Source organism: Rosa rugosa, chromosome 3 (assembly GCF_958449725.1).
Source record: "Rosa rugosa chromosome 3, drRosRugo1.1, whole genome shotgun sequence".
NCBI classification, from domain to species: domain Eukaryota; kingdom Viridiplantae; phylum Streptophyta; class Magnoliopsida; order Rosales; family Rosaceae; genus Rosa; species Rosa rugosa.
In genome coordinates, this window is record NC_084822.1 from 11772485 (window position 1) to 11842999 (window position 70515).

At 40.0% G+C, this 70515-nt stretch overlaps 7 protein-coding genes and 1 long non-coding RNA gene across 9 annotated transcripts; 1 reads left to right on the forward strand and 7 right to left on the reverse strand.

The window, feature by feature from the left end:
• Positions 1-8100: 8100 nt before the first annotated feature.
• LOC133737226 (uncharacterized) lies at positions 8101-8722 on the reverse strand. Its single transcript, XM_062164831.1, has 2 exons — positions 8473-8722; positions 8101-8222 (listed from the first exon to the last, which is right to left on the reverse strand). Exons 1-2 carry the CDS (start codon positions 8720-8722, stop codon positions 8101-8103), a joined length of 372 nt encoding a protein of 123 aa, XP_062020815.1.
• A 9552-nt stretch (positions 8723-18274) lies between these two features.
• Positions 18275-19165, reverse strand: LOC133735776 (uncharacterized). The gene is made up of 2 exons (XM_062163212.1): positions 18842-19165; positions 18275-18706 (listed from the first exon to the last, which is right to left on the reverse strand). Exons 1-2 carry the CDS (start codon positions 19092-19094, stop codon positions 18444-18446), a joined length of 516 nt encoding a protein of 171 aa, XP_062019196.1. The 5' UTR covers positions 19095-19165; the 3' UTR covers positions 18275-18443.
• A 6260-nt stretch (positions 19166-25425) lies between these two features.
• Positions 25426-26340, reverse strand: LOC133736335 (uncharacterized). The gene is made up of 2 exons (XM_062163792.1): positions 26056-26340; positions 25426-25843 (listed from the first exon to the last, which is right to left on the reverse strand). The coding sequence occupies exons 1-2, from the start codon at positions 26306-26308 to the stop codon at positions 25581-25583; spliced, it is 516 nt and encodes a 171-aa protein (XP_062019776.1). The 5' UTR covers positions 26309-26340; the 3' UTR covers positions 25426-25580.
• A 5289-nt stretch (positions 26341-31629) lies between these two features.
• Positions 31630-32578, reverse strand: LOC133736079 (uncharacterized). The gene is made up of 2 exons (XM_062163514.1): positions 32259-32578; positions 31630-32047 (listed from the first exon to the last, which is right to left on the reverse strand). Exons 1-2 carry the CDS (start codon positions 32509-32511, stop codon positions 31785-31787), a joined length of 516 nt encoding a protein of 171 aa, XP_062019498.1. The 5' UTR covers positions 32512-32578; the 3' UTR covers positions 31630-31784.
• Positions 32579-35683: 3105 nt separating this feature from the next.
• Positions 35684-38184, reverse strand: LOC133735806 (uncharacterized). Its single transcript, XR_009859267.1, has 5 exons — positions 38055-38184; positions 37161-37236; positions 36984-37034; positions 36372-36475; positions 35684-35976 (listed from the first exon to the last, which is right to left on the reverse strand). It is a non-coding gene; the product is annotated as an uncharacterized LOC133735806 (long non-coding RNA).
• A 314-nt stretch (positions 38185-38498) lies between these two features.
• LOC133736616 (uncharacterized) lies at positions 38499-42168 on the forward strand. 2 transcript variants are annotated; one of them, XR_009859625.1, is made up of 9 exons: positions 38499-38785; positions 39028-39321; positions 39405-39688; positions 39863-39991; positions 40595-40717; positions 41024-41128; positions 41394-41572; positions 41891-42071; positions 42111-42168. XR_009859625.1 is itself a non-coding variant. In XM_062164165.1 (8 exons), exons 1-8 carry the CDS (start codon positions 38632-38634, stop codon positions 42012-42014), a joined length of 1392 nt encoding a protein of 463 aa, XP_062020149.1. In that variant the 5' UTR covers positions 38499-38631; the 3' UTR covers positions 42015-42168. The 2 variants fall into 2 exon arrangements, 1 of the variants encoding a protein (XP_062020149.1); XM_062164165.1 differs by having other exon boundaries at positions 41891-42168.
• Positions 42169-42329: 161 nt separating this feature from the next.
• LOC133736617 (cysteine protease ATG4-like) lies at positions 42330-44083 on the reverse strand. The gene has a single exon (XM_062164166.1). The coding sequence runs from the start codon at positions 43718-43720 to the stop codon at positions 42491-42493; it is 1230 nt and encodes a 409-aa protein (XP_062020150.1). The 5' UTR covers positions 43721-44083; the 3' UTR covers positions 42330-42490.
• Positions 44084-55609: 11526 nt separating this feature from the next.
• Positions 55610-59269, reverse strand: LOC133740283 (peptidyl-prolyl cis-trans isomerase CYP40). Its single transcript, XM_062168219.1, has 9 exons — positions 58988-59269; positions 57952-58455; positions 57710-57797; positions 57489-57541; positions 57043-57147; positions 56737-56812; positions 56561-56598; positions 56378-56452; positions 55610-55823 (listed from the first exon to the last, which is right to left on the reverse strand). The coding sequence occupies exons 1-8, from the start codon at positions 59159-59161 to the stop codon at positions 56396-56398; spliced, it is 1095 nt and encodes a 364-aa protein (XP_062024203.1). The 5' UTR covers positions 59162-59269; the 3' UTR covers positions 55610-55823; positions 56378-56395.
• Between the last annotated feature and the right edge of the window lie 11246 nt (positions 59270-70515).

Sequence of the window (70515 nt, forward strand, 5' to 3'; positions counted from 1 at the left end):
TCGGTGTGGATCGGTGTTAGGCCAAAACCGCAACCGAACCACTTTATTCGGTTGTGCTATATTTAAAACCGCAACCGCATTTTAAAAACCTACACCACTTATGTCGGTTACACCGTTTTGCGGTGCGGTGCGGATCAGTTTCGGCGTTGTTTTTTTCGCATATTTTAGACCAAAGTCGACAAATTTAGCTATCCTAAAATGAGTAAAATCAACTATCAAAATATCAACAAAATAAACAACTCATAATCTATTCACTAAATCAAGTAATGAACATTTTAAATAACCTGTTCATGAAATCAACATCTCAACTAGACAAATAACATTAACAATCTGTCAAACCTGCAGATCAACTATCAAATATCAACAATTTGTTCCAACAGTTCAACATTTCAAACCAAAATGCAATTTCCAAAACTAAATCAAAGCATAAGTGGTGGAGCAGCTTCACTTGGTGTTGTTTCGGTGCTTGATCCAGCTGGTGTCGCATCGGGAGTTTGTGATGCTCCACTTCCCTGACAATTCAAGAACAATCAAATACCAACTGAAATCAACAGATCAACAACAACCATACTTGAAATCAACAGATCAACAACATCAAGACTTGAAATCGAACTCAAAATCATCACTATCCACACAACAGCTCAATCATGATTTCAAACTTCTCAAACAAACTTAAGAAGCAGTGATAACAAAACCAAATCGATTTGAAGAACTGAAGAAGCAAGCAAGTAAGAATTGAAATAACATAAACAAGCTGAACCCAAAATCGATTCGAAGTCGAACTCAAAATCAAGGTGAACCCATACTGATTCCATCCGGAGATGAGATGAGAGGACGTCCTCGGTCGGAGTTAGTTGGCCTTGGTCGGCGTTCGATTGCTGTGAGTCGAGAGAGAAGAGTGGCTGTCGCTGTGAGTTTAGAGAGATGAGGGTCTTGACGAAATGAGGCAGAATCGAAATGAGTCAGCTAGGTTTTCTTCTCTGAAAGCAATCAGGTGCAATGAGGAGTATGTGTAACCGGATTTGCACCAATTAGAATTCGACAACTATTAAAAATAATATTAATATAAATATAAATAATATTAATTTAAATAAATATTAATTATCCAGACCGGTTCGGCTTTTTTTCGACCGGTTCACAAGCTGAACCCGGTCCAGGACCGTAGAAATCCGGTCCGGTTCGGTCAAGTCATTTTTTTCCCCTGTTTCATCCGGTTCGGTCCCTGAGTCGGCTTTCCGGGCCGGTTCGACCGCTTTTGGACCTATGGTTTGGTTTATGCCTACCCCTATTATACTCCACCTCCATGCTTCTTACAAGGCTTGAGTTGCTCCCTTTTGCTTCTCAACACCATTTCACACCTCTCTCTCCATCTATTTAAGCACTCATTCTCTCAAGGAAGGAGGCATCACCCATACTTAGCCATTACATCTTTTTCTTTCTCTATTATCTACACAATCCACCACCATCTCCTCCACAAAACCTCCATCTCCATCACTTCATTTTCCAACTACATCCCTACTCATAACATCTTACATATACCAAGCTTCATCATCATCTCAAGTCTTGAAGAATGAGTTCAAGGAAGAAGCTAGAGCACAAGAGGAGTCACCACATCATCTCCATGACAACGTTTTCATGATCAACCACTTCATCATCCTTCACTTGTGATCATCCCTAGTCATTTCTGAACTCCATTCTTTGATAGCTTAATGTTTTCCATTATGTTGATGCTAGTTTATGTAGATATGTGTGAGTAGTCTATTGTTGGAGCTAGGGTTGAAAGCCCTAGCCAAACTTGTAATGAATTGATGTTTGAATCTTATTTGATGCAATTTTCATAATCATCTTCACATGCTAAATCAAGATGTGAATGTTTGTATTTAAATCTAGCTAATGTGAATACTTTGCATATGTCATTACATGAACATGTTTAGAGAGTAGCTAGCTTTAAACATTGAAAGCATGATAGCACACTAGGTGTGTATGTAAGGGTAGTGAGTTAAAATCACCTAGATCTAGGATTTGTTTGCTTGCTTGATTATCTAAACTCAAATCTTTATGCATCTAGGAGCAAGGAATTGATATTTATCTGGTAATATGACTTGTTCTTGGATAGTTAGTTTCGCACTTAACCGGTGGAAATTGATAAAATCAAAGGAGTTTAGGCCTTTGTAGTCTTATCCGGATGCTAAGAGGGTAATTGGATACTTGGGATTGCATTACTTATAGTTTGAACATCAATGCATGCAAGGGAGGCTATGGTGAACAACCTAAAGCTCTAACTTCCATCCATTCTATCACATCGATCTAGTTTAGCATAGCCTAGTTTACATTTCAAGTTTTTATTGTATGCTCATTTGAGTTGAAACCATCTCCAAAATCAAAATCAAACCACTACACCATCTTGCTTATATTCACCATGAATTTTGATCCACTTGTGAGCCCTTATTTGTAATTTGTACATTTGCATATTCATCTAGCACCCTTCAGGTTTTCCCTAGCTAGAGTAGGTTTTCTAATCCCTTGGGTACGATACCCCCTACTCATAATCCCTACACTATAACTTGGCCCTTATACTTGAGGGTGACTATTTGGCTAACATAGGGACTTACTAACCCTAACCAAAAACCCTAACAAATATTTAAATCCTAATAAAAAATAAGAACCAGCTGCCGCCGCCCTCCCCTTCCTTTACCAAAAGCTCCGACGCTAGCCTAAGAGCATTCACCAAAGAACCAAGAACTACCCAACTGACCTCCTCCTCTCCAAACACAAAAAATAGTAGCCACCACCCCTCCACTCACCCAACCATCAAACATTTTCCATATGGCCTTACCATCACCAATAAGCCATTGTTCCCATCCATCATGAATCAACCATCGACCCGGATATTCAACACCAACCCACCAACCATAGCCACCTTGCATCAAGATAAGAGAAGCCCAGTCGCTGCATCCTGCCTCCTCCTCCACCATCTAGCCAGACAACTCAATATATACCGCCACCAGAAAAGACTGATTGATGTAGGATCGTGCTCCTCAAACCGCAACCGTCACCAATCGGAAGCAAAGGAGATCACATACGACTTCACACCGAAGGCACCTACATCCCCGCCGAGCTGCAGCCACCATACTCCGACCAGGCAAAAAGCCGTCGTCAGTATTGGGGTGCCGCCGCAAGGAGGAGCCCCAAAGTTTTACTCCGAGTTTTAGCTCCGCCAAACCCTTATGTTCTGTGGAGAGGTTGCTAGTTTAAAATACGTCATCATTTTATATAACATACATTACAAAACAAAAGCTTCTAATCTACAAAACAGGATGCAACTTAAATAAATAAATAAAAAATATGTGAAACGTACAACTACTTTTTGAAAGAGTATAAATAAATAAACATGTATAACAAGAAACTAAATTAGACCTAATATGTCTGGTTAAGTTCTCTCCAATTTTGAATACCAAACCAAACTCATAGGTCGGTTTGGTACTGCATATATATCTGATTTCATCCATAAAATCTAAGTTTTTGGTAAAACAAATATATATATATATATATATACTTGAGAGTTTAGTTTCATATCTATACACATTTGCAAAAAGGGTCTTCATTTACTGGAGTTGTGGGATTTCTCCATATATATATATATATATATATATATATATATATATATATATATATATATATATATATATATATATGAAATATATATGCAGATTTTATCCAGCTCTACTTTGAAATTAACGTGTGAAGTTCGAGTTTTGGGTTACTTTTCGGTCGCATATCCACATCTCGACCGTTCAGTTTCTAGGTGCTAGTGTATAGATCATCTCTGCAAATTTTCAGCCAAATTGATGATTGTTAAGGTATCTAACTCGCTTAAACCAATGGACGGACTGAATCTGTCAACCTGAACCGTACTAGCTTTAAGGGAGTTATCAATGCCTTAACCATCATCATTTTGGCTGAAAATTTGCATAGATGATCTATACACTAGTGCCTAAAAATTTAACGGTCGAGATGTGGATATGAGACCGAAAAGTGACCCAAAACTCGAACTTCACACGTTAATTTTGAAAGCGGAGCTCCGCTCTGGATAGGATCTGTATATATATATATATATATATATATATATATATATATATATTTTTATTGAGGTTTTGCGGTTTGGTTTGATTCAATGTGGTTAGGTTTTTTCCCACCCCTATTTGTCAAAAAGAAGAAAACCCACCAGCCAACGTCAACAATAAACACGATCCCAATAAGTGCCGTCAGCACCAGTTCGACGAGAACAACCATTATTCGTCTCCAAATCCATTCTCATCCACACCGTCTTCCCCTTATAGCTTCTTCTATCAATCTCTCGGTCTTAAACAATTTTCTTATTTTTACTTCCAAATATTAGACCAATATTATTCAAAAGTGACAACAAGAGTTCATATGTAGAAATAAAAAAAATTAGGGTGCAATTCATCAAAACTTACAAGTTAATGTATAAAATGACAATCATTAGAAACGTGAGCGAGTAGATAGGAAAAAGACAATGGTTTTTTTTTTTTATTGGAAAAAGACAATGCAATTGAGTGGATAGGATTTTTATTTTTTTATTGTATTTGTATTTGTATTTGTATTTTCCATTGGGTGTTGTCACGGAATAATTGCCTTGATTAATTTGACCACTTATTTGAAGCACAATCTAGTCTCGTGACTTGACTTATAAGTGAAATCTTTGTACCAAGGTTGCTGGTGGTTCTTGATTCTCTTTTGTGGTTATTTTCATGACTTGACCTTTGTTTATTTAGAAAACAACGAGGCTAGGTATCTCGGAGAAAGTAAAAAAATCACAAATAATAAGAGATACAAAAGACACATGTGGATTTTGGAGGGATTAATAATTTAATAGCTCATTCTCACTAGACGCCGTATATTAACCCTTTGAAGAATCAACTCTCTGACCCTTGGAGTGAATTGTGGATAGGAAGGGACGAGAAGCCAGACTTTATCTATTCGATTACTTACCTTAATTGTTAAAACCCTTTGAAGATTACTTTGGAAGAAGAATGAAATATACTTCGTATATAAGACACAAGGCTTTCCTTCAATTAGGGAGTAAAAAGCTCTACACTCAACCCAAGAATCCTCTACAAAGTTAAAGCAAACCAAAACCTGAAGCTCTACCTTGCTCGATCATGGAAATCCCAGATGATCACTTTCCCTACGTTAATATTAGTGCACCCACCAGTCCTGGTATATGCAGCCCTCACAATAACCTCTACTTCTACAGTGTTCCGAGTAGTCCTACCAGAGAAACCTCAACTGGTACTAGTCCATTTGGTTACCAAACTGATCTAAATGAGTGCCCTACACCAATGTCATACCACGACGCCAATGCCTATCTCGATGACTTTGAGTTTGAAACCGGTCTAAGTTTTAGTCTTGATGTTGGTGATCAAAGACTGGTCCAATCGAGCCCGTTTGGTCATGATAGAAAGCCAAGGCAGCGCGGGGATTCACTTCCGACCAGCATGGCATTTGCGGATGAGCTTTTCTGTGATGGGAAAGTCATGCCACTTGCCCCTCCACTCAAGCTTCCACCGCGGCTTCAGAGGAACAGAAATGAAAAGCTGGCAAGCCAAGCAGAAACTGGTGCGTCTGTCCCGGGGTCTCCGAGTAATTTCGTGCTTAAATTGCCATTTGGATATAAGAGGTTGTGGAATGATGATTTTGATCCATTCATGGCGGCATTGAAAAATGTCAAGAAGGAAAAGAAGGAGAAAGCTTCAGCTGCTTCGCCCTCATATGCTACGAACAATCAGACTACGAATGAGCCTGGGGACGAAGACGCAACAACTTCTGCGCCTGAACCGATATCGAGAGAAATGGGTGGACAAATTGTTCCAAAGAGGCAGCTGACTCAGCCGAAAGGAGTCGAGTTTGCAAGGCAAGTCAGACTTATTCAAATGGGCCAGATGAGTAAGTTGGACAAGTTAGGGAAGCAAAGTGAAAGAGATGAGAAAGCAGAATCAATGAGGAAGAAGCCAACATTTCTAAGGAGACTAAGCTTGAAGTCTGGCAGAGCAGCTCATTGTGAGGAGAAAAGGGTATCTCATTCTCATCCTCCTTCTCAACTAAGCAAGATGGCATTGATGAACTACAAGCCCAGAGGGTTACTTTGCTTGGGTTATAAGACAAGCTAGCCCACGCCATGTACCATAATGAACCATGGCAGCTACAAACAAGGGTGTCCTAAGTAATTTTTCATCAGGGTGTCAAACCGAGCTGAGGTGGTTTGACACGAGCAATGAAAACTCTCTTAGTGCACAAGGGTTTAAGAAACAAAAATTGTTAAATTTTTCATTTTTTTAGTGTGCATATTGTTGATACGCTTTTACCGTAGGTGCTGTAATTTATCAATTATGAACTCAGTTGTAATTTATTTTAGACATTGAATTCAGTTGTTGTAGCTGAGTGCACCAAAAACAGTAACAAATTGCTGTCACTTTTTGAAGTTGTTTGTTAGGACATTTCGGTTTATTATTTCTGAGCATTGGCAGCAAATATTAAGATCAAAGAGGAATTAACGAATACTTTACTAGGGAATTAGGAGAATGAAATTGGGTGTGGAGACTAGGGAATGAGACTTTTGAATGCGATGGTGGACTCTCAGATGTTGGTATTTATAGGATGATGGGTTTTTATCTTTTATGCAGGCAGTAAATACCCAAACTGAGGCATCTTCTAAATTGGTCGGTTGAGCAATCGTAATGCTCCAAATAAAGTTTGATTTCTCCCCAGATCAAGATGTGGTTTGGCAAAATTTCAACATAACTAATGTCATAGAATAAATCAAACATAATCGAGTGGGAGGTCTTAAGTTCACTTCTGGTAGTCATCAACCCTTTTGGCATTTGATCTTGTTCTATTTATTTGGCTCCTAAACCAGTCTGGGTAGCAAACTGTCTCTTTTGAGTGCGCGAGCGTGCCAACACCATGCGGTGTAGTCCTCGGGGCGTCCCTAAACCTGACTTCTTCTCAAGTGCTGTGGACGAAGAGAGCACCAACCTCGTCACAAGACTCTCTTCTATGTCTTTCAGAAAAAGGACTTTCGCCTTACGAATAAGGACTTGTGGTGTGTTCTCTTGCATCACTGATTTGACACTCAACGTTGTAGGTTGAGCAGAGCAATCACTGCGAAGTAGGAGAAAGTACGGGTTTGCTAAAGCGTGACTTTAGTTTCGCTGGGTTGAGAGGGCGTTACCCTTGCTTCACTGTTTTCAACTAGGTTGAAGGTAGGTTTGCTCCGGAGATGCTTTGATAATCTGTGCGATTAGTTGATTGAAGAGTTGTGTCTTTGTTGTCCCTTGAAACCTGGTATTTATACCTAGGGTTTCGGCTGTTCCTTGCCATCGAAGGATTATTGATTGAAGATTCATAATCGGTCTCTGCTACTTGAATCCTATAAGGGATCGTTTTCCTTATGGACTTCGGAATGAGCGAAGCTGTAACCCAAAACTAGATAGACTTATTTTTGGACCGCAGGTATTGGCCCGCTATGCTCAATCCTCTTAAATGATATTGCCAAAATTACTTTTGGACTCAAATTTACTATATATTAAATTTAGATGCGATTATGCATCTCGATTTGGTTCTTCAGTTTTATTTTTCATGCATTTTAACATCACCCTCTGTACTCCTTAATATTATTTTAATACAAATTGTCATCATTAAAAAAAAAAAACTAATTTTGGAAATGAGTGTATATACCAAGTGTCGAGTGTGATCACTGGTGAAGTACTTGTATGATCAACTAAGTACAATATGTCAAGTCTTTATGCGCCAAGTCTTGTTATTTGCTCAAAGGTATAATTTATTAGTCAATTATGAAAAAGAAATCAAGCACCATTGCGCCCCAGATCAACAAGAGAATCCCGTACTTTCTGAGAGTGCTTCGATCTCAAACTCTCAGTAGTGCCAGCCGCGGAGCTTGGGGAAGACAAAGAACCTCATCATTCCGTCCTTACAATGAGCACCATCGTGCTCACCACAAGCGAAGTAGTAAGGCTGCCAGCTCTTGAGCACGAACTGAAACCCGTCTCCGCCTCCTTGTCATGTTGGACTTCCCACCATCCTGGCCTGGCTAAAGTCGCAGTTTATGAAGCTCCAAAGGTTTGGTAGCAAGTACACGCTATGAGGACGTATGGTGTCGTTTGGTGGATCATACTTGAAAACTGCAAGCACCATCATCAAGTATATATAAATATTAAATAAGCCAGGTATATATTTCTATTAATAAGGAAGAAGATGATGCTGTGATTTGTTTGGTAGAAGGAAATGTGCGCTGATAAGGAAAAGCATATGCAAAAATTATGGTGTTAAACCACTATATAAAAAAAAAGAAAAAAAATACGTACTGGCAAAGAAGTCGAAAATTGTCAGATCATCAATATAGTTTATTGAACAAAGAAATGTAAAACTCACCTAGAGTGTCCTGGACGTAAAATGAGTTATTTTTCAAAGACCAATCTGCGTAGTTAAAACCATAATGCCAGTCCGAACCACCCACAACGATCTTGTTGGGTCCGTTTGTCGTGTTAAGGTGATATGGACCATGGTTAGAACCCCAACCGGTGTAGTTCCCGTGCTTCCAATCCTTGTTGGCAGTGCAAACTGCCACCATTGAAGCAATTAGCAGCATTGCAGAAAGTGCTTGTGCAAAACTGGAACCCATATTATTCGTCTATCAAATGCAACACTTGAAAGAAGAGTGATCGAGATTAATACGTTAGAGGATAAAAGGCTGACACTTAGAATGAGATGGTGAATTCAGATGTTGGCATGCAGGGTTCTTATAGATGTAGGCAGCTGATACAGTTAATTTAGTGCAAAACTGCCAAATTGACAACCCTTTTCTAAATTGGTGGCTGGCAAGAAAAGAGAAAACATATTGCAAGTATTGTAATGCTCATAAGTTCGAGTTTTTCCAATTATATCGGTGTAGTCCACCAACTAAGTCTCTTTCTTCTTCCCTCTCTACTTCCGTTACATATAATTTACATGCGTAACATGACTAGCATTAGGTCAAATATGTTTTTGTTAATGGTTTGTGTGTGTGTGTGTGTGTATATATATATATATTTACATGAGAATCAAAAATTAGATCTAATTACATAGTCAAGGAAGCTTCTCCATCAACCGAAAAGATCGAGGGTCAACTAGTAGTCTCTTTTAGTATGGAATTAAGTCAAGCAAGCATTGCGATTTTAACCTAACGAAAAGTTGGGGAAAAAGAGTACGAATTATCGCACCACTAAGGAAAATGTGTGTTCCATACGATTGTATGACATGATGATGATGACATTGGACCGGGTCATAATATAATTTGGTTCCATATATATATTGATCAATTTATTAATGTCAATAATCAAGATTAGTTTAATGCAAACACACCACAAGATATCTGACTGGTTCTAAATTCTAGTAGTGTAAACAAGTCAGCACATATCTACAGAAAACTCTCTGCTAGGGTTTGAGGGAGCGCCGGCCATGGCTAGGGTTTGAGGGAGCGCCGGCCATGGCTAGGCGTCTCTGTACCTGCCTCCATCTCCGATGGAGAAAAATTCCGGCCCATCCCTTGGTGTCGCAGTTTTCGGGTACTGTCCAGGCCGTCCTTCCCATTTTTTCTTTTTTCTCCTTGAAGGTGAGATCGGGGGCTTTCCCTTCGTCTCAATTTGTTTCACAACAGGGCTTGAGGCTGAGTTCCATTCGGCGGCCAACTGAACTGGTGGTTGCTGGTGGTTGGAGGATCTGGGACCCAGGACTTTTCACGGTTTCAATTGAGCCGGATTTGGATCGGGTTTGGTTGGAGTCCTTTCTCCAGGGATGGCGACGAAGGCACTTTCACTTGGTCCGACATGTGGAGAAGATGCAAGGCTACCGGAGTTGTGGGGAAGATGAAGGGCAGCCAGAGGCTTACTCTTCCGGGGGCTATGTGTCTCCCCAAGCTGTTGATGCAGGCGACATCTCTCTGTCTGGGTTGGCTATTGCTATGGAAGTCAGGGTCGTTGGTTTGGCTAGATCGACTGGTTCACACTTGTCATCTGGTGGCGTTGGAGTAGGGAGTTATCTGGTTCCTTGGGGCAGGTTGACCGGAGGCATGGTGGCAGGTGGGTGCGGCGATGGCGGCACGACCAGAGTCACTAATGCGTTGGCTACAATGGTAAACCCTAATTGGGTTTGGGCTTGGCTCTACTTTTCTGACTTGGGCTTGGGCCCTAATGAGTTGTCTAAGGCTGCAGAATGTGGGCTTCTTCTATTCTGGATTCGCATTTGGGATCCCGGTGGATTTATTATAAAGATTTGGGATCCAGGACGACAACCTCGAATTATTATTTCATTTTGTTAGGTCGCAAATTTCATAATCTCTGAGGGTTTTTTATCTTGCTTCGGAGATTACTGATTTTTGTTTGGAATTAAAGTGCGTGAACTGTCTAAAAGGTGGGTGTACTGGGGGTATAGTGGGTTCCTGTTCTTGTTTTAGAATAGGAGTCTCAGGGTACTCTGAGAAACGATTCTTTCTGTCGACCCCTTAGGGGTGTTTCGTTTTTGTACTGCTTGCTGAATCTATATAATGGGCTGACCTCCTTTCGTCAAAAAAAGATTAGTTTAATGCAAATTAATTTATGACTAGCTAGCATTGGATTTTCTAGCTGCTAACCTTATCACTAGCTATGAGTTCATTCATGAAGGATTCGATCAGCTTCACAGACATGAGGGTAATTTTCTGGCATTCAATCAAAAATCAATTAGCAATCAGGACAGAAACTTGATCAAGTTGCTCAAGGCTAGGCTTCACATTCCCTTTTGTTTTGCGTATGTGAGATCGATGTTTATATATAGGGTTTTACTTTTCATAGAGGTACTATCAATACTAATGATTTTCTTATATATGGAAGATCATTGCATGGCAACTATGATCGTATGTAACAAAATATATAAGTCACTCAGTTTTTTTTTTTTTTTGAAATAAATCAGTCAGTTTCTTAGCATGGAATTGTTTTACATGCATGTAGATTGAAAAAGGTAGGGATGACAAAAATCTTCATCTGGTTGGGTCACATAAGATATTCGACCCTATAACAACGATTGAGATCCCTAAAGCAAAGAAAATTATCCCTTTCCAAGTTCCGGTATGGGGGGGGGTTGGTGATATTGTAATTTAAATTAATCCCAATAACTGCTGGATAAGAAAATTCCTCAAACAACGTATAAATAAACCAATGCAGTTATCTGTAGAGATTCTTGATATTATTAGAATACATGTCTTCTGTAGAGATTCTTGATATTATTTCAGGAAATACTCTAGATGCTTATTGTAATCAGGGGTTTAGGCTCAATGTCCCCCCCTTGTATTCGACAGTTTCATTAATCAAGGCTTGAGGGCAACCGCACCAGCCCTTTATTCAAAAACAAAAAAAACCAATGTATGGAAATTAAGTAAAGAGACAATAAGGTCGAGGCAGGGCTAGAAATTTACCCCAAGAGATGAAATTTTGCTTTGATCCCCATTAAAGCATATAGCAACTGACTGAAGTGGGCTAATTTCTATTTTGTTTGTTTTTTCTTTTGTCAAAATCAAGCTTAATATTTGTACTAGTTTCATTGTTTATAGCCAAATATACAACGAATTCTCTTTTGGGGATTGGGCTACAACCCATGGCTACTCCATTGGTCCCAAGTGCACCGGTCGTTTTCTTTTGGTTTCTTTTAATTTCATTTTAGGTTATCTTGACATACCTCTTGTCACCGCACATGGTTGGGGGAATAAGTTGACTGAATCGAAGAGGTTTCCATTGAGTTGGTTAACATATAGGCATAAGAACGAGCCTTGATTCCTCCTTGTGGCAGCGGCGAGCTCCACATATTATCGATGAGTGGAATTTGTGTAGGATAGGTGATCGACTGATCGGTCAAATTAATTGTGAACACGAAAATCCTGCAACGTATGAAAGAAGGACACAAGTGTACAAAAGAATATATTTTTGGGAAAATGTTCATTTACCCAAATTTGAGCAACACTAACCCTACTTACCCAAACATCTTATGAGATTGCCCACTTACCCAATAATTTACATATCTTTTGCCCTAATACCCAATTAAGTTTTTTTTTTTTTATTGTTTTCCATTTATTTTTAGGACAATTTTGCCCTCTCCCTCTTTGTCACGTAGAGAGAGAGTTATCAGAGACTTCACTGGACTCCCGTGATCGGTGGCCGGACTCTGGCTGCGGGACTCTGGTGGCCAGATTTCAACAACCAATCACCGGAATCCGGCCACCGGACCGGTGACAGGAATCCGGCGTCCTATTTTATTTCCCCCCAATAAAATGTCAACAACACGATTACAACAGTTAAACATTAGTACAGTCAGTCACCAATCTACAAAATCTACCAAACAGATGCTATTCTAGTACATAACTGGAATTAAAACATCATTTCTACATATTTTCTCATACTTTTCAATAAAATCAACCAAAAAAGAAGTGAAAGGCTTAGCTCTAGCAACATAACAAAATGGGCGCTTGGACATTTGTGTTGTAGTACTATCACCCAGAAAAACTATTCAACTGATAGAAATTAAAACAAAAGAAGATGGAATAAATATTTAAGGTAATACTATCAAGTCCCCGCCTTATCCATCGCCGTCTAGTTCTGGTTCGGCAGAGTTAAAATCAGTCCCAACCCACAGTCGGTGCACGTCATGCACCCCACACCATGCCTTATCTCCTCTCTTCTCTTCTCTCTTCACTATCTTAATAACCATGACACCACCATTCTCTTCTTCTTCTTCTTCCTCCTCCTCCTCTTCTCTTCTCTTTTCACCATTCAATCCGTCACAAAATTAAAAGCTAACGAAAGCTAAATGCTATCTCGATGAAACCAGAAGTCAATCATATACAAATAAGCAAAATCTGCAAAACGATGTCGTAACCAACAGAGAAGAACGATCGAATAAAAAGGAGGAGAAATCTAAAGGCAAAAGCGGTAGAAAAGGTTCAGATTTGAAGAAAATGGGGGAGAAAAGGGAGAGATTGAACCTTGCAGAGCCTGTTTTTGATGACAATATAACCGTTCTCTCAGATAGTGCCGACCTATTGAATATAGGTCTTGGAGGCTCGGTCTTAGACTCGACGTGGTGATCAAAGGAGGAGAGACGAGAAGCGTCAGAGAAGAGGAATGATGGGATAAATGGATTGCATCGGTCTGATTCCCTGATGGCCTGAGTTGCCAATCTGATTAATATCATTCTGCAATTGACTGCGTTGAGAGACTGGCAATCTGATTCGCCGGAGGCTTGGGTCGAGCACCGCGGAGTTCAGTGAGAGAGAGGCCGAGAGAGAGAGAGAGAGAGAGAGAGAGAGAGAGAGAGAGAGAAGCCGACTGGGTCTAAGAAGAGAGATTGATTGTGTTTTGTCTAAAATAGTCTTTTTACTTTTAAATTGGGTAAATGGGCACACTAATCTCTTACTGGAGTAAGTGAGGAATTGTTATGCCCAAATTGGGTAAATGGTCAAGATCCCTATATTTTTTATTAATGAATTTGAGGGTTACAATCTTTGTATAACTCTTTCACAAGAATTTCCTCTGATTCGATCTCTGATGTTGGTTTGATCCAAGGGTGGCAAGCATTTAATCTTGAATTGAACGGTTGTAGTGTGAACTTCTTGTTATGTTGACTATTGACCAAAGGATGTAGAGGCTTGATCTTGATCAGATTTAGGCCACGAGTGGTGTCACGTGGTGAGCGTTCTTCGGCTTTGGTAGAGGATGAACTGGCACTTGTGTTTGGTGCTTGTTGATTCTCCAAGAGCTTGATGAAGAACTTGGCAGAAGATTTGCTTTGTTGAAGACTTGAAGACGACGGTTGATCAAGGGCTGCAGAGGCTTGATTTTGACTAGAGTTGAACCACGAGAGGTGTCACGTGGCGAGTACGGCTTTGATGGAGGATGAATCGACACGTGTGCTTGGTGCTTGTTGATTCTCCGCGAGTTTGATGACTTCTGAGCTTGTAGGTGACTTCCGTTGTTTGTCTGAAGTCGGTGAGGTGAAAGGACCAGCTATTTGGCAACTTGATGGTTCATCACGATCTTGGGAGGCTTCTGAGGTTTGGAGAGTTTTCTTTCGTTTGTCTGTCGTTGAGGTGAATGGATCGGCTATTTTGCAGCTTGATGGTTCTTCACGAGCTTGGGAGACTTCTGAGCTTTGGAGAGATTTCTTCCATCTGTTTGAAGTCATTGAGATGAGTGGACTGACTATTTTTGCAGCTTGATGGTTCTTCATGAGTTTGGGAGACTTCTGAGCTTTTGGAGAGATTTCTTCTATTTTTCTGTTGTCCCTCCTCTTGATTTGAGAAGGGATATTTATAATGTCGACGTCTCCCTCAACTTGGAATGCATTGATGACATAGCATTAATCACATTCCGTAAATATGTAATTAAATCAATCAGTTTTAATTGATTGGTTTAATTACTTTTTATTGAAGAAATATGACAATCAATTGTGATTTGATTTAGGGCTAAATACTGTTTAGTACCCTGTAGTTTAGGTCCGAAATCAATTCAGTCCCTCGACTTTCAATTTCATCAAAAACACTCCTGCGTTATCAAATCTCGTCCAATAAGTCCATCCGTCGGGATTCCGTCAATTGGAGCCGTTAACTCGCTGACGAGGCGTTCTAACTTAGCAAAAGTGGGGCCCACATATAAGTCAAATTCTCAAAATTCCCTTGCTACTATTCTAACTCAGATCACAACCCCAAATCCCATTGGCTGCGTTCTACCTCCACGATCTCGCTAGTGGTGGCGGAAGAAGCAGTCCCTATCCCCAAACCCAATCGAGAAGCAGCGGAGGACGATGGCGGCGGACCCTCGGGTCAAGGACCCCATCGGCAATTAAGGCTAGTTGATCTGCAATTGAAAAACAAAGAACCCAACAAGTCGGAATCTTTGAGCTGTTTACCAATTGGGTCCTGGAAATTTCGAATCTTTACATGGAAATTTGGAAGAAAAGACAGAAAGATTAGTTCTTTCCTTCATTTCATTTTCTTTCTGTGTTCATTTTGATTTGGATTGATGATATGTGTTATGCAGCTGTAGAAACCCACAACGGAAGCGATTTGGACACCAACATCGACGACGACGATGCCGCCGAGTACTATCGTCTCCAAAACGATGCCACAGAGGAGAATCTCCATCTCCAAAACGACGCCGTTGTGAACCAGGCGTGATTGTGAACCAGGCGCAGAGGGGAGTGTCATCGCTCAGATTAAACGACGACGTCGAGGGTGATAATGGCAGCAGCAGTGAAGAAGAAGAAGAGATCGGAGGGGGTTCTGATTCAGCGATCGCGAGGGTGATCAGAGAAGACGAGAGTCGTCGGCACGCGCTGTTGACGCCGGAGAATGCGACGATGGTTATGTAGGTGATGAGAGGGATTTCGTTTGATGGAGTGGCACCGGATTGGGCGAATCAGATCCCTGAAGAGAACTGGATCGATCGGCTTCGCCGGCTCCGACAGGCACCCCAGATTTAAGACATTGTTTGTTGTTGTTTTCTCAATTTAAATTGGATTAGAAATTTTCAAGTTGCTGTATTTGCATGTAATGTGAGATTCTCGATGTTGATCAATGAAAGTAATATCATTTTAGATTTTCGACAATTCAAAGTGTTAAATGACAAACAAAAGCTCACAAATTTGAGAAGCACTCTGGTCTTATTACATTGTGATAATAGCATCTTCTGGAGCACAAGGCGGGAAGAGATGTTGGGAATGCAAGGGAGAGTGAGGATGCAGGGGATCTGGATACGGAGGAGGATATGAGCTCCACTATTTAGGAGAGAGGCAGGGGCAATTTTGGGAATTTGACTTTCATGTGGGCCCCACTTTTGCTGAGTTGGAACGCCTCGTCAGCGAGTTAACGGCTCCAATTGACGGAATCCCGACGGAGGGACTTATTGGACGAGATTTGATAACACAGGGGTGTTTTTGATGAAATTGAAAGTCGAGGGACTGAATTGATTTCAGACCTAAACTACAGGGTACTAAACAATATTTACCCCTTTGATTTAATACTTGATTTCAATCAGAATTAAACAATTTAATCTGATTGATATGTGTATGTAATACTTGATTTCAATCAGAATTAATCAATTTAATCTGATCGATATTTGTATTTAATGCTTGATTTTCATCGAGATCAATCAGTTTAATATGATTGATCCATTTTAAATGCTTACCTTGAGCAACAACCAATCATCGATAAATTAATGCTTCCACGTCATTTAATCGATGGACCACTCGTGTTTTGACATGTGTCATCCTCGAAGCTCACATAATTTTGGTGACCCACGAGCCACGTGTACCGTTTGCAGCACCCATGTGCCAATTAAGCTTGTTCGGTCAAAATTTAAAAGATCGATTTACCGATTTATTTAATGAATTTTGTTTTCATTAAATTTCTTGTGTCTACATTAATAGCCAACTATTTTCCTATTATTAATTATGAATGCTACTTATAGTTTAGGGAACTAGGGTCTCCCTTTATTGGATCTATGTTTCATAAAAGATTTGATTTTGATTTTGGTTTGAAACAAATAACTAAGAACAAGAATTAAAGCAATATCAAAATACGTTGTGAGAAATCAATCAGAGAAAAGAGCAAGGGAATGTCACCTCTAAACAATCAATCAATAGCAATCTCCTCGACTCAATTCCATGTAGATGGATGACTATGTCCATGATGAAGTCTAGGGTTTTAAGGTCAAAATCATATTAGATACTCTCTAGTTGGCATATTATGTGAAGGGTGTTATCCCATAACTTTTTTTTTTTTTTTTTTTTAAAGATGATCAAAGAGTTTCACTCCTACCCCTATGGTGACTCGAACCCATGACTTCGTACATAGTTATCACCATAACTTGATATGCAACAAAATGGTAAAGAAGGGTGTTATCAAATACCTTAATTAGATGTAGCACTAATTAAGCCAGAAGAGTATATGAACATAATGAGATACCTAGTGAAGGGTGTTATCACTGGATTACCTAAAAATTTGTTTTCACAAAGAGGGCTAAGTTACTTGGTTGTTTCTTATTAAACATGCATTGATTAGGTGGTCATCTACATGCTTAAAACAATAGATCCTAGAACATGCTTCTACGTAGCCCTCCACAAAAACAAATACAAGAATCATCAATGAGAAACTAGAAAACCAAAATTCATCCAATAAACATAAAATAGAATCAAGTATCACAAAGCTACTAAAATTATGTCTAGGGCTTCAACAGCCCCCAACCTAGATGTTTAGTTACACATAGTTTGGATGAAGAACAAACTAATCATCATAGAAAAGAAAGAAAGAATAAAATTTGAAAATAGGAATTGATTCGGGGTTGAGTTCGACTAGTCGAATGATGGCAAAGAAGTCTTCTCACGTTCTTGCTCAAATCTCCTTGATTGATTTTCGTGCGTAAGAGATTTTTCAAATGTTTTTCTCTCTTTTTGTAGTGCTCCTTGAGTCCTCTTTCATTCATTTTTGGATTAAGATTCCTTGAATTGTTGAGAAAGCGAACTTCTTGATTCTCTATTTGATTTAGGATTCTTTACATCATATTTCCACTAAAAGCTTACCACATCATCAATGCGATAAATGTGAATATCCTCCATATTTGCTGCACAATCTCCATCAATAGGCTTCCTCAATCCATCAAGGTTTCATTCTAGGGTTGAGACTTCAAGTTTTTCCCTGTAATTAGCGCATCTTTTTCTCCTTTTTAGTTCTTTTCACATCTTTGCTCCATAAAACCTAGCTATTAAACATAAAAGATAAATAAATTGCTAGGAAATAGAATAAACTAACAAACAAAGTATAGGAAATAATGTCTAGTACCATTTGGACTAGTGGCATAGTTGTTATATATGAGTTGTTAATTTGATAATAAAAAAAAGTATAGGAAATAATAATAATAATGTCGCATATAATGCTCCTATCAGTAGGTTGTGGCCTTGTGGCTTGAGATATGAAATTTCAAGATTTATATATTAAAAGGTTGTGGACTTGTGGCTTGAGATATTAAATTTCAAGATTTATATATATTAATCAAGGCTTAAGGGCAGCCGCACCAGCCCTTTAAAAAATATATATATATATATATACGGTGACTAATTCTTTATATTATAAGAAATATTCACATACAATATGTCTTGGCATAAAGTCTTGTTTGCTCTTAAAGGTACTTAACTAATCAAATAGGAAAAATATATGTAAAATACAATATGTCAAAACTTTATGCCAACGACTTGTTATTAAGCTCCATCGCACCCCAGATCAGTCTGCACTACTATCCGGCCAGTACTTATTTCTCTATTCTTGAGAGTGCGTACATCTCAAACTCTCAGTAATGCCAGCCGCGAAGCTTTGGGAACACGAAGAACCTCATCATTCCGTCTTTACAATGTGTACCATTGTGCTCGCCACAAGCGAAGTAGTAAGGCTGCCAGCTCTTGAGCACAAACTGAACGCCGTCTCCGCCTCCTTGTGTTGGACTTCCCACCATCCTGGCCTGGCTTAAGTCGCAGTTTATGAAGCTCCAAAGGTTTGGTAGCATGTACACGCTGTGAGGAGGTGTGGTGTTGTTTGGTGGATTATACTTGAAAACTGCAAGCACCCAATCAAACACCATTATTAATTATATGTTAATAGCTAGGTATTTCTATATATTAATAAGGAAGAAAATGTTGCTGATAAGGGGAATCAATTTTTAAACAGTTAAATGACTAGTGTAAAACACACCTAGAGTATCCTGGACGTAAAATGGGCCATTTTTCAGAGACCAATCTGCATAGTTAAAACCATAATGCCAGTTTTCGGAGCCACCCACAACAATCTTGCTGGGTCCGTTTGTCTTGTTGAGGTGGTATGGACCATGGTTAAAACCCCAGCCAGTGTAGTTCCCATGCTGCCAATCCTTGTTGGCTGTGCTAATTGCCACCATTGAAGCAATTAGCAACACTGCAGAAAGTGCTTGTGCAAAATTGGATCCCATATTAATCCCCTCTATCAAATGCAACACTTGGAAGAAGAGAATGAAATTTAATTAGATGGTAAAAAGTTGATATGAACACCAAGCATGAGATGGTGAAGTCAGATGTTGGAATGCATGGTTCTTATAGATGTAGGCAACTGATGCAGTTTAGTGCAAAACTACCAAATTGACAGCCCGTTTCTAAATTGGTGGCTGGTAAGAACTAAGAATAATGAAAAACATGATATGATTATTGTAGGAGCTATCCCTCAGTTTTTCCTTATTAAGTCGGTAAGTGCTCCACTTAAGTCTCTTTCTTCTTTCCTCTCCCTCCATTAGATTTGCATACGTAACATGACTGTCATTAGGTCAAATATGTATTTATTAATGGTTTGTATTCATGGTATACGTAGCACCTAGCTATAGCAAAATCAAAGAACCACAATGGGTTGGTAACAGACTGAAGCTTCTCCATCAGCTGAAAGAGATCAACCAAATGAGATTGAAAGTCTAAGCTTTAAGATTTTAACAGAACTAAAATTTGGGGAAAACGAGTAAGAATTAACGCACCAAGCTTGAAGGAAAATTGTATTTGTTCAATACGATTGTATGACATGCATGGTGATGACATTGGCTGATCAAGACCAGGTCATAATATAATTTGGTTGGTTGCATTAATAGAAAATTAGAAACCAAAAGGAGCTATGACGAAGACCATGAAGGCTTGAAGGATATCAGCTTCATGTACATATACGTAGGATACTACTCTGGTCAATTTGTACAGAAACTCAATTTGCTAAAGGTTTAACAAATTGTTTTGTGTATGAAATGTTTATGGGGTTTTACTCTTCGTACGTATAACATCTCCAACATGATCTAAACATTATTTTTACTTAATATAAGTTTTTTCTTTTCTTTTCTTTTTTTAAGTTTTCAACTCCAACAGTTTTATTTTTTTAATAGTTTATTTTTCATAAACCAATCATAAATAGTAAAAATTAAATTTAGCTAAACTTTAAGTAATCTCATTGCCGAAGTGAGTTATGAAATAATTAACCAATCAACGTTGCTCTAAGAGCATCGGTTAGACTCTAGCTACTAGCTACTAGTGTTACGCCTAGACCGACATAGGTATGGATGGCACAAATCTATCGGGTCAAATCACCATCGCATATTCGACTCTAATAGGAGCAAAATTCGGAGAAAATTAGGTGACAACGATGGAGATAGATCCTCAATCAATCAATGGATGCATTACACTGTATATGTGTAATTCTTTCCGGCCTCCTAAATTAATTTGCCGATGGAAACCAACTTAAAGTAAACTCCGGATGTAATCACCCGCGAACTAATATATCTACTACATGAAAATTTATAGTCTATATGTCTACTGCTCATGAGGAGGCGAAGAAGCCCCATCAATATGGTAGCTAGCACCTGGCAAAGAATGGAGGGGAACACTAAAACTACCCAAAAATGAATGTCGTCAAAAGGAAGCACAATTGGGTTGGTAAAAGACTTTAGAGTCAACCAAATGCATATATTGGTAGTCTCCTTTTGTAGTTAGGAAGTCAATGCCAAATGAATAGCATTGCCATTTAAACCGAACTAGTAAACAGAAATTGGGGAAAAGGAGAAGAAAGAGCGAATTAATTAATTAATAAGTAATATGTATGTGTGGCATACGATTATATGACATGGTGATGACATTAGCTAATTAAACGAAAGTCATAGTATTGTTGGGTTCCATTCGAGCAGTACTGCCAAAGACTTTTTGGGAAGAAAAATTTTTATTGCAACTTTGTTGGGTTTTCTAGCTACTAGCTTTGTTCCATCATCCTTTCCTTCATCCATCGGTTTTCAATGTCTTTTTTATTTATTTATTTTTGGTTTTATGTATCTTCAGTATTTTGTAGCTAAACTTTTTATTAGGGTCATGATGAATCCTAAGCATGATTGTTCTATGTTTTTTGTTGAATGTGTATTAATTTATGTATTTGATTTGAACTTTTAATCACCATATACTGTTGTTTCTTCCCAAATTATATTGATTGATCGCCATTAGGTCTTCATTATAAGTTATTTGGTGCAACAGTAGTAGACGGCCAGATGCCATGCTGAGTCTTGAAGTCATAAGGTCGACACCATGTTTCTATGACTTATGTGGTTCTTATGTTCTCATTGTGCTTAACGGGTTCTCTAAGCAGACGTTATGTTTTAGGAGTACATTAAATCTTATCTTCTATCATAAGATAGTTTATTTCATACCTACAAGAATGTACTAGCCCACTTTTAAGACAAAACTTTTAACATTAATTTTGTAATTTATAATCAGAAAACTAAAATCTTAAGTAAAATTGCGATGGTGAACACTAGGTTTCTGATTTCACCATCACAATCCTATAAGTCAAAATTTTAGTGGGATCAACACTAAAATCTGGATTCGTCAGCTTGCAATCAAGAAAGAGGAGCACACTACGCAAAACACACAAAGTTAGGCCATCTCCAATCGTGAAGGTCTAAAATTTTAGACCTTTGAAATGTACTATTCATCCAAATAGTAAGGTCTATAATTTTTCCAACTCCAATAGTTCGAGGTCTAAATTATAGACTTTAATATATTTTATTATTTTTAATTTGTATACTTCAAAATTATAAGTGGCTAAATCTCAATGGAGGAATACATGCTTCGTTATAGGATGATACGCTCACGTTACGCAAACAATGATTTGCAACAAGACCTTATCAAACATGTTTGGTCAAGACGAGGACAAAGAAGACCCCGGTGATATGGATGTGGCTTGTTTTCAGTTTACATAACTGTGGTTGTAATAATTGACAATTTATTGTCATGTTTGAGTCTGTCTTTGCATTGTCTTCGTTTTTATCATTATTTGTTTTATTTGTTTTTTTTTTCAATTATTGTAATGAATAAATGCAGTAAAGTATTATTGTAACGGCTCATTTTGTATTATACTTCATAATTATATTTAGTTGATGTATCATACCACTAATAAATAATAATAATAATTATAATAAACTATGTCAAATTTATTTCATAAAATTAAAGATTTCATAAAATCAAATTTATTCAAAAAAAAAAATTTAGATTAATTATGCAATTATGCAACTTGAAGCTTGAAGTGGGCCAACTTTGGTTGACAGGACCCGCCCCAGATTTCACCCCAAAATCCGAACTGGCCCTGCAGGGCCCACCTTAGAAGAAATTATACCAAAAATTTGGCGGAACTTCCCCTAAAAGTAGGCTACCTAAAACCTGTAGGAAAACATTTACACTTCTAAATCATCCATCCTTATTCTCCTGGAGCCACCCTGCTCCCCAAATCACAACATTCCCCAATTCACAAAATACAAAACGCAACTTGAATAACATTAATCCCACAGGTAATCAGAGCAATTCTAATAAAAAGTGTAAACAAGGAAACCTAATTCAAAGGAAAACGCGGAAGCCATGCTGTTGACTATGCCTCAACTCCATGTACGCCCGACCTCAACTAATTTCGCCTGCAAACTGGGCATTTGAAACAGAATGGCCCAGGGGAAAGTAATTAAAAAACACGTCAGCGTGAGTGGACAAAAATATACAACTAAATAAATAATTTAAAAGAAAAGAAGTTGTATTACTTTCCCACGGATTTAAATTCATAAAACTTCGATGCATGCAACGTTTATAAAACGTAAGTCGTTAAAACTCGGCGTCTAGTGAAAACATACCAGTCCCCGCTGGTTAAGAAAATGGGACTAGCCCCGCTAGTCAAGTAACAAATAAAAGGATATGGGGAAGATATGTCACCATACGGGTAAAGGAACCCCTAACCTCGACTGCCACCCACACATAGATTGTGTGAGGAGGAGAACTAATAACCTCGACTGCCACTCACGTGAGGAGGAGAATAATCTACCTCAACTGCCACCCACAAACACAAAGTAAGTGAGGAAGAGACACTAATTATTGGACCCCGGTATGGTGAAGAAAACATTCAAAAATCCAGAAAAATTCAAAAGACTTCCCCAATCTCTCACAAGAAAAAAATAACCATTCCAATGACGTGGCCCCGCACGCCAAAATATTCTCAAATCCGTAACCAAACCCGGAAATTAATACGAGCACAAATTCCTTCGGAAAATCCGATTTCCAAAAATATTCCAGAATATCTCAAAATTGGCTACTAAATATAATATGTAATCCGGAATCATCTTGGTAAAATAAATCGTCGAAAAATCAGGTAAATCATATTTCCAAAATAATAATCATATATTCCAAAACCAATTCCGAATCTCTCTTGAAATCTCAAGAATTGATAATTAATTATAATAAAAATTTCCGGAAATTCCACGGAATAAAAATATGGTAACTATTACATAATTCAAAATCCTCAAATCGAGCATAATGAATCTTAATTCAAAAGTTCAAACCAATAAATCAATCAATAATCCAAACCAAAATAAAATGCTCGATAATTAAGTTGATAAATCAAAATTTGCGGAAATTAATTTGCATGCATCAATTTAAAATCAAAAGTCCACTCACAGTACTATTGGGCGACCACGCAAACGAGTTCCTTCATCTAGCCGTAGCTCGCGACATCGTCCTATACACAATTATATTTCCGTAAACGACAATCCGATAAAATACTTACGAGCCTAAAACGAAATCTCATCTTCATAACTTCTCGGATTCAACCCAAATCTCCCCCATAACACTAATCCCTCAATTTACATACTACATAGCGGAAACGAGGGAAATCCGACGACCGAATTTCCCACAATTCAATCACAAAACTCCGAACTTCGGAAAATCACAAACAATTCCAAACTCCTCCAAAATTCACCAAACCTCACATACAAGCTCTACAACAATTATACAATTTAATGGGCTAAAAACTGGAATTAAAACACTGCCCTACACGCCTCCACGCGCCACCCACAGTGCCGCGGGGTCCACGCGCCGGTACCAACCTCCACAACCGGCTGCCAAATTCCATGTACAACAACAACTCGACACACTGATCCTTTTTCTCAACTACAACACATCCAAATTTTACCTTGAAATAGTCGAAACCGGCCGGTGAAGAAAAACCCAGAAATTTCAAACCCTAGGTTTGAAATTTCCTTCAATTCATCCTCCACACTGCAAATTGAAATGATGACCTTAGGGGAAATGATCACCGGCTTGAGGCGCTCCTACGGTCCCAATTTGGTGGTCGGAAACGGCCGGAAACGGAAGATTTGCCGGAAAAAGTCAAACTGCACCTATGAGGAACTTTTCTTCGATTCAAGGTTTCTCGGCCAAATCGCCACAACCTAAGGCTACTAGGGTGCAGAGGGGAGGGAGGCGCTCCTGTGGTGGCCGACTCCACGCCGGTTGGTGGCCGGAATGCGCGGAATCGAAGGGAGGAAGAAGGACCCGAAAGGGAAAGAAGAGAGTTCGGGGGAGAGGAGAGAGAAGGTAGATTTCCGGAAATGGAAATGGAAATCTACCACAGTAACTTTCTATATATATAGAAAGTTACCATAAACCGTAACATTCACATTTTCGCTTATAACTTTTTCATACGAACTCCGATTTTTATGATCCACACGCGCATGCGCTCGGTTTAACGTCCTCTACAACTTTCGTGAAGAAAACTTTCTCAAATTCTGATCCGAAGAAAAAGTCGACTTTTAGGGCTACTAAAGTTACCGAAAAAGAGTAAAAGTAAAACAAATTGTCGTTTACTGCCCAAATGACTAGTAAATCGGTGAATTTGGATTCGGAACGTAACATTGGTGGTCTAAATGGTGGTCTATATTTAGACCAAGAAATGGACTTTAGACCTCCATGAAGCATTTTTGTAATAGACCTAATCCATGATTGGAGATGGTTTTTGCTCAACCATGGTCTAAAATATGGACTTTGAACCTTCTATTGGAGATAGCCTTAGAGCAATTCCAACAGCTTCCCTATAATTTATGTATAATAGGGAAGCAAAAGTCAAAGATTTAACATCTTTTTCTTCTCAAACTCCAATAGATTCCCTATTTTACAGCAATCTCTAAAATCTCTATATTCTTCCTTAAAATTTTAGAGATTGCTGTAAATATAGGGAATTTGGTTTTCTATTTCCTCACTTTTCCTAAAATAGGGATAGTTATGGGGAATCTGTTGGAGCAAAAGAGGTTTATTTTTCCCTAAAGTAGAGAAAAATCAAAATATGGGGAAGCTGTTGGAGTTGCTCTTATGGATACACGTACGCAAAGTAAATATTGAATAACTAAATATGTCACTAAAGAAGAACTAATACATGAAATGTAGTATATACCAAGTTTCAAGAGATGAAAACCGGTGAACTTATGATCAGCTACATAACTACAATATTTATGTCAAAACTTTATGCCAAGTCTTGTTATTTGCTGAAAAAATTAACTAATCGATTACGAAAAATAATTGAACTACGCTTCAGCTCCAGAAACAAGTATCGAGTTTTCGTATTCATGTCCAAACTCTCAATAATGCCAGCCGCGAAGCTTTGGGAAGACGAAGAACCTCATCATTCCATCTTTACAATGAGCACCACCATGCTCGCCACAAGCGAAGTAGTAAGGCTGCCAGCTCTTAAGCACAAACTCAAAGCCGTTTCCGCCTCCTTGTGTCGGACTTCCCACCATCTTGGCGTGGCTTAAGTCGCAGTTTATGAAGCTCCAGAGGTTTGGTAGCAAGTACACGCTGTGAGGACGTGTGCTGTTGGTTGGTGGATCATACTTGAAAACTACAAGCACCCAAAGCACCGTCATGAATTATATATGCCCCAAATAATTAAGTAGCTAGCTAGCTATGTATTTCTTTTAATATATAAGAATAAAATGTTTCTGATAAGGATGCAATTTAGTTTTGCAGTGAAACCCTATATACTATAAAAATGCTTTGCAGAGAAGTCGGAAATCTTCAAAGCATAGTAATAAAGTCCTTAATTAAACTCACCTAGAGTGTCGTGGACGTAAAATGAGGCATTTTTAAGAGACCAATCTGCATAGTTAAAACCATAATGCCAATTTTCGGAGCCACCAACAATGATCTTGTTGGGTCCTTCTGTCTTGTTGAGGTGATATGGACCACGGTTGAAACCCCAGCCAGTGTAGTTCCCCTGCTGCCAATCCTTGTTGGCTGTGCTAACTGCTACCATTGAAGCAATTAGAAGTATTGCAAAAAGTGCTTCTGCAAACTTGGAACCCATATTTTCTCTATCAAATAATGCAACACTAGGAAGAAGAGAGAATGAGTTAGAAGGTAAAAGGCTGATATGGCACTAAGAATGAAATGGTGAATTCAGATGTTGGCATGCATGCTTCTTATAGATTTAGGCAGCTGCTAGAGTGTAGTGCAAGACTACCAGATTGACAACCCTTTTCTAAATTGGTGGCTGGCAAGAAAAAAGAAAATCATATTGGAATTATTGTAATGCTCCCAAGTAAGCCCGAGTTTTTCCTTATTATGTCGGTGTATTGCTCCACGCGAGTCTTTTCTTCTTCCCTCTCTACCTTAAACTATTACCGTACGTCATTAGAGAAGGAAGCACACAATGGGTTTGTAACAGAATCGAAACTTCTCCATCAGCCGGAAAGAGGTTCAACCAAATGCATATATATATATATATGGGTTAGTCTTTCTAGTTTGGAAGTCAAAGAATTGCAAACTAGAAATTGGGGAAAACGAGTATAACGAGTAAGACCTCACTCGAAGGAAAATGTATGACATGGTGATGAAATTAGACCAGGTCATAATATCGTTTGTTTCCATTGAAATTAATCCAATATCAAGAATCAATATTTACCATTAAAAACCAAAAGGTGCTATGAGAGTATGAGACCATGAATGCAGGGTACGTATCAGCTTCACAAATATGTGTTTATTTCTCTGGTATTTAATCAAGAATTTATTAGCGATGAGTACAGAAACTCAAATTGCTAGATCGAGGCTTCACATTTACTTTTGTTTTGTGACCCTATAAACATCTATCATTTATTCAAAAAAAAAAAAAACATCTATCATATTTTGTAGGATTTTATAATATTTTTTTTTGAATAAGAGCCGATGCGGCTGTCTTTTAAGTCTTGATTAATGAAACCGCAGAATACAAGAGAGGGGGAGAGAGAGACCCCAGATTACAATATGCAGCAAGAGAACTTCCTGAAATAATAACAAAATTCTCAACTAAAACAATGTTTCTATTAAGCACCAATTAGCGAAGAGTATTCTACTGGCTACTTCATTTGCTTTACAATTGTGGTGACATTCTTGAAAGTAAATACTTACTCGAAACCATAATAATATAATAAGATCAGCTTTACCATTATGTTGCCACTGGAATATAAATCTGGTGTTGCCACTGGAATATAAATCCATTATGTTGCCACTGGAATATAAATCCGGTTTCACCCTGCCATTAGGAGGATGCGACCATTTGACCAAACAAGGAACTCACCGCCTACCTAGAGCAGACACATTTACTGCCACTAAGAGCTTGCAACCATTTTTCAATGCAAGGAACTCGCCATCTATCTAAAGCAGACAAGGCACACAATGTGCATAAACTAGGACCATGCCTACCTCGTCCTACCTAAAAATGGTAGCAACTTATTAACCCAACCACTAACAAGTAAACATAACTAAAATTAGAAAAAACAAACCATCTTAGACCTAGAGTGATACCCCAAGCTGAAGACACAACATGCCCAGAATAGGCCACAACTGGACTAAGGCCAAGAGGGCCAAAATAGTGATCCTAGCCCAAGACGAAGTTGCACAGACAACCCAACCACCACAATCGCACTTCCAAGACTGTCGCACCGCCACTACTTTTGGACCCCGACAACTGTAAAACACCTTTGCGGGTAGAGAACCAACAGATAACAACACCGTGACACCCTTCATTGCCTTCTGCTGCATGATCCGAAACCAGGCCATAACCAATCTTCAATGAATTTGTGGCAAGATCTGAACGAATCCAACCACAAACCCACGAACTAGATCGTATGCAAACTCCAACTACACAATCGGTCACACCCCCGTCTGCCGTAAACCCATTTTCTATTCTGACACTGTCTTCAACTAGAAGCAAGGCAAAAAGAATCATCTCAGCCCCAATCTCCAATCACTAGGAAGTTCACCTACACCAACATCTCGTTCGGCTACACTTGACGCACACCGGCGAGGCCAGAAGTCTGGGCCTATGCCGCGGCACAGCTGGACGAGAACAGAAGTGAATATCGACAAAGGTTTGGTTTAGGGATAGTGCGTTCCTATCCTCTCAAAATCTTGTATCTAATTTTTAGGGTTTTCCTTTTTGTAGAGGGGTGCCTTCAACACACATGTTCTTATGAAATATCCTTTCAGCCCAACTATGATGGTACCTAACAAAATCTATCATGTGATGTCCTAGCTAAGGGCACAGGTTAGACTGTATTTGTGTTACGGCTAGATTAATAGAGGTAGGGATGAGAAAATTCTTCTATCGGGTCGGGTCATCATTGGGTATTCAACCTTAATGGAATAGGAGTTTGGAGAAAAGCATCCCCTTAAATCAACAACCTTACTTCAACCTGATGATGCATTCCATGCCTTCAATGTTTAATGAGGATGAAGCCACAAATATAGATGATCTCTACGAAGAGCAACTTAAAGTCGAGACTTGTGATTACACACACACACATTACGATATACAATCGAGCTTGAAGCGTATAGAGATAGTGATATGAATGAGTCCTTTGTAGATGAGGAATTCCATTAAAACGGAAGTAACATTGAGCTTAACAAAATGAGTTCCAAGTGCCTAATCATGATACATTTTTTAAGAATCCAGAATGTTATAAGCGTGATATATGGAATTGCTTAGAAGGGGAATCCTTAAAAGATCATATAGCCATATGCCTTTATTATTATCACTTAGAAGACCACCTAATTCTTCCATACTATTGTCCAGCTATACATGTTCCTCCATCCAAGAATCACTTGAGCTTGCTAGTAGACCATGGGAATCTCCATGGTACCAAGATCATGCGGAGATGGTGATAAGTAAACATCTCAAATCCGATATGGATATTTTAATATTGGACCAAGAGAAAAGGAGGCAATGAAGGACGAAAAGGAAGTGAAACTTCGTGTATTATCTTTCCATTACTACCAAGAAACCCAAATTGCTACCAAGCAACCCAAAATGCTAATAAGGACCATGATCGAAGCGTCTTTAAAGACAGTCAAGAATCTCATGAAACTAAGACTAAACCTCCTGATGATTACTCTTAAAGAGTTTATATGTCAAGCTGAAAGGGTAAACCAAGTGCTACTCGGGAGGCAACCCAATGAATATAGGAGTCGGATGCAGTGTTGAGCGCTTGCAAAATGCAAATTTGATCTCTCTGTCCCTTCCTTCTATATGATGTGCTAATATTTTTCTATATTTCTATGCATCTTAATCTTGATATTTATGTTTAATTCTCTATATTTATGATTCATTTATGCTAATTTAGTGCTTTTTTGTAGTTTGTTCAATAGAAAGAAGAAAAGAAGCTGAAATGAGCTAACTAGGATTTAAAGAAAATATGCAATCCCAAGTCCCAGATGTTGCCTGTGTAGAACATCCAATTTCGCCGAATTATTGGGAAATTACCAGATCGAATCAGATAATGAGCCTATAGTCATGGAAAGCTACAGATGTCTACTTTTTGTAGAATTTCATGGATCTTGATTTCGTTACTTCTAGAGAAAGTTATGATTGTTTGATTAAAGATAGGTCAGAACAAAAAAATCTGCTCCGGATTTTACAAACATTTGTAGACAACTCAAGTTCTGCGGCACAAGATCGTCAATGTAATGTTTCAATGAAGTTAATTCAGATGAGGATTCAAGGATGAACTTATTCCTACTTTGTAATTTCAAGGTTTTCTCATTCCCAATGAAGAAAAGAATTTGAACCCAAGTCTTACAAGGAAACTTGAAGCCAAAGATGAGTATGAATCTTTCCTATAAAGGGAGCAAGAATTTCTCATGAGGAAGATGTCTCGGGAGCATATTGAAGACGCCTAAGGAGCAGAGACAACTCATTCTTTTTATGTTTTTCCAATGTTTTATTTAGTTATATTTTGCTAAACCTTTTTCTAGGGTTAGGATGATACCTTAGCATGATTGTTGATGTACTTTGATTTTTATTGATGGATTTATAGTTTCTTTATGATGAATTTTTAGTCACTGTTTAAATTGATGTTTTATGTTTAAGTTCTTTGATTGATCACCTTAGGGCTTTGCATCTAGTAATTAGAAGATGAATTTGAGGCGTACCTGCAATATAATTAAATTAGCTTCTTGTGATTAAGAGTTGTGAATTACATTATTGTCGTACCTGAAATAATAGTTTGCATGATTCCCTTATTTTCTAGAACGTAATGTGTCCTATGTGTTAAATTTATGTCGTACCTGTATAGATTGCATGCTAGGATATACAACATTTGCCGAACCTGTAGAGAATCATACACATTAGAAAAACTATGGTCTAAGTGCCGTACCTAGACTTAGATACGGGACTTGTCATCAAAAGAAATAAAAGATTATGCATGTTAATTGCATCGAAACATAAATAGGATTGTTAGTGGTTGATTCTAATACCCTAGGTTCTATCATCTTTGCTTTTCAACTTATATTTTGTTTGTTTCTTTCTTTCTTTAAATTTCACATTCATTATTTATTTATTCGAAAACCTCAAAATCATACTATCTTTATCTTGATTGTTTATGTGATTTTGTGTTCTTAGTTTGGATTAATTGAGTTAGGACTTAAATTGATTATAAATCCTCAGTTGAAACGACCTCGTACTTATACTAACAACGATTCGTTCGCTTACAAGTTTTAATTAAAATCTCACAACACTAGACTTTCACTTCTTCACTTCTTTGCTCATTATATAGGGTAATTTTCCCATTATATATTGTTTGTTTGTTTCTTTTGTATTATGTACGTTTTACTTGCTCTATGCCTAATTCCAACCATTAGTTATACATTGAGGACCATGTTTGATCTAAGTATAAGTGTGAGTGTTTAGGGGAATGAACACTTTAGTTTTTGACTCTTTAGCGTAGTTCTTACTTCTTAGTTTGCCCTTATAATTGAAAAAATTAAATTGATAAGTGTTTAGTCGCAAAAGCGACCTCCCTTTGAAGACTAGTCGCTAGAATGCAATAGCTAGGCGGAAGCTAGACGACCGATTGTACAAATTTCGTGACTTGTCGCCTAGGAAGTTCTACCAACAAACCATTTGTCGGGAAATCCCCAAGTGCATGAAGAATAGGGTTTAGGGACTTCTACCAACTTATTATATGGACTCGAGGTTTTGAGTAATTACTTTCAATTTCATTAATTATTCTTTTATCAAATCAAACTCTTCGAAAAATTGCAAACCTGCTGAAACACAAACTAAATTCTGGATACACACATATAACTAAATTATTCACTAAAAAGAAATACAGGAAATGTAGTATACCAAGTGTCAATTAAGCTAGTGATGATCACTGGTGAACTTATGATCAGCTAATAACCACAATATGTCAAAACTTTACGCCAAGTCTAGCTTGTTATTTGCTCAAAGGTAAAAAATTAATCGAATACTAAAAATCCTTCTCCAGAAACGAAGTATCAAGGTTTTGTATTCACATCTCAAACTCTTAATAATGCCAGCCGCGAAGCTTTGGGAACACGAAGAACCTCATCATTCCGTCTTTACAATGTGTACCATTGTGCTCGCCACAAGCAAAGTAGTAAGGCCGCGAGCTCTTGAGCACAAACTCAAAGCCGTTTCCACCTCCTTGTGTTGGACTTCCCACCATCTTGGCCTTGCTTAAGTCGCAGTGTATGAAGCTCCAAAGGTTTGGTAGCATGTACACGCTGTGAGGAGGTGTGGTGTTGTTTGGCGGATCATACTTGAAAACTGCAAGCACCCAATTAAACACCATCATTAATTATATATATATATGACCATGTAAATTAAAAGCTAGGTATTTCTCTTAATAAGAACTAAAATGTTGCTGATAAGGAAGCAATTTAGTGTTAAGCAGTTAAACCACTGTACTATAAAAAAAACTTCGCAGAGAAGTCAGAAATCTTCAAAGCATAGTTAGTAATAAAGTCGTTGAACTCACCCAGAGTGTCTTGGACGTAAAATGAGGCATTTTTCAGAGACCAATCTGCATAGTTAAAACCATAATGCCAGTTTTCGGAGCCACCAACAATGATCTTGTTGGGTCCTTCTGTCTTGTTGAGGTGATATGGACCATGGTTGAAACCCCAGCCAGTGTAGTTCCGCTGCTGCCAATCCTTGTTGGCTGTGCCAAGTGCCACCATTGAAGCAATTAGCAGCATTGCAAAAATGGCTTGTGCAAACGTGGAAGCCATATTTTTCTATGAAATGCAACACTTGGAAGAAGAGAATAGAATGAAACAATAAGTGAGAAGGTAAAAGGCTAACACTTGGAATGAGATGGTGAACTCAGATGTTGGCAATGCTTGGTTTTTATAGATGTAGGTAGCTGATAGTGTAGTGCAGAAGTACCAGATTGAAAAACCCTTTTTCAAAATTGGTGGCTGGTAAGAAAAAGAAAATCATAATGTTATAAACTAACAACCCAAATACATCCTCCACTTATGTTTCTCATCTTCCCTCATTTACTCCACTACGCGCGTAACATAACGGCCATTAAGTCAAAACAAGAATTGCACATTTTTAATGGCTTGGATATGTCACCACCTTTTTGTTTTTTTTTGTTTTTATTTTTTTTTTCTGTCCAAAGTTTTCGTAAACAAAGTATATATCTTTCATTTTAACATAAATTCCAGATGTAATTACTTGCAGAACACACACGTCAAGTAGAACAATCCTTACGTTTTTTCGTCCACCAAAGGTTCAGGGTTTAGACGTAATTAAATTTCTTAAATTTGTTGCTTATCTAATATTGTTTGTTTAACAAGTAATTAGCAAGTTTATGCTTACCAGTTATTAGCTTTCCAAAGGAACCAAAATGGATTGGGAACAGATTAAGGTTTACATTTTTGTTCTGTACGTTTTGGCTGGAAGATTAAGGTTTACAACCAAATGCATGGGTAGTCTTATAGTATTTGGAAGTCAAATGCTACTAGATATTAAGCATGGGTAGTTTTAACCCAACCTGATGCAGCGCCGTCGAACTAGCTAGGAAAGCGTGTATAGGCTATACGATCTAGTGACGATAGCTTCTCCATCAGCTGAAAAGAGGGTCAACCAAATGCATGGGTAGTCTTATAGTATTTGGAAGTCAAATGCTACTAGATATTAAGCATTGTGATTTTAACCCAACCTGATGCAGCGCCGTCGAACTAGCTAGGAAAGCGTGTATGGGCTATACGATCGTATGACATGGTGATGACATTGGCTAATAAGAAACCTTGGCCAAATTGGTGGGTTTTTCTACCCCCTATTTATTATATATATATATATATATATATATATATATATATATATATTATATTTCTTAATAAAAATTAATATCGTAAATCTCATCGTCTCTGACAGATAAAAGAGGAAAACAATTAAATAACTAGCATTTACAGACAATATGAGTCGATCTGACCCAAATTCTAACCACAATACATTCATTTTCGGCTTTCTAAAAGTTTGGAGAGATAAATGTTATCTTACGTACACCTCCACGCTAGGGTAGACCTACAATCTCAATCCTGAAGGACTAACGGACACATACCTATCACCACAACCCACATGTATGAATTTTCACAGGAGATTTACACATCGCGCAACCCAACACAAGACTGTTGGTAGCGGAGATCGAACTTGGATTGTGGCTCAACCACAAGAACGCCCATACAAACTCAACCAACTCACGTTGGTACAATATATCCATTTTAACAAGCTACAAATTGATAACTAATCCGGAGATTCACAATAATATCAAGACAAACTAGGCTTTCATCCGCACTGTATCCCAAAAGTACTAGATCACTTGCAAAAGGCGCACATTGATAACAAGGCGCAACCAAGATCAACTCTATATCCATGGTAACAATAACACCATGACCAACAGTGAGATTAAGACCCCAATCCCACTACAAAACCATCTAAACAACAACCTTCAGACTCCTAGCTCAACATAATTTTATTTCAACTAACTATTAACAAACATTAAAACCTTAACAGAACTATAAGAAACAATAAAGAATATCGACATTATTCAAATACAAGATGTTTAACATTCCATGTTGTTTTGTGTGTGTGAGGTAATATTTTTCATTACGTAGATGATAATTTATTCTTTAAATACAAGATGTTTAACATTCCTTCTTGTTTTGTGTAATGTCATTAATGAAAATCATTTATATCATAATATATTCTTTAAAGATCTGAGTATGCAACAAATCAATGTAACTGTAGATGATGTAGTCCTCCAATTATTCAGGCAAGCACTCAAATTTGATTGTTGTGAAATTGTACTAATCGGAAATTTATTATACAAATTCTTTTATATTTGAGAGAAAGCTAGATTGACGTAATTGGTTATAAGGAACATTTCATGACAGATAGGTTCCATCTCCAAGAGTCCAACGTTAGTCCTCTATTTTTAAGTCCTTTAAAGACTACACCGACATAGAAGGATATAGAACACCTTCATGAACCAAAAAATTTTACAAACGAAAACTGTAAAGTTGAAAGAAAGAAAGGAATGAGAAGAAAATTCTTATCTATCTGACGACGCAAGGAGACATAGCCGGACAAGATACAAGGAAAAAAAAAAAATTTGTTATGTTTACTTTTATTATTATTATTACTAGCCTGCCTGCACGCGCGATGCGCGTGCGGAAGGGCCGCACTCGCGCGTGCGTATTTTGTTTTTGAAAATATATTTCGCATATGCATATTGTCCTTTTTCTCTTGCTACGCATGTTTGAAATGTCACTCATGAGTGCAATATAACGTCTGTGTTGCATATTACCTAACTCGCGATGTGCGTGCGGAAGGGCCGCGCTCACGCGTACGTATTTTGTTTTTGAAAATATATTTAGCATATGCATATTGTCTTTTTTCTCTTGCTACGCATGTTTGAAATGTCACTCATGAGTGCAATATAATGTCCGTGTTGCATATTACCAATATATATATATCATTCCTAAATCGTTCCCATCCATGGGTAGCAAGACTTTTCAACTTTCTTTTTATCTTGTTTCTACTTTTGTTCATGTAGGGGAGATAAACCTTAAATATGAAAAGAAATAAAAAGATTGTACCTAATTCTAATGACTATTGTAAAAATAAACCTAATTCTGATCATCATTGAAGGAATAAACCTCAAAGATATCTTCTTTATAGTTCTACATACTCTTTTAACTGAAACAAAATAGGCATCAGCTTTGACTTTTGCTTTTGCTTCACTAACAGAGACATATATATCACTATTTTTTTTCCCTCCATGGGAGGAAACAATAAAGATTCAAAATTGTGTTGATCTAAGTTTTACAAACACAGAAAGACAATCGTAAAAAGTAGAGAAAGTGTTTTTGGATTCATTTGCTTGGTGTCACATTCACATAGAACAGTGTCCAAATATAGTATCTCAATAGAGCAATCCTGATATGGTAATCATATTTTACTTTCAGACAGCACACAAAAATGAATGTGGGGAATTACTTGCATAAATACTTGAAGCGCTGGCTGAGTTATTATAGGTCTATGATTGGACTAATTCCCGTAAGAGCACAGGAATCTGAATCACATTCCCATCATCTCTAAACTCCAACAGTCCCCTCCTACTTCACTTATCTTCTTTTCTCTCTTGCCTTTCAGTCAACTGCTTTCCACAATAATCCTAGTCCTCGCTGCCAAAAAAAATAAAAAATTAGCAAGAGTTCTAGATGAAGGATAACTCCCCACGTTGTGTTTAGATCACAGTCACCACACTAAAAAACATACACTAAAGAAAAAGAATCACAGAACATGACTCTTTTAACAATCAAAAAGCACAACCCATGAGGAAGAAAAAGTAGGAAAATTCTGGAAATGTGACTTTCAAAATCAAGGCATACAATGAGAATAAGTAATTAGAGACGCAAGTCTTCAAGGCATCCATTAGTTTCCAATTTTAATACTTCCACTCAACAGTAAATGAAAAAATAACTTTCAAATGGTACATTGCAACACCATATCATTTACAACACCATATCATTTACAACACCATACACTAATACAAAAAAGAAAAGACAAAGTTTCCTACCTCCAAAATGGTTTGAGAGAGTTTGGTAGACGGGTGTGTTTCTATGTGTTACTATATTATATTCCTACAGCTTGGCATGCCCATCTCCCCACATATAAAATATTCTGTACAAAGCAAATTTGACTAAATTAGGTTGAAAAATAGGAAGGCAAAAAAAAAAAAAAAACCCAATATCAAACAATATAATAAGCAGCAGTTCACATCCTATCAAACAATATAATATGGCCTGTTTGGGAAAGAACATGTCTGTTGAATATAAAAGCAACCGCTGTGTCTCAAAATTTAAACTTCTCTTCAATTATGTAGACAAACTCCCAACATTCTCTTTTGTATCAAGTAGTTAATCCAGCAGTTGTAGCAACAGTAAAAAAAAAAAAAAAAAGTGTTTTCATGTTCAACCAATTCAGCAAGCAGCCAAGTAGATTAACAAAAAGAAAATCCAAGACCTAGGCAAAGGAGAGGCTCCTCACAAAGGAAGCTGCTCAAAGAATGACTTAATTTTGGTCGCTTGTGATTTACTAACACTATGCTTCTGAGCATCTACTGAACAGAAATAAAATCCAAATTGAGAATATGACAAAAGTTAAAACATTTAACTGAGGAATTGCATACCTCAATATCCCTAGTGCACACTGTTGTCTTTATACTTCTGCAAGAAATATACTAACAAAATAAAGCAAACATAAGAACCATTAGTATAAGCAAGTTCATCTTACAGAAACCAATCAGAATTGAAGCCAAATAAAACAAAATATCAACTGCAACTGTGGCGGCTCCAGCAGTACTTACTATCTTGCTTTACTTCTCATAGTCAGGAACAAAAGCCAAAGAACTTAAACGTACTACAATCTCACAGGCTCTGCACCTAAATTGAACAAAAAAAAAAACAAAAAAAAAGGAGGATCAGGGATAGAACTAAAAGAAAGCAGGAGAAATATTGAGATATATTAGGGCCTAAAAGAGTTCAAAGCCTTCTTAACAGACATATCTAATGCAATTATGTTGATGATATATAAAAGTAAAGGAACAGAGAGGGGGAATGAGAGGAATATCTATATCTCATTCCCATATAAATATGTACAACGGCTGGTAATGGTATTGGTGCATGAATGTGCACGTATATTCAAATCTCATAATTTTTTTTTAAAAAAATAATAAAATAAAAAAAACTAAAATGAATTTCAATGAACACATATGAGAATGAGATAGAGGGACCACGCAGTGATTTCAAATCTCACTATTATGATATTACTGCAAAGAAGACGTCTGCCCAGATTGACTGAGTAATAAAATGCAATTGAAATCAAAACCTTACTTAAACACCTCCAAAGAGTCAGTTAGATCCACCAAAAACTAACATGAGCGATACAGATGCCTTATGAGGATTCAATTGAGTGGATTACCAAGCATAGTACAGGAACAGAAGTAAATTTAAAGGAAACATGCATAACTAAAGCATAGGCAATAGATAAGAAACCGATAACACAGATCTGACAACTTGCAGATCAATCGTACATATAATGGTTTACAGAACATACAACACCTCTAACACCCAAAAAGTTATAATAAGTTGTGCGTTGAAAAGGCAAAAGAATATGAAATCTCTACTATTAGAATATGGTAGATATCATGCATGAAAGGGCCTAACAACGGTCATCAATGAAAAACATCTCCCATTCATACCTAATCAATAGAGAAACATAGTTCTGTTTGGTTCATTTGCTTCCCCATGAACCGTAAACTGAGAGACGGGTGAATAGTGATGGAGCCATATCTCCCACGTTGCCTCCGGTCTCCGATCGTGCGCCCTGACGGTTACTCTCTTTTTTCTCTCTGTTTTTGAAGTGCACGATTTCAAATAATTCTGTTTTGTTTTTTTTGTATTTTACGTGGTTACCCCTGTCTGATATTTTTCACTTAAAGCTGAACTGTTCTGTATATTATGGGCAGTATGGAGATTTTAAAAAGTTGGTGAAGCCTTTGACACTAAAAGAGCGCCTGACTTTATAGTCGTAGAGATTATTATTATTATCAATATTTTTTAATAAGGTGGACTGACGTAATTGGTTGTGAGGAAAGTTTGATGACAGACAGGTCACCAAACCCCACATTCCTCAAATCTCCACCACCTCTGGCTCATTTTCAAATCGGCCCCGCTTTGCCTTCCTTTGCCGCACTCCACACTCTCCACTCTCCACTCTCCACTCTCCACACCTTCCTAAAACTTCCGTACGATCGGACGGTGCCGCGCGAATCAGAGATGGGCCCACCACCGAAGACCGCCGGCCGAACGATTTCGCAGGAGGCCTTCGACGAGGTCGTGAAGGAGAACATCGACGATCTCGGCATGGACCCCACCGAGGCCCTCCAGGACGCCATCGAGACCCTAACTCTTCAGGGCGTCGATCTCTCTGGTCTGCTCCTCTATCCCTAAATCCCCAATCCCCAATTCGATTTGATATTGTTTTCCCGCTAAATTGTAGAAACGTTTATGCTGCCGTTTTTAGAAACGTTTCGTTTTGAACACTTCCGAGGGGCAATGAGATTACTTAGAACTGATCTGGAAGTAATACCAACGGCTCTGGCATAGTAATTTGGTAAATGTACCTATTCGTTTCATTTCGTTAGGTAAATTGTTGGTTCGTGTGTTGTACAGGGATTGTCACCTGTGTGCCAGGAGAGGGTGGTGTGAAGGACAACCCTGTGATTCAGTGTCTGGATAGATTGAAGCAGTTGAATTCTGGCGAAAACAGTCAAGTAGGCGATGAGGAGATAGTTCAGTTACTTGATGAACTTACAGAGCTGTGTAATTCTGAAGGTTCTGGAAACTCTGCAATAGCCTCTAGAAACGGCGCGGTTGAGTTGATTTGTTCTATATGTTCTAAGGTTTCGACTGGGTGCCAGGGTGCTCTTGTTTCAGCTTTGAAGGCCATGGCTTCGTTACTTCATGGTATGATGAGTAATGCAGCTTGATTGTGTAGTTTTCTTTACGTATATGCTGTTTGTAACTTCTGGGGTTTTGTTGATTTGTAGATTTGCAAAGTAGAGAGGCATTTAGAGCAAGTGGTGGACCAAAGCTTGTGGTGGGCATTCTAACTGATGGATTTGAGAATATAGAAATATTGAGCAGTGGCTTTGCTGTCATTGCTGCTGCTGCAACGGGTAATGAGGTTACAAAAGAGTCTTTCATGGAGTTGAAGACTGATGAGCTTATTCTGCGAGCACTTAGTATAAAAAGTGAAGGCAGCGTTGATAGTTTATATGATGCCATACGGATTCTCTTAACACCTGATGATACTCGTGTTTTGGCTTCCCAAGTAAGTCAATGATTATTGCAAAATGCCACAATCTTTTGTCTCAGATAAGAATTTAAAATGAAGTTATTATTAATTCAAACATGAATACCTAACAAATTTTTTGGTAACTCATTACTTTACATTCCATATGCTTGTTTGCTACAAAATAATCATGCATTGAAATCAAAATTTCAGGTTTATGGTTATGCGCGGAAATTTGCCAAAATTGGAATTCCAGGAGCTCTGGTTGACTCCATACGTGCGGGGCTAAGCTCACCTAGTCTTGTTTCAGCAAGCATCGCTTTGAAAGCTGTTGCTGCCAATGTAAGAATATTTCCGACTGACCTCTGTTTTAAGCATTATTGATGTTGATCCTACCTTTTCAAATCCTAATAACATGTAGAAGCGTCTAACATGACTTTTGTATTATGAGAAAGGTCCACATCTTTCATTGGTAATGTCATCATGAAGTCAGTACTGTATTATGCAGATACGCATAAGTTGGGAAACTCGCTTCTATTGAGCAAGATTTACTTGACACTCTGTTACTCCTCCCGGAGGAGTATCTGCTCTAGGTCCTTCTGCCCCTAACTTACATTAGAGTTGGCCATCCTGTGGGTCCCACCTGTCATAACCAATGCATCTCGCTAACAATTTTTCTAAATTTTGTTGATCCGATAACTTGGTCTAAACTTGGTCAGAATTCCACAGAATTATGTCAATTATAAGTCATGCAAATAGAAATGTCCTTTTATAAGTCAAAGTAATAACAATTTAGATGTACTGTATGATCTGACTTTTATTGAAGACTTTCATACAGTGGTTCTAAAGATGTGTTCAATCCTACTAATTGCAAATGTGATTTTATTGTACACCAAGTATTGTCTTTTTTGGATTTGTTTACAGTTGGGATTTGTTTTTCCACAGGATGAAATATGTACAACCATTTCTGAACATGGTGGTATTGATGCAGTTCTCATATGCATTGATGACAGTAGTGAACAAGGCAATAAAACTGTTGCTCAAGCTTGTTGTTCTTTGCTCTCCAGGGTAAAGTCATTTTATTCTTATACCGTTACAGATTCTTTCCTATAAGAGACACCATGAAAATGCTGTGCAGATTTCTAGATCCTCAAACTATATTGTTTATGTATATTAATATGAAAAAATCAATTGAAAACACAGCTCTTACATTCATTCCTTATTTATTCATTTATTTCTTTGACTCTTACTTAACTGATTATTCCAACAACATGAGGGATTTAAAAAAATTTAAGGTCTAGGATTTTTGGGCCCTAGGATTTGCTATTGTTTGGTGAAGAACTTTAGCACCTCTTATGTATTATCATCATTTAGTTGGCAGGAAATGACACAAATAAGAATGCCATTGTTGAGAAGGGAATGGATAGGCTAATGAAACTCTCCGGTAGATTTTCTGATGACCCTTCAGTCCTGCAAGAGGTAAAGTGCAGTTCTGTATAGTGAATGTGCATAATAGTGGTTTTTTTAATGGTTCTAAGTTCTAACTATGCCAATGCAACATGCTTATTACCAGAAAAGTGCTATTGGTATTTCCCGTTTATGTATTTTGGATTAGAAATATAATTTGCATCAATATTTTTAGGGATCAGATTCTTGCGGATTTTGTGTAATAGTTTTCTGAACTATTAACCGTCCAACTCTAACTGTTCTTTTCAAATAACTTAATTTTTCCATCATGGTACAGATTATGTCTCTTATTTCAGTACTCGCCTTAAGATCCCCTGAAAATGCGGCCCGTGCAATTGAAGCTGGGGCTGGAGAACTTGCAATCCAAGCTATGCAGAACTTCCCTGCGGCACAGCTACTGCAAAGGAATTGTTGTCTCATGATCCGGAATCTTGTTGTAAGAAACTCAGAAAACAGGCAAGTGTTTTTATTACGAAAACTCATCCCCCTCCCTCCCCTTTATCTTAAAAACACAGATAACTATGCGAAACTTACTCGCATGGCTTCCAAAGGGATAAGCCTCCTCAACAGTGTGGTATCAGCATCACGTATGCACATCAATCATTTTTGCCTTGGTTTTTCTGTGCTATCCATTATATGAAGCATTTTTTGCCTGGCTTTCTTTGTGATTCCCATTATGTTCGGCACTTTCTCACTTGATTCCCCTTTTTTCAAGAATGCCCTAGGCTATAGTGAGAACTAACTATTGTGAAATCAACTTTTTTCACTGGACAGAACAATTATGCTCAATAGTGGTGTTGAAGAATGCATAAGGAAGGCCAAGCACACTCATGCAATCTGTAAGGAGGCTGCTACAGATGCCCTGAGAGATTTGGGATTAGATGATTACTACGTGTAATTATCAAAGAGCCTATACTCAAACTTCATGTTGAACCAGTGTTACATACCCCAGTTAATTTTCCCTGTTTGTTTTGGCTTTTGCCCGAGGCTAGTGATTGATTTTGATGTTTCAACGGTTGGGGGTATCTTAATATTTTTGAAATTATATTTTCCTTGGAGCTATTAATGTTTAAAACTAAAAAGCTTTTGTTTAGCATCATATGGAAATAGACAACTGCATTTTGAAGTACTTGGTGCCTGTTTGCTGCTTTCAGTGCTGCAAATAGTAATTTCAGATGTAACGAATAAGAGCACACCCCTAAAATTGCATCTGTTCACCAAAATAAAAGATTGTACATTCAAATAACTAAAGGGATTCATTGCAATGGGCAAGAAATAGACAGTTGAGAAGATTATAGAAGACCTTTCTAATGCTCCCTGAATAAACACTTGCTAACTAATATACAAGGTTGCTGAACCCCATATCATTTGAACTCAGAGGAGTTGCCAATCATCTTCTTCATGTGCGCTTCCATCTCCATCTGCATCTTCATTGTTTTGATCGCCACCATTATCACCCAAATCATCATCACTCTGGCTAGGTGGCTTGGACAAATTATGTGTTTCAGCACTCACAGTAAACAGTGGAGCACCATTTGATTCATCTGCCAGCTTCGAAGCTCGTAGACAAAAATCATCAAAATCATCTTTGTCACGGCAATAGAATCCAATTGCCAGGGATGGATCAATTGTATCTAAAGGAATGTGGCGTATAACATTGCAGTGGTAAGACGAAGTAGCATCACTATCTAAATCATTACTACTCAAATTGACTACAGGCTGAACTAGATGTGGATCAAGGTAAATTGCATTTTCATCTTGCACTCCAATAATGTAAGTTGATACACCAGGTCTGCCACCCATGATGCCAACACTCTGAGGAAAGGTAAACGTAGCTCGCAAGGATGGAATGTACCTGGGATTGAGTTCTTCGAGTCCAAGAACCAGAGGAACCAGCAAAAGAATCGGCGTCCAATCAACTCGACCTCTCGAAAACTCAGAGCAATGTCTAAATGCATCTTCAACACACACAACCGGAGCACCGCCTCTCTCCCCATTTTCGTCTCCAGAAACAATATAAACAGCCATCGGCAGTGGCTGTTCATCAAGCTCCTGAGCTGCTGCCGCCGCCTCGGCCTCCCTCTGCTTGCACACAAGAGTCTCCCAGGAGCGGCACATAGCATAAGGGCCAACCCAGGAACCGGCAGCAAGGTTATAAGCCTTGCCAGCCTCAATCAGATTGTGGATGGAGAAAGCCGCAGCTTCGGAATCACCAAATTGACGCAAGATCTCAACATACTCTTGATCCAAGCTGCAAGACTTGTCGAGAGGCCGCCTCCAAGACCTTCCCAACCTGTGGAAAAGCAATGCCTGAGCCACAAGCATCTGACTGCTCCGAATCATACACCCCCAATTCACATCGCTGCTAAAACACTTGGAATCCCCAGCCTCAATCGAATCGAATCCTCTTCGATACGTCATCAAGATTCTCGACGAGAAATCGTGTTCGAATGCAAGTGGAGCGGACTCGGACTCATCGAACTTATAGCAAACGCCGAGAAGCCACACATGACTGGTGGAGGAGATAGCAGCAGTACGGCTGGATCCAACTACGCGCTCGTGAATTCGCCGCATCACAGCTGCAGTCCACGATCCATCCATCATGAATCGGCTTCGATCGGCTCGGCTGAGTTTGAGTTTGACCCGAGCGAAGGCCTTGGCTAGATCCAGAATCGGAACAAAACAGAAGATCGAGCTCGAGCTCTAACCGGAGATCGGATCTGTTGGAAGTATTGGAACAACAGATTGGGGACGACAAGAGCTGTGGAACTGGACCATGTGAGAAGCCCCAAATTGTGAAACCCTAGAAAGAGAGAGAAAGAGAAGGCAAAGCGTGTCGTGGACTCAACCGAATCTAACAGGTAGCCATAGAAAATCTCCGCCCCCGAGTTGAGATAACTCCAAATATTCAGAAGCAAACTTGAACCGGGTTATACGCCTCTCTATCAAAACAATTCGTTTTTCTTTTACAACGAAAGAAAATCGTTAGTTTATTTTATTTTTATTCTTTTTTCTCATCGAATTGTGAGAATTCCTCTAACCTGGTGCCACCTGCCTCCGGTGACGTAACTTTTACTGTAGAGACAATTTGGTGCCACCTATCTTACTATTTTTTTTGTTCACCCTAAATTTGATTTTTAACACCGAAATTTCCAAAATTACCCTTGAATAAATAAAAAAACTAAAAACAGGAAGAACTAAAAATAATTACAAGTAAATAAACAAGACTATATAAACCTAGTACAGATCGGATGCACTTGACCTAGCCGTCTCTCTCTCTGCTAGGGTTACTCGAAATGGCCCTTAGCGGCGAATCTCCGACTAGAAAGGTGGGGTTTTTCCCCGTTCTCTTCTCTGCTTGAATTGAAGGTAGCGGCGACATAGTTTCTCTCCGTCGGGATCATGGGTTTGTGCTTTTCTGCCTCCTCCTTGTTTTGGCGGTGGTGGGATCTGGAGATAAAGCATTTGAGAGCAAAGGGGAGTCTCTGGCTTGTGAGAGGTTTCCGGGTTTGGCTTTGGGGATGGGACTGGTGAGTCGTGCCATGACTGCAGCAGTGGAGCAGCGAGGTTTCGACCGGAATCATTTCTTGGGGTTAAAGTGATTCAATGGCGGTGGCAGGGCATTGGAGGATATGGCATCGTCGTTATTCTGGGTTTGAATTCAGGGAGTTGGACAGGGTACCGACGCTGCTAGTGGTGGTGGTGACGCGTTTGGTGGCGGTGGACGGAAGCTGGTGATGGAGGAGGAAAGAGGGAGACCTGGTCGGGGTGTCTTTATTCCCATATGGTGTCGGACTTCGTCGGCGGTGGCGGGAGTCGATGACTTCGACGATCTGCAATCTTCTGGCTGTGGTGGGGTGCCCTTCATAATTGCCATGTGGGCTGAAGCTTTGTGGTCTGGTGTTTACTGGTGGGCCTGCTGGGTTTGCCTAACTTTGGAGGGGATGGAAGGTGACTTGTCATCTTCCATTCCTAGTTTTTAGTTTTTTTTTAATCAGGTCGCAAAGATCATATTCTCTGAGGATTCATTTTACTATTTGCTTCGGAGGATTTTGATCTTTGTTTGGAATAAAGGTGCGTGGATTTCCTAAAAGGTGGGTGTACTGGGGGTGTCCTGGGTCTTATTCTTGTTTTAGAATAGGTGTTTAGGGTTCCCTAAGGAACAATTCTTTCTGTCGACCCCATAGGGGTGTTTCGTTTTTGTAGTGCTTGCTGAATATATATAATGGGCTGACATCTTTTGATCAAAAAAAAAAAAAAAACCTAGTACAGATCGTATACCAATCCATATTTGCAACATTGCACAAATATCATGGTCTCTTTCTTTCCATCTCTTCCTTTCTCTCTCTCTCTCTCTCTCTATCCACTTTTTCTTCTAATATTGTTAGTCGGTTCATCATAGAGCACATGCACTTTGTTGACCTGGGTTGGAGTTAATCAAGATGCACAAAAGGCCTGATGAAAAACAAAATTGAAGTGAACTGAGATTGAAAGACAAAGAGAGAAAATTCGTGGGTGGAAAGCAATTCCATCAAATCAAGAGCTCATTGAACATCGGATCGATGAAGTCATGGAGCCAAGGAAAAAAAAAATACAAGTAGAGTGCGATGGCAGGTGAGTTGTACATTAAAGGCAGAGGCAGCTAGTAATCTGGGTTGCACAACGGGAGGTGCAGTGGCCTAGTACACTGCAAACGCTCTTGAATTTTATTTTTTATTTTTATTTTATAAAGGGTCCTTGACCCAAAGCACCAAAATGAGGGAAAATTATCCCACTTACCCCAGCAAATGATTTTTATTCTCACTAACACAATTTAAAGAGAAATGACAGATATACCCTCAGCCTAATTACTAAACTACAATACTGCCATGGTATTCTCTCTCTCCAGTCACAAATCACGATGCACAACTCTCTTCTCTTCACACTCCCCCATAGCCATCTCCACTAACAGAGCCACTGCGCTGAGTCCACTACGAAAATGGACTCGTCATCTTCATCTTCTTCCACTCATCAACCTCTGCTCTGAACCTAGCCATGGCCGCCTTAGTCGGCGCCTCCCTTATGGCCGTCTCCGCCTTCTACATCCACAAACGCAGCGTCGACCAAGTCATCGACAGCCTCATCGAGATCCACCGCAAGCCGCCGTCTCGCGTCCTCTCTGAAGACGACGACGACAACGAAGATTACATCGAAGAAGATGAGCAAAAGCTGCAGCAGCACCGAGGGGTTGGCTCTGACCGCGACACTGTGATCGATCGGAAACCGACGTCGTCCAGGTCCTTGGATGAGAAATTGATTCACGGCGGCCGGAAAGTCCATCAGTTGCAGCAGCTGCCATGCTTGACCTTCTCGCTTCTCTCCCGATTCTCTCCATCACCTTCATATTTCTGCTCTGTTTTTAATAGTTTTATAGTCATAAGAATATCATTTCATGCATAGAGAAACGTATTAAATCATTCTATTTCTCTATGCTATTAGAGTTTTATACTTGGATTCGATGTCTATGGTTTTAAAACTGGAATTGTTAAGCCGTTAATTAATAGATTAGTTTTTGTATTCTTTTGGACAAGAATTGGGAGGCGATCACTGATCATGTAGCCATTATTTTATTGCAGGAAGAAGGTGCAGATCAATGCAAACACTAGAATAATCTTAAGATAGAAAGAAAGATATAAAAAAGTAAGCACATTTCTGGTCCTATTCTGGATCTGAAATGATTCTGTTGGTTTTGTTTATCATATTATTAGTATCTGGGTGCTCAAATTATTATTATTTTTTGGTAAAATTTAGGCAGAAAGCTGGGAAGGAAAGAAAAAGGTAAAATGGGGGGGGGGGGAATAGACCCCTCTATTGGGGGGCAATAGACCTTTATTGCCGTCTATTGGGGGGTAATAGGCGTCTATTGGGGGGCAATAGACGTTTTGAATTGATGTAATCTCCTCGTTTTTTTTATTTAATCAAAGTTTTATTTGTGTAGTTTTAGGAAGATTAATTACCATTTTGGTAATCTAAACGTCTATTGAGGGGCAATAGACGTCTACTGGGGGGCAATACATGGCTGATAGTCGTCTATTGGGGGGCAATACATGGCTGATAGTCGTCTATTGGGGGCCGATAGACGTCTATTAGGGGGCAATAGATGTCTATTGGGGGCAAAAAAACTTTCCGGTGAGATTTTCAGCAAATTCCGGTTGGCGGCAGCCGGCGACCGGAATCTGGCGACCGGTGACCGGATTCCGGCGAAAGTTGACCGGATTCCGGCGGCCGGTGACCGGATTCCGGCGATCGGTGACCGGATTCCGGCGATCGGTGACCGGATTCCGGCGACCGGTGACGGGCTCCGGCGAAGTCTCCTATGGTTTCTCTCTCTTCCATTTTCTCTATCTCTCTCTAAGTAACAAAGAGGTGAGGGGTAAAATGGTATTAAAAAAAAATTAAAAACAAAAAAAAAATCTTAATGGGGTATTAGGGAAGACTCCCTTAGAGTGTATTGGGTAAAAGAGAATTAAAAAAACTTAATGGGGTAAGTGGGAAAAAAATCCTTAGAAATGGGGTAAATGAACAAAACCCCTTTTATAAAATTTCTTAATCACAAGGTTAGTATTGAAATATTTTTTATGTAGGGTGAAGAGAGTAGATGGTAGGGTGACAATGGCCGCACCCATATTATATTCGTAGAAAAAATATGACCGTTTTAAGTAGTGGTCAAAATGAATCATCATAAATGTCAAGAACCAATCAAAAAATTTTAAAAATGTTCAAGTAAATCCAGAATATGTGTCTGGCCCAAACTCGAGGTTACTTGCTCTAGTTGAAATAAGGTTTATATTAGAGATATTCTCGGAGAATCTTAGGAGATATCCAATTAATGTACGATTATGTTTCCATGTACAACTCTATCTCTATGCTTGTAATCCTCTATATAAAGATGCCCCTATTATCAATGAAAGCACGGCTCAATTCTCTCCCAATTCAGTTTTCCTTAAACACGTTATCAGCACGAAGCCCTAATCCTGAAACCCTAAATTCGTAGCCTTCAAACCCTAGCCACCACCGCCGCATATATTAAAGCCCTCAATCCCAGAATTCCAGAACCGGCCGGAAAACTACCGAACCGGCCACCGGAAGTATCGAACCAGCCCTCCAAGAAGAAAAAAGAGGGATCCTGCAAGGGTTCACCACCTTCCGGACCTCCGATTGCTACCAAATTTTTCCAACAGTAGCACCTCAACCCCAGGATTCTGGAACCGGAAGCAAAACCCCAAAAACCGGTCCGGAAATAGGTGAACCGGCCTGCTAAAAACCGGCAGAAGAAAGAAAAGAAAGAAAAAAAAGGGAAAGGAAAAGAAGCCCAGAAGCCCAAGAAGCCCAAGACAAAACCCAAGACCAAGCCCAAGGCAGAGGTCCACTGCCACGTCATCATCAGAGACCCTCTGCCACGTCATCACTCGGACCCCACTGCCACGTCAGTCCACTGTCAACGACCGCCGACGACTTTTCCGGCCATTTTCAGGTCAACTTTCGGCGACTTTTCCGGCCAAATTTCCGGCGACCTATTTCGAGGTATTTTTTCCTAAAAGTTCCCTTTTTTTTTTAATTCAATTTCTCTTCTTTTTCTCAGGGACTTGCAAACTCTCTTCTTCTATTTTCTTCATTATAGGGGAGACCTAATTAAGCAGAACTGTGGGGGTTCGTGCTCACTCCAAGCTTGGAGCTTGTTGAGATCTCCAAACTTAGAGTTTGTAGAGAATTTATGATCGACCACTTACGTCATTGTTTCGATTTAATCCAATACCTCTTGGAATTGAATTTCTTAGAAGCGATTACGCTGAGAAATTCCTAATTTCTTGGAAGCGATTACTCTCAGAAATTTTATATGTTTTCGTGGTAGCCTTTTACGCTCCGAAACTAACCCTAATGTCTTGTTCTCTTTCAGGATGAGTAACCCGAACAAATTGGACTTTGCTCCATTGGGAACAATTGGCTCTAAATATCACAGGTGGGTTCGTGATGTCCGCCAGCATCTCAAGGCTGATGGAATTCAGGATACGATTCTCGAGCCTAGCCAGGACTTGCTAACTATTGAGCAAGCTCAAGCTTTGGAAGCAAATAGAGCAGCCTTAGAGGCAAATAAGGCGAAAGTCATCATCCTAATGACTCGTCATATGGATGATTCGCTCAAGTACAAGTGTATGAATGAAGAAGACCCCAGAAGGCTGTGAGTCTCACTCGAAGAAAGATTTGGCAACGTCCGTGACTCCCTACTTCCTGACCTAGAAGTGAGATGGCATAGCCTCCGCTTCTGTGATTTCAAGTTAGTTCTTGACTACAACTCGGAAGAAGTTCGCATTAAATCCTTAATGGAATCCTGTGATAAAGAGATCACAAATGCGATGTTGATTGAGAAGACTCTCTCTACCTTCCCCATCGATCTCTGCATTGATGGTCGCTAAGAACTATCGAATCGATGTTACTGCAGGACGGATCACAAGGTTTCATGAGCTTATTGGAGCTATGAATGTCGCTGAAAAGCATGACAACATCCTTGTGAAGAACTATAATTCGAGATCCGTAGAAACAGAGCTTATTCTGGAATCCAATTATAGTCGCACCCCTAAGAGAGGGCGCCAAGAGCGAAATCCTAATTAGGGATACTTCTAGACGTTCTGGTCCATATAATCGCTCTACTTGGGAAGGTCACAGCCAAAATAGGCGAACACGGAACCGAAGTGGTCAACGTGGAAAGAGAGATGGAGGCAACGCCTCTGGCCATGTTGGTGGCGCCACCAACACTAAGAGCCATCTAAATGACGCTTTCAAAGCGCCTCAATCAATGGAGTCTGAGCAAAGATATGTATGTTCTCGATGTGGAGTGTTTGATTATTGGGCACACATTTGTAGAGCTCGTGAAGAAATCATCACCGCCTACAAAGCATATTGTGAAGCAAGAGAAGCTCACTATATGGAACAAGAAGATTAAGAAGATGATCTAGAGTGAAGGGTTGAAGACTACAAATCTGATTGGGATCAATAGATCGCCAATTCTGTTTAAGTCTTTATTTTTCAAGAGATGTAATAGGTAATTGCCATATAATTTGTAGTAAATGCAAATGGTTTAAGTCTTTCTTCAAAGTAGGCTCACCCAAAATAAGTGTGATCTCTAGGAAGGTTCTAAGATTAGTGGTACTTAAGCGAGCCTTGCTCCACCGACATCTCTCTACTCACCTGGTCACATTTATTTTGGAATTACCGAAAGAAGTTAGACGACTACCATTGTTTTGCATTAGCTAGCATTTTGGATTAGATTTTCTTTGGTCAAAGAGACAATGATGTAACTCTGTTGGCTTATGAATAAATTTTCGAGTTCTTTATGACTCAATTTTGATTTTGAGCATATGACTTTTGTGACTACGATGGCTGGGCCATCAGTATTAATTCAAGGACATGGAATATCCCAAGTTCCACTTGCCAAATGACACCTTAATTACTGTCACATAAACTCTCTACGCTCCTAGGGCCAATCGCACCTATGAATAGCCAACGGATTCCATGCGAAAACGCATGTAGAGAACGGAAATGAGTTCCTTTGCAATACCTCTAATGATTGCGAACAAAGGCGCATCTTAGAGAAGTTTATGTGTCTCTCTAGTGGACTCTATGTCACTATTCGAGCTATAAAATCCAATAAAGTTATGAGAGAAGATCTCTTGGATTTAGACACATATTGGCTTTGTCACGACAGGATAGATCATCCTAGTCATGATATGATGATCCGTCTACTAAAGACGTACTTCACATGGACATCATTTCTTTCGAGCGAAACGAAGCATGCATCAAATGTTGATTTCTGGACTAAGTGTGACCGACACAGCTGCCTAGGGCACTGCCTCCGTCCACCACCATCCTAGGGCTGGCGCAGTCCCTATCCATGACGCCATGGATGGAGTCCATCATGGTGATGGCGCCCTAGGTGATGCTGCAATCACCAACTTGCTTCAAATAGCATTTCAGACGCTCAGGCCCAACCAAAATTCTCATTGGTTGCTTGTAAAGCCTCTCGCTCGTTTTACAAATCCCGTTCCTTAGGGACATTAGGACTGAGACCGTCCTATGCAAAGGATATGAAAATACTCATTATGTTCTTACATAGAATCCCCATGGATTCTATGGACTGATTCAACCAACTTGCGGACGTTTAAATATCTCATGATATTGGTTAATACGCAAACACGCTGGTCACGTGTTGTGCCATTGTCCACCTGTAAATGCTGCTTATGCTACACTTCTAGCACATATCATATGACAACGGGCTCACTCCTCGGATCATCCTCTTCCGTCAATTTGACTTGACAATGCTACAGAGTTTACATCGAAGACTTTCGATGGTTATTGCATTGGGACTAATGTTGGACATTATATTCCCATAAACACACCCAATTGGTCTCGCGGAAACGACTACGTACGATGGTAGTCCGGACATTGGTAATGCGCACTAATTTCCTTATATCTGCTTGGGGTGATGCAGTATCGCATGCAGCTATCTACGACCCAACGCCACTCAATCTACCTCTGCGTTACAGCTAGTGACTGGGTACAAGTATCGTACTTACGCATATTTGAGTGTGCCTTTATGTGCCAATTGCGCGGCCACAGCGCTCTATAATGGGTCCTTACAAACGAATGGGCAACTCAGTAGGATTTGAGACTCCAACAATCGTCCGCCACTTCATGCCCTTGCTAGGCGATCTCCTTACCGCTAGATTTGCGGATGTCACTTTGACGAGACAGTCTTCCCATCGTTAGGGGGAGATAAGAACACAGATGTTCAGCAGGAACGACAGGAATTGTCGTGGTCTGTCCCCACTATGTCTCATCCTGATCCCTACTAAAGTGACGACATCACACAAATATGTTGCAAACATGCCTGCAAGGAAGGACGTCCCTACGAGAGGACGTAGCGCCACCCTACACGGAGGTAGGCATGGCGCCAATGCCAAAGAGAGTGGCACTCTGGCGTTATAGGCCATGGCCCCAGCTAGGATGCGTGGGAGGCTCGTGAGTTCGAATGATACTTTGGCACATTCCAATCCTTTGATCATCGACATTCAAAATCCGTCTCATGATCAGTATCTTCCGAGTTATGGTTATCGTTGGGGGATGCCTCAATGTCAGAACCTATTCCTGAGAATATAGAGCTCTATGAAACTTACACTAGTGTACATGTACATGAGACGTGGGATAGAAACTCCATCATAATTGATGATGTAGTTGCGCATTTCGTTGCGCATGAGTTTGTTGAGTCAGATGATATCGAACACGCTGCGTTGATGAATGAATGCCAATGTAGAGAGATTTGGCCTAAATGGAAAGATGCTATCCAGGTTAAGTTGGATTCTCTAACGAAGAGGAAGGTTTTTGAGCCAGTGATGCCAACACCTCCTAACATAAAACCTATTGACTAATGGGTCTTTGTTAGAAAGCGTGATGAGAAAAAGAGATGGCAATCTCGCCTTATGGCGCAAGGCTTCTCACAAAACGCCCTGGAATCGACTACGATGAGACATATTCTCTCGTAATGGATGTCATTGCACTCCACTACTTTGTCAGTTTGGTAGTTTCCAAATAATTGAACATGCAGCTTACAAATGTGGTCACTACGTATCTATATAGGGATCTAGATACGGAATATACATGAAGGTTCATGGTGAACTTCATCTACCCAAGTCAAGTGGCTCTAGACCACGGAGCGCGTTTACAATAAGATTGAAACGCTTACTAAAGTGACTACTTGATTGGGAAGGGATATGCCCACGCGTTTCTATAACAAGTTTCGGATTCTATCGCGGTTTATGTTGGACATGATATTCATTGGAAGCCCTTAAAGAGTTAAGGGAAACTGCTGAACAGTTGAAATTCGAGTTTGAGATGAAGGATTTTGGGAGAACACGATTATGTCTCGGTTTGGAACTTGAGCATCGTGTCGATAGATGCTTAGGCATTTTGACAAGGTCAAGCCTTCAAGCACCCCCATGATCGTCCGTAGTCTTGATCCTGAAAATGATCCTCTTCGTCGAAAGGATGATGACGAAGATGTGCTAGAGGCAGAAGTGCCTTACTTAGTACAATAGGCGCATTATTGTACTTAGTTAAATGCACAAGACCGGACATCTCATTTGCAGTAAGCTTGTTAGCTAAGATATAGCTTTGCGCCAACGCGACGCCATTAGGATTGGTGTAAAAGATATTTTTCGGTACTTGAGATGTACGATTGATATGGGCTTGTTCTATCCCTACAGAGAGATGATGGATTCGGACCCATCACACACCAGGAACGCCGCCAACACTGGCCTGCGTCCACTATCCCCATCCCAAAACGACATGTGTTTTGGGTTTTGCTGATGTTGGGTATCTCTCTGACCCACACAAAGGTCATTCCCAAAATGGTTAAGTGTTCACCATGGGTAAAGACCGTGATATCTTTGAGGTCTACAGAAATAGACCCTAGTCGCTATATCTTCGAACAATGCAGAAATTATTGCTCTTCACAAAGTGGTTCGTGAATGTATATGGATTGGATCCATAATTACGCATGTTCGAAACAATTGTGGTTTAAAGTCTACCACAGATGAGCCTACGAGCATTTAGGATAATGCTGCTTGTTTTGAACAAATGAAGCAAGGCGCGCTACATCAAAAGCGACAACACCAAGGATAATCAGCAACAACAAACTCTCCTCAAGATCAAAGTGAACTAGGTTCGATCTGAGGACAATATGGCAGACTTGCTCACTAAGTCATTGCCTAAATTCCACTTTCGAGAAATATGTTGGTAGCATCGTTTGCAGAAGTTATTCGAACTCCAATGACCGTAGTTGTCAGGGGGAGATGCAGACATCAGGGGGAGGTGTCTACATGTATGTTCTCGAAACGTGAAGGTGTGTTGTGCTCTTTTTCCCCTTCGACCGAGGTTATTTTTGTCCCACTGGATTTTTGTTACTCAGCAAGGTTTTTAATGAGGCAACGAGAGAAGCACCATGTTTGGGCGACACAAGGGGGAGTGTTCAAGTAAATCCAGAATATGTGTCTGGCCCAAACTCGAGGTTACTTGCTCTAATTGAAATAGGGTTTATATTAGAGATTTTCTCGGAGAATCTTAGGAGATATCAAATCAATGTACGATTATGTTTCCATGTACAACTCTATCTCTATGCTTGTAATCCTTTATATAAAGATGCCCCTATTATCAATGAAAGCACGACTCAATTCTCTCCCAATTCAGTTTTCCTTAAACAAAGAATTCTTTGTCTAAAAGGAAACCCAAATAAGATTGGATTCAAGTTCCCTTTTTCTTCAAGGATTTGATGTGCATGATGCTCCTATATAAGAAGGCTTTGCTGTAAACAATGAGATACCCTAGAGCACTAAAGCAAATAGCAAAACAAAGGAGCGGAGGCAATGGCAATGGCGGAGGATGTCGTGCTCGAATACCTACAGAACCACCATGAAATCGCAGACTCTCAACTCTTCGCAGCCCAAGCCAATATCAACCACGACGACATCGCTAATGCTATTAAGTCTCACTGGTCATGGATACGTTGACTCTCAGGAGATTAAAAAGGAGACATGGTTGCTCACCGAGGAAGGAAAGACATATGCTGTTCATGGATCACCTGAAGTGCGTCTCTACCTGGCCATACCACAAGAGGGTATCACAAAAGATGAATTGCAGAAAAAGTTCGATGCATCAGAATTCAAAATAGCTTGCGCCAAGGCTGCACAGAATAGATGGGTGGACTTCGGAAGGCAACTAGTGACCAGGAAGATCCAACTTGTGGATAATGACAAGGTCCAAACTTTGCTTCTACAGATACAAGACGCAGAGGAAAACATCAGCCAAGATGACATCAAGGCTCTCACCAAAAGAAAGCTTATTGTTCTACAAGTGAAGAAAGGCTTCTCAGTGAGAAGAGGTCCCAATTATGCTCTCCAACAGTGAAATATAAGCTAAATCTCAAGTTAAATTAATTTGAACATTAGAAAACTTTTAGTTAAATTTAATTTTTGTTTAAGTATTCTTTATCCTCAAAGTTGTTACAGATTTGATTCAATATAATTTTATTTTATGTTTTAACGTTTGCAGGCTTGTAGTTTTATTTTAAAAAAAAAAAAAATTTATCTTCTTGATCCTTTAACAATGCTTGATTGGAACTTGGAAGGCTACTCTTGTTTTAGCCTGTGCCTCTCCATTCGTGTTAGCTAACAATGGACCAGCAGAAAAGGCTGATTTGTCAATCGGACTCAATACTCTTCCCTCCGTCGTGCGTATTCTGATCTTTGATTCTACAATTCCTCTCCCTCTGATGAAGCTTTCTTTCCTGCTGTTTTGAAGTAGTTAATACTTTTTCTTGCTGCTTTCCTTTTCTATCTTTCTTTTGTTATGTTTCACTTTTGAAACAAAAAAAAAAAATATATATATATATATATAATAATAGAGTTAAGAAAAACTTGGTCCAACATGCCATAAAATCAAAAATCGGAATTACAGGACAAAATTGTTTGGTCTAATGTCACATAAAGTTACAAATCACTGGCTTCTGCCAAATTATAAAGGAGGGAGAAGACTCAATGAAAAGAGTTTCAGGCTTTAACTCTTTACAATTACATTTTTCTTGCACGGATAAGACTACTCTCCTACGAACTGGAACAACCTGTAAATTTGAAAGTGAATAGATTAAAGAATGATCTGTCAATGAATGAGCAGAACATGTCAACCAAATGCATAGAGGATAATCCTTCAGATCTCCTGAATTGCAAATCTGCAACCATATGGTCCATGAACTCCAAACACCACCTAACACTAAAAACATAACCCCTAGGATAAAATCTAGCATACGTGTTTCCCAACCAAAAGAAAAAGGAACAACTTCAGCAAAAGCGAAAACAAACAGAACATGATATATAACATGATAACATATTTAATCAGCTGAAACTATTCATAAATATATAGCTGTCAATCTGTCATACAACTTACAAGAACATCTCCAAGACCCTATAATCAACTTGGCAAAAAATATCTTAAATCCAGAAGATGATAGTAAGTAACTGATTTTCCCTTCGGAAAATCAGGGCTTTGTCAAAAAATGTCTGAAACAGTTGAACTTGATACTAAACTACAATAGACAGCCTGTATTGCAAAATAGTGATTCTTGATATCAATGTTGAGTAATACCAGTTGGTTCTTAAGCATTTGTTAAACACATACCAGTTGACAGCAGAAGTGCTATTTCTGAAACATCTTGCTGTAGGCCTTCTTCTCCTGATCATGTCTACTAGAAATCTGTAAAAAAAATAAAAAAAAATAAAAACCGTAAAATGTTCAAAACCAGTTTTCTTTTAAATAGAATGTAAACATTTATTGTCAATAGGTTGCATGCTATAGACAGACCTTCTTCTTAGCAGCAGCAAGCTCCTTTTTTATTCCAGCTGAAAGATCAAAGGCAAATCATAAGCAAAACTCAGAAAACCAGTAACCCACAATTGTATAACAATTTGCCAACACAACAACAACAAAAAACAGACAGTTCTAACTAGGCCTTAAAATTATGAAAAATGTCTCCATACCATCAGTGGGCTCCAAATCCAATGCCTTTTTGAAGCTCTCAACTGCAGCATCAATATCATTAAGTGCTATGTATGCCTGATAGCCAGAAGAAAAATAATCATTGGGATTTAAGGTTGCAATGCAATTAACTTCTCTTTACCAAGGAAGTGAAGAGTGATGCAATGTTAAGATGATTTAGGACTATCCTGTCACACTCTCATCATCAAATTTATGGAATACTGAACTAAAAGCATGTGTAGGAGGAGCACACATAGGCTGAGAGCACCAAAATACTACAGAGACATATTGTGAATGAAGATACCAACCTGACCTTGTCGAAACAAAGCCTTAACATTATTTTCTCCATCCCTCATTGCAAAGTCAGTGTCTAACAGTGCTCCTTTCAGGTCCCCCAATTTCAATTTACAAGCCTAGAACAACATACCACCATGGTTATTAGTTAGAGAAAAAGCACAGGGAAGAGAATGAACAACAAAAACACAATGAAAAATTGGTCAATATGAAAAGAATATATTGCGAATTAATGTACAATAAGGTCCAAGTTGAAGCAAATAATTATGTTTTGCCAACACACTGATACCCTCAGAAATTTTCAATAATCAAAATGCAAATAACTTTGTTATTCCATGTCAGTATGTGTATTTTATTTTTTCATTTTTTTATAAGACTTACCATGAGACCATGTCATTATCAAGAGCGCAAACTACCTTAGTACAAAATTCAATCAAACTGTAAGGCTAACATAACTTACAGAGCTGTTAGTGAAAATCTGTGACTTGGTTTTTCTCAAACTTGAACTCTTCTCTGCACAGTCACACAGGAAAAAAAGTAAAACATGAGAAGGAATCATGAGATTGTCAATGTCATAGCAAAATTTGCAAAATGGCAATTAAAGTAGCATGGAACTTGTTATCCATTCAAATGCGGAAATGCGTGCAGAAAAAAACATTATAATGAGCCAAGCAAGTTCACCTTCATCAATTCCATCTTTCTCCCAACAAATATCGAGATAGCGCAAAGATTTCCGATACTTTCTGAGAGCCATCTTGTAGTCTTGTTTCTGCAAACAGTAAATATCACCCTTTCAATATAAAAAACATTTTTTTATCTTTTTGTGTGGGAGGAGGCCAAAATTACCAATACAATTCAGTACATCAAACTACGATATACGAGACTGAAACTAAAATGACACTCATTAGTCATTAATTCATTACCTTGAAATATTCATTACCAAAAGCCTTGATTGAATCTACAGAAGTCATCCACCAAGAAAGCTCATCAGGACTATTATCCAGGTCGGCTGGCCAATCAGGATAAGTGTCACCATCTTTGAATAAATTAGATATTCCATCATCAGCCCCCTCAGGAATTTCTCCACAATCCTCAATAACAACATCAACAGTCGGAGAATCACCGCCCTCACCAGTAGAAATGTGCTCTATTGAACGAACCACTCCCATGCCTTTCACTACCTTCCCAAACACAACATGTTTCCCATCTAAATGAGCAGTGCGAGTTGTTGTGATAAAAAACTGAGACCCATTGGTGTTCGGACCAGCATTGGCCATGGATAACATGCCTTTCCTTTCATGTTTCGATTCAAAATTTTCATCTTCAAACTTCAACCCATAGATAGACTCTCCCCCCGTGCCATCTCCAGCAGAAATATCACCCCCTTGTATCATAAAGCCTTTGACAACACGATGAAAACGGTTTCCCTGATATGACACAGAAATAATAATAATAAAAACAAGCTTTACTTATCTCAAATGCAGCTATAATCCATGCTACATAGACATCAAAAGCAGATGGGGTACAAGTACAAGATAAATCAAGCTTAAAAGATTATCAAAAATTTCATTTGCTAGCTCATTAGATTGGTCCAGCCTTCTCAACAAAGTCTCAAAGCAGTGTCCGACAATGAAAATGTTCATGTATACCACCATGGCACGGCACATAATTAACATTTCTTTATGGAAATTCTCAATTCCTTACTGTGCTTAATGTCAAAGATAAAAACAAAATCTTCCTTCCTACAATCAGAGATGAAAAAAGAAGAATAAAGGTTACAGTTTTGAGATTGTATGCTTAAACAAGGATTACTGAAACAGAAAACCAATACTCAGATTAGAAAAAGGACCAATCTTGTACATCAATCATGACAATTTGAGTCTTGTTCATCACAAACCAACCCAGAACAGAAAGCAAAAGTAGAGAAAGAAAGAAAGAAAGAAACAAAAAAGAGTGGACCTTGTAGTGGAGGGGGACACCAGTATTGGGACCAATGCCTTTCTCACCAGTACAGAGAGCTCTGAAATTCTCTGCCGTTTTGGGCACCACATGATCGTAAAGCTCGATCACTATCCGTCCTTCAAGCTCTCCTCCTATGCTAATGTCCAGAAAGCACCGTGGCCTCTCCCCCATCTCTCTCTTTCCAAGTCTTCTTCCGCCTTCTAGAATTCTACAACTGTGTCTTCTCAGTTCTCTCTCTCTCTCTCTCTCTCTCTCTCTCTCTCTCTCTCGCAAATATAAAGAAAAAACAAATAGAGTGGGAAGCAGAACCCTATTTATTTCCGTCCCTCCGTAGTCCTGCACTCGTACCAACTTTCAAACGCCCTCCAAGTTTGAGACAACCAATCACTAACAAGTCCACCTCATATAGACCAATCATATTAACTCAGATTACTACGTGTACCATGGTCCGAGACTATATTATAATTTTTATTTCCTAAGAGAGCAATTTCATGAAACAAAACTACATGTTTTTTGTTTTTTTTGTTTTTAAAAGGATAAAACTACATGTTTTAGTCTTTAAGGTTGGGATCTAAATTAAGGACACAATAAACATTCAGATGTTTGTGCTATCACCTAGCTCTATGTTAAAAGGGAGTGATATCCACACTCTCTATGTTTTCTTTTTTAGTGCAGCTATTGCCACCTTATCATATGCTCAGTTCACCCTACATCCAACTTTTGCCACCCAAACTTCCAATGCTACCCTTAGTTACAAAAAATAAAAATAAAATAAAAATTGAAGGAAAAAAAAAAAAAAAAAAGAAGAAGATGAAGATGCTAACGTTGTAGAGAATGAATCACCACTGCACCACCTTTTTATTGGCAATCTCACCAATGGCCACATCCTTAGATAAAAAGTCAACGACATGTGTGGCATCTTGAAGCAAAGTCTTAACAATTCTAGAATATTTGATTTAATTCTTTTTATGTAGCCACATCCTTAAGATATTGTTAAGACTTTGCTTCAAGATGCCACACATGTTGTTGACTTTTTATCTAAATGATTGTGCTCTTTTTTTTTTTTTTTTTGAGGGAAATGATTGTGCTCTTCGTTATGGTAGTTTTTATTTTTTATACCTATGATTTAAATTTTTTTAAAGTAAACTAAAACTCATAAACTAACTAATGTAACACACATGTATCGCTATATAACTATAAATTTTTGATATAATGACGCAATACTAAGTTGGGCCTACAAAAGAATGGATTGTAAAAAAAAAAATCTTTAGCCCACCTCCTATCCTTACATAAGTTAGTGAGAATCGAACGGTCGAACCCAACCTCTACAATGTTGGGATTATAATTTATCAACAGGTCACATCTCACCGACAAGAATGGATTGTACTTAAAATAAAATATCTTTCAAAAACAAATTTTTACTTCAATGGAAACATGCAACTATTAAATGACTGTAATGACAATCACCTCCTTGTAATGACTACTATATTTTTACTTGTTAACAGTCTCCGTGATGGCCTCATTCATTCTTCAAGCACATATTTTGACTCCAAGACCTTTAATCGTATCACTTCTGAGTCTCAAAACAGAGAACAATATTGCTAATTTTTTTACATCACAATTTTTAATGTCATCAACTCGTGCGCGGTGCGTTTATGTCCGTTGCAGGCTGCGTCTGGGACCCCAACGACTGTTCGCATGTTATCATCGAGTCGTCGTTATCGTCGTCATTACGACCACTGGTACGGTGGCGGAGCCCACCCAACAACCTGGGCGATAAGAAACAAAACAATAGTCGTCGTCGTCGACTTCTTCTCCTTCTTCCTCTTCTTCTTCTGTACGTAAGCGTTACTGTAGATTCCCTCTGGTTAATTTTGTCCAGCTAGCTTTCCATTCGATCTGTGCTGTTTGAGCTACAAATCTGACTTGAAGTTTCGGAAGGAACAAATCGGCTTCCGAAACGTACGGACAGGAGTCATGGTGTGTTGATAATAATTGTGAAAATATAATAGCCAACATACTGCAGCTTTATTGATCCATCAATGGTGGATTATCTTGATAAGGTACTATGCTTCCTCCATCATTTGCTACATGCTCTACCACTACTGGTATTACTATATAGTATATACAATTACGTAGGCTCTATCTAAAAGCAATAGTTTTTGCTACTTTGGAAGATAGTGTTGTCCTCTCTCGTACAATAGGACATTATAATTTATCAAAAAGAAGGCATGCACGATCGTTTTTCTTTTCTTTTTTTTTTCTAGCTAATAACCAATTGATATATCTACCACAAAGTTAAAAAATATAAAAGCAAATGCTGATACCCAAAACAAATCATATCTTAAAATCGATTGAATAATTTTGGAGAGTGAAATTCACACTCTTAATTTTACAGTCCACATTCATTTTTTTTTTTTTTTTGAAATTTTGATAAGGAGACAAATCATACCTTAAAACCGATTGAATAATTTTGGGGAGTGAAATTCACACTCCTTATTTTACAATCTATATTTCATGTTTTCTTTTTCAATAACTTCAATTTTGTCTTTAGTGACTTGAATTTGTTTCCTTATCAAAATTTCAACCCAAAAAAAAAAAAAAAATGAGTGTGGACTGTAAAATTGAGAGTGTGGATTTCACTCCCCATAATTTTAGATAATGCTCCAACTCATTTTTCATTCACATTTACTTTGTTAGTCTGGTATCAGTAAGAGTTTCTCCTTGATTTCGACCTGAAGTACCCTCAAAGTGGTTTCGATCAAACCTTAGGAAATAGTTGATGATGTTCTCTCTACTTGGGATCTTTTTTTTTTTTTTTGCTTTTAGTGCCTCATGTTCTTGTTTGATCTTGGAATTGCAAGTGGTTTCAAGGTCTCTTTACTAATATGGTGATATCGCGATAGTTTCAAGTGGTGACAGGTGAGGTTTGCGGTTTTAAAAATGGTAGGCTGTTACTGATCTCTAAATTTGTATATGGGATCCAATTCTAAGATTCAGGTCTAAGATCTAGTTAGGTACCTTAAAAAACAATATATTCTAAAGTTGAGGGAAAAAAAAAACTACCATGCAAGGCAAAGGCATTGAAAAAGTGATCAAAGATTCGACGGGCAAGCAGAGATCGACTAGGAAACATTACCAAAGCAAACCCTAGGAAGAAAGTGACTATCTTTTGAGTACAGTGATTCTTGTGCTTCATTAAATTCTCGTTCGAATTTCATACATCCACGTGGTCATATTGGTTTTATGATGAGGTTTGCAATCTCTGGGTCATGATGGCAAATGATCTTTGCACTGCTTTGTCTCACAAACCATGAGCAATGGCTTGTCGTTTTTTTTGCAAAGAAAATTCTTCCATGCCGGCGGTGCAAGTGAACTAGTAATTCTAGCAAATCCGAGCTGTTGATATTTATAAATAACAAAAAAATGTACTTGATATTATCCAACCATCCATTTTTATTGGTGCGTTGCACATCGGTGCACTGAATACTCTCTTTTATGTAAAACCAACATAGTAAAGCTTACAGATTCAGCTCTCTCTGGTATAGAGATCGGTGAGGTGGTAATAAAATTATTAATATATATATATATATACAGGCGGGTTCTAAAACGGACGTCCGCACTGTCACTAAAGTGTGGACGTCAATGCTTCTGCAGCAATCAGGAGGCGACGGCGGTGCGAATCGTGCTGGAAGGAGGCCAGAGGCATCCCAAACCTCTTCTGAGCAACGATCGAGGTCGAAGGTTCTGGGCAGTGACCTCACCTGCAACTTTAAGGTTCTGGGAAGCCACTGCAAACCGGTCGCCGGCGACTCTACCCGACTGCAGACTAGTCCGGAATGCCCCCGGCCTCAGTCTGGCAAGCCCCGCCGCCTGAATGGAGAGAAATCTCGGACGTCCGCACTTTAGCAACAATGCGGACGTCCTCTTCAGAACGCCTCTGAATATATATATATATATATATATATATATATATATATATATATATATATATATATATATATATAAAGGGCAATAGCCACACACACACAAAAAAAGAATGGTACTCTGCTAAAACGGTTGTTGGTTCTTCTCACTTCATGGAGAACCAGGCGTATGTGGGATATTGTAAGCTTTGATCAAGTTCCTGCTGAGGATCAAGGATTTGGTGTTTAGAGCATGCAGCTGCTCTGTGGGACTGGGATAATGGAGGTTGTTGAATTTTACACGTGGAAGGAGACTGCCTCTTTAAAGTGTCAGTGGCAATTCAGTAAAACTCCCAACATACAAGGGCAAAAGCGTCACCACACTGTTCATAAAGGGGGTTGGAACTTTAGAGTAGAGAATTAGAGATCATCGGTGGGGTGTTTATTTATTTTATTATTTTGCTTTTTTTTTTTTTTTGGGGGGTGGGGGGATCAAAATATAAAACAAACTAAACATAAGGGAAAAACTCACAAACAATACTTGAGCTATCGGCCACTAATAACTTTCGTACCTCAAGTTCAAAAAATATCAGATTGGTACCTGGACTTTTAACCCCGACCCAAGATACGTACCTAAGAACAGTAAAACCGTTAACGGGGTTAACTTTTCAAGGGTAGAGTGGTCATTTCACTGTTCATCTTCTCCAAAGCCCTCTCCTATCTCTCTACAATCTCATAATTTTTCTTCTTCTTCTTCACACATAAGTAAAAATGAGAATAAATTCTATTATGGCAATGGGTTTTTGGTTTGTGTTGGTTTTTGGTGAATGTCTGGGTATATATTTGATTTCCGCCGAACCAATTCTCTTTCCCTCTCTCTCGCTCATCAATGTGACTTCCTCGAAACGATTTGTTTCGCTCTGCAAGAACGATGTCAAGCTCTAGTTCTCCATGTGTGAGTGTGTGACCGCCACTAAGACTCAGATCAAGAAATGGGGTAATGGCAAAATCACCTACCGAATCCTCCACAAGGCTTTGAGACGGTGGAAGAATCTGATAAGGTTCTAGGGCCAAGGCGGTCAGGCCATGTCTCCGCCTTTGATTTTCTTCGAGTGAGGCCCTTCGTTCCTCACTGGGTCCCAAGTCTCTCCGGCCAAGGACGGCAGCTACGGCGTTGTAAAGGCGCCGTTCTTGTGTATCAGCCTCTCGCCAGAGGGCCAGGTTGTTAACTTTCTCGACCCAGAAAGGCAAGCCGAGATTACGGTGGTGGTGTTAAACTCCAGTCAACCCAATTTCTTGGATAAGGATTTGGGGCCGGTGAATTTGACCTTGATGGGGAAGACCCATTTTGTGGTGGACGAAGATATGAGTTTTGCCGCTGACAGAAATGGAGGTAGACCAAGTTCGAGTGCAGTGAGTATTGAAGGTGGGATTGGTGAGGATTTGTTTGAATATGAAAAGATAGTTGGGTTGTCAGTGTGTGTGTCCAACAGTGTTGATTCATTTTGTGTTGTAGGTACATAATACCGCATTTGCAACTTGGAATTGAAGCAGTCTTTGTTTTAGTGGTTTTGTGGGTCAAGTTTGAATCTTTGCTCATACATTATGCAAAACTATTGTTGATCATACGTTGATTATGAGGTAGATTAGTACAATGATGCCCATTTCAGTGCAAGTTATATTACGAAGAAGAAGAATAGTGTTATCTTCTTTGGAGAAGAACAGGTATGAAGAATAAAAAGAAGAAGAAGAAGAAGAACAAGAACAAGAAGAAGAAGAAAAATTATGAGATTGCAGAGAGATAGGAGAGGGCTTTGGAGAAGATGAACAGTGAAATGACTACTCTACCCTTGTGTAGGGGCTCCGTACCGCCCGGTTACTTATGCTTGACGACTTCATGATTTGAACTCCCCAACCAAGAAGCTACTCTTACTCGGGGACTTCGGGGACTTGTACATACCTCCAATAAATATGGAGTATTTACTACGTCACCAAGCATAAGTAACACCCACTTTGGGACATCTACAAGACATGGCAAGGCCCAACCGAGACATGCATCGTGTAGCCCTATGTTCAGGCTACGCGGCGGTATCCGGAAGTCGCAAATCCGCCACCGGGAAGCCACTTTTCCGCCCTTGCCAAGATGCCTCCACAACATAGCTTTCTACATGCTTCTAGGCTTTCTAGACTAGAAATATGTGGAAACTTGTCCCACATCGAAGAATAAGTAGAGGAAGGGCATTCCTTCATCTATAAAAGGAATGCCTCCTCCCACAACTCAACACATTCATTACATCTCTTGTAATCTCGTTGGGCCGCAAGGCTCGACACACTAGTACAACATTCAAGTGGACGTAGTCTCCCGCTCATGCGGAGGCGAACCACTATACATCTCGTGTCAACTCTCTCTATCTCTCCTTACTTATAGTTAACTAGAGTCCCCACGGATTCTAACATTAACATTTGGCGCCGTCTGTGGGAAGCCGGCACACAAAGGCTTCGTCACCTACCACGAGCTTTGGCCGATCAACGCTCGTTCAACATCAAATCGGGCTTGGTCAACGCCCGGCGGGGTTGGTCAACGCCCAGCGGAGTTGGTCACACTTGGTCAACGCTCAGCATGACTGGTCAACGCCAGTCAAGGGTTGGTCAACGCCCAACCCATGAAAGTCAACGCTGGCACTACAAAAAAAAAAAAATATATTTCTGGGCGCCAAATTTCTCTAGACACCCAGAAATCTTCTCTGGGCACCCACAACAAGGCGTGAAGATGACGATCCGCTCCGCCACACTTCTTCAGCGGCAAAAGCTCCGCCAAGAACTACCATCTTCATCCGCCAACCGGCATCTCCGCCAAACCGCCGGCGAGCAAAGCCCAGCGCACTCCGCTGGCACCATCACAGCTCCGCCGAACTCCCCCGCTAGGAGTCACCGGCGGCACATCACCGCCCAACTCACCAGCCAAAGCTACCACCGGCAAACTTCCTCCGCTAGGCTTCTTCGGCGGCACTTCCTCCGCCCAACTCCTCTTCTCCGGTATGCTCGAAGCGCTGGTGGCACCACAGTCAACTTCTTCACTTGGCACCGCCTCCGCCCAACTTCGAGGCTCCGCCCGACTTCCTCCGCCGAACTCTTCGATCTCCGCCGGACTCTTGAGCACCAGCGGCAAAACCTCCGCCCACCAAGAGTTCTCCGCCAGCCACCACTAGCTCCAACCTCCGCACAGCGCTCCACCACCACTGGCTAAGGCTTTCGCCGCTTGCAGTCCGCCGCAGGACATTGCTCCGTTAGCAAGCCAATGCTCCGCTGAGCACCAAAACTTCGCCTTACTGCACCGCCAAGTTGCAGCACCAGGTTGCAGCACCGCCAAACTTTGGAGCTCCGCCGGACAAACCGCTAGACGGCTATGCCCCCGCCGAGCCCTAAGTCATGGCCACCTCCGCCAAACTGTGCACCGCCAAACTATGTCCAGCGGCACTTTTTCCGCTCATCTCCGTCAGCGGAAGGGCAAGGCTCAACATCAGCGCCACCGCCGATCTTAGTAACACCAGCCTCCGCCTACACAACCCGGCGGCAACCCACCGCCAACAGCCTACCGCTAGCGCTGCCACCAAGCCTAGCGGCCAAGGGTCCGCCGTTGACCAGAGATCCATCAACGAGCTCCACTCCGCTGAGCTTCACCGCTAGGCAAGCCTTCGTCGGGCAACCTCCGCCGAGCTTCTCTGCTGGGCGCCACCGCTAGCTCGTCGGCGTCGAAAGCCTGGAGCTTCTATCCCTGGCGGAGCTTCAGTTTTCCGGGCGGCCCTTCATTATCTCTTCACACCACGTTTAAACAAGGGAAATTCAACTATTTCTATCAAGCATTTGACCGCAACTACGAGTTGACGGATATTATCGGCGTATTTTATCCGCCACAGGCAATAGACCGCCACGCTAGGCCAAACTCCGCCAGCCTCCAAATTGGCACAAGATAAGTAACAATGTCTTATCTTTTCCGAGCTACTACCATGCCAATGCCATGCTTTTACTACTTCTAAGCATGCTTATAGAATATCACACTTGATATATCTTTACATGCTTCCATAAACTGTTAAGCATGCCTACAACATTTCTAGGTCTCACATGCTAGATATGCCATGCTTCTTATATCGATCTCAAGCGATCTCTAAGCATGCCTACAAAAATACAAAATGTTATTAGCAACTTTACTACAAGTACATGCTATACACATATGCCATGCTTCTATTGCAACTCAATTACATAAACATGGGACGCTCATACAAAATATTATTACTTGCTCTGTGTTTATCATTTTTTCATTCAACCGCCAAGCGGTAAGGCAACGCCTCATAATGACAATGACCGCTACGCGGCATTGCAGTCAAGTTTTCTCCTCTGAGAAATAGCAAAGGGACTAGTTAACACAGCCCACGGCAGCCATTGATCCGGCAGTTAACCCCGACGCTTGGGTACCAAAGATTGGGCTCGCTACCCAACACCCTCTGCTTCGCGCAGCTCCCCTCATCAAACAATTTTCTGACCATCCGGAGGTCTGTAGCTAGGAGTGGGGGACTCCTCGCAGGGCCTAGCAGGGGCCCACCCGAAAGGGCAAAAGCGTTCGCTCCAACCAATTCTAGATGGACGACGCACTCGCACTAATTATGCTTGATATACGGCACAAAGCTACGCTTTGGTATCAACCCGCCAGAACGCCCTCCTTGACTGGGGACTTCGGGGACTTGTACATACAGCCCAGCATAATTAGCAACGGTCACGCTCATGCCTCAGGGCATCACCTCGAGCTACCCGTTATTGCGCCGCCGAGCTGTTCGCGCTCGTGCCTCAGCGGCACCGCCGAGCTTTCGTGCTCATGCCTTCCCGGCACCCTGAGCTTTCGCTCATGCCTTCCCGGCACTCCGAGCTTCCGCTCACGAGCTTCCCGCTCATGCCTTCCCAGCACCCCGAGCTTCCGCTCATGCCTTCGCGGCACCCTCGAGCTTCCCGCTCATGCCTTCGCGGCACCCTTGAGCTTCCGCTCACGAGCTTACCGCTCATGCCTTCCCGGCAACCCTTGAGCTTCCGCTCATGCCTTCCCGGCACTCCGAGCTTCCGCTCACGAGCTTCCCGCTCATGCCTTCCCGGCACCCCGAGCTTCCGCTCATGCCTTCGCGGCACCCTTGAGCTTCCGCTCACGAGCTTACCGCTCATGCCTTCCCGGCAACCCTTGAGCTTCCGCTCACGAGCTTACCGCTCATGCCTTCCCGGCACTCCGAGCTTCCGCTCACGAGCTTCCCGCTCATGCCTTCCCGGCACCCCGAGCTTCCGCTCATGCCTTCGCGGCACCCTCGAGCTTCCCGCTCATGCCTTCGCGGTACCCTTGAGCTTTCTCTCATGCCTTCCCGGCACTCCGAGCTTCCGCTCACGAGCTTCCCGCTCATGCCTTCCCGGCACCCCGAGCTTCCGCTCATGCCTTCGCGGCACCCTCGAGCTTCCCGCTCATGCCTTCGCGGTACCCTTGAGCTTTCGCTCATGCCTTCGCAGCACCCTTGAGCTTCCGCTCACGAGCTTACCGCTCATGCCTTCCCGGCACCCCGAGCTTCCGCTCATACCTTCCCGGCAACCCTTGAGCTTCCGCTCACGAGCTTACCGCTCATGCCTTCCCGGCACCCCGAGCTTCCGCTCACGAGCTTCCCGCTCATGCCTTCCCGGCAACCCTTGAGCTTCCGCTCACGAGCTTACCGCTCATGCCTTCCCGGCACCCCGAGCTTCCCGCTCATGCCTTCGCGGCACCCCGAGCTTCCGCTCATGCCTTCCCGGCAACCCACGAGCTCCCCGCTCATGCCTTCCCGGCAATCCTCGAGCTTTACGCTCATGTCTACTTGACACACCACACGTTAATGGAACATGGAATTTTTCTACCATTTGTCGCCCGCGACAAATCAAATTCTTTTCGCGTTCCATTAATACAAGCGACAACCAAACAAACGCTTACCTTCGCAGCGCTCATACAACTTATATTTATCATATGCAATCCATATGCTCACACGGCCATACGCGCTTTCGAGTTTTGTACGTCATACTCGATCGTACTCGGCGCCATTCGCGTGTATACATCTACATATATCACGCACCCCATACGTTTATATATGCCAACGCATATCCATACAATTCACATTTGTTGCTCCATGCAACGAGCATTCTACGTATGCCTGCTTTTTGTTTTTGTTGTGCAGGTTAAACGAGTCCCTTCTTGCTTACGGAGTTCGGGGACTTGTAGGGGCTTCGTACCGCCCGGTTACTTATGCTTGACGACTTCATGATTTGAACTCCCCAACCAAGAAGCTACTCTTACTCGGGGACTTCGGGGACTTGTACATACCTCCAATAAATATGGAGTATTTACTACGTCACCAAGCATAAGTAACACCCACTTTGGGACATCCACAAGACATGGCAAGACCTAACCGAGACATGCATCGTGTAGCCCTATGTTCAGGCTACGCGGCGGTATCCGGAAGTCACAAATCCGCCACCGGGAAGCCACTTTTCTGCCCTTGCCAAGATGCCTCCACAACATAGCTTTCTACATGCTTCTAGGCTTTCTAGACTAGAAATATGTGGAAACTTGTCCCACATCGAAGAATAAGTAGAGGAAGGGCATTCCTTCATCTATAAAAGGAATGCCTCCTCCCACAACTCAACACATTCATTACATCTCTTGTAATCTCGTTGGGCCGCAAGGCTCGACACACTAGTACAACATTCAAGTGGACGTAGTCTCCCGCTCATGCGGAGGCGAACCACTATACATCTCGTGTCAACTCTCTCTATCTCTCCTTACTTATAGTTAACTAGAGTCCCCACGGATTCTAACATTAACACCTTGAAAAGTTAACCCCGTTAACGGTTTTACTGTTCTTAGGTACGTATCTTGGGTCGGGGTTAAAAGTCCAGGTACCAATCTGATATTTTTTGAACTTGAGGTACGAAAGTTATTAGTGGCCGATAGCTCAGGTACTGTTTGTGAGTTTTTCCCTAAACATAAAGCAAAGGAGAAAGGCTCGTTCTCCCGTGAGTCTCATCAAGTATTTCTCATTCTTTCGTACCTCAGGTTTTAAAAATATCAGAATGGTATCTGAAGTTCTGACATCGACTCAATTTTGATACCAGGAGCCATTAACTAATAACTCCGCTATGGCGTTAGCCAATTGACATATACTGGAGGACGGTCCCGTTCCCCTGGTCAGCTACTGACCAGGGATTATTTGCTCAACAACCGTCCGATTTCAATCGGACGGTTGACATGTATTTAAATTTTTTGGAGATGATACATGTCAACCGTCCGATTGAAATCGGACGGTTGTTGAGCAAATAATCCCTGGTCAGCAGCTGACCAGGGGAACATCACCGTACTGGAGGATATATGAGAAATTTCAGTCCCTAATGTTATTTGTTTTTTTTTTTTTTATTTCATTCTCTGGTACTGTATACGGGTTTGGATCTAAAACTGATCTGGGCACCTATGAACTCTCTCTCTCTCTCTCTCTCTCTCTCTCATCCAGAATCAGTCTCATCTTCCTCTTCGTTAAGCTCCGCTCCGACCACCGCTGCATACTTAGC

What these genes read in the sequence shown, in the direction of transcription:
- LOC133737226 (XM_062164831.1), bottom strand. Translation starts at nt 8,722, where the DNA reads ATGGGTTCCAGTTTTGCACAAGCACTTTCTGCAATGCTGCTAATTGCT. An exon ending in TTACGTCCAGGACACTCTAG is followed by an intron (nt 8,223 to 8,472) that starts GTGAGTTTTACA and finishes TGGTGCTTGCAG; the next exon opens with TTTTCAAGTATGATCCACCA.
- LOC133736617 (XM_062164166.1), bottom strand. Translation starts at nt 43,720, where the DNA reads ATGATGGATGGATCGTGGACTGCAGCTGTGATGCGGCGAATTCACGAG.
- LOC133736335 (XM_062163792.1), bottom strand. Translation starts at nt 26,308, where the DNA reads ATGGGTTCCAAGTTTGCAGAAGCACTTTTTGCAATACTTCTAATTGCT. An exon ending in TTACGTCCACGACACTCTAG is followed by an intron (nt 25,844 to 26,055) that starts GTGAGTTTAATT and finishes GGGTGCTTGTAG; the next exon opens with TTTTCAAGTATGATCCACCA.
- LOC133736079 (XM_062163514.1), bottom strand. Translation starts at nt 32,511, where the DNA reads ATGGCTTCCACGTTTGCACAAGCCATTTTTGCAATGCTGCTAATTGCT. An exon ending in TTACGTCCAAGACACTCTGG is followed by an intron (nt 32,048 to 32,258) that starts GTGAGTTCAACG and finishes GGGTGCTTGCAG; the next exon opens with TTTTCAAGTATGATCCGCCA.
- LOC133735776 (XM_062163212.1), bottom strand. Translation starts at nt 19,094, where the DNA reads ATGGGATCCAATTTTGCACAAGCACTTTCTGCAGTGTTGCTAATTGCT. An exon ending in TTACGTCCAGGATACTCTAG is followed by an intron (nt 18,707 to 18,841) that starts GTGTGTTTTACA and finishes GGGTGCTTGCAG; the next exon opens with TTTTCAAGTATAATCCACCA.
- LOC133736616 (XM_062164165.1), top strand. Translation starts at nt 38,632, where the DNA reads ATGGGCCCACCACCGAAGACCGCCGGCCGAACGATTTCGCAGGAGGCC. An exon ending in CATGGCTTCGTTACTTCATG is followed by an intron (nt 39,322 to 39,404) that starts GTATGATGAGTA and finishes GTTGATTTGTAG; the next exon opens with ATTTGCAAAGTAGAGAGGCA. An exon ending in CTCGTGTTTTGGCTTCCCAA is followed by an intron (nt 39,689 to 39,862) that starts GTAAGTCAATGA and finishes TCAAAATTTCAG; the next exon opens with GTTTATGGTTATGCGCGGAA.
- LOC133740283 (XM_062168219.1), bottom strand. Translation starts at nt 59,161, where the DNA reads ATGGGGGAGAGGCCACGGTGCTTTCTGGACATTAGCATAGGAGGAGAG. An exon ending in AGATTTTCACTAACAGCTCT is followed by an intron (nt 57,148 to 57,488) that starts GTAAGTTATGTT and finishes ATGTTGTTCTAG; the next exon opens with GCTTGTAAATTGAAATTGGG. An exon ending in GGATTTGGAGCCCACTGATG is followed by an intron (nt 56,599 to 56,736) that starts GTATGGAGACAT and finishes TTGATCTTTCAG; the next exon opens with CTGGAATAAAAAAGGAGCTT.